This window comes from Lytechinus pictus, chromosome 10 (genome assembly GCF_037042905.1).
Source record: "Lytechinus pictus isolate F3 Inbred chromosome 10, Lp3.0, whole genome shotgun sequence".
In the NCBI taxonomy this organism is placed as follows: domain Eukaryota; kingdom Metazoa; phylum Echinodermata; class Echinoidea; order Temnopleuroida; family Toxopneustidae; genus Lytechinus; species Lytechinus pictus.
The window spans coordinates 36,771,325-36,843,413 of NC_087254.1; the positions used below are offsets into that span (position 1 = coordinate 36,771,325).

General features: G+C 36.2%; 2 protein-coding genes across 2 annotated transcripts; one reads left to right on the forward strand and one right to left on the reverse strand.

Moving 5' to 3' along the window:
* The first annotated feature begins 8,946 nt into the window (after positions 1 to 8,946).
* Positions 8,947 to 36,623, forward strand: LOC129270572 (katanin-interacting protein-like). The gene is made up of 20 exons (XM_064106100.1): positions 8,947 to 9,055; positions 10,321 to 10,527; positions 11,870 to 12,091; positions 12,842 to 12,914; positions 16,338 to 16,479; positions 17,126 to 17,323; positions 17,949 to 18,043; positions 18,295 to 18,337; positions 18,803 to 18,949; positions 21,731 to 21,935; positions 23,711 to 23,888; positions 25,396 to 25,561; positions 25,818 to 25,996; positions 27,154 to 27,218; positions 28,049 to 28,159; positions 29,365 to 29,504; positions 30,501 to 30,602; positions 31,498 to 31,658; positions 32,363 to 32,463; positions 32,887 to 36,623. Exons 1-20 carry the CDS (start codon positions 8,947 to 8,949, stop codon positions 32,934 to 32,936), a joined length of 2,694 nt encoding a protein of 897 aa, XP_063962170.1. The 3' UTR covers positions 32,937 to 36,623.
* A 988-nt stretch (positions 36,624 to 37,611) lies between these two features.
* On the reverse strand, positions 37,612 to 43,116 carry LOC129270618 (cytochrome c oxidase subunit 6B1-like). The gene is made up of 2 exons (XM_054907972.2): positions 40,569 to 43,116; positions 37,612 to 38,574 (listed from the first exon to the last, which is right to left on the reverse strand). Exons 1-2 carry the CDS (start codon positions 40,761 to 40,763, stop codon positions 38,521 to 38,523), a joined length of 249 nt encoding a protein of 82 aa, XP_054763947.2. The 5' UTR covers positions 40,764 to 43,116; the 3' UTR covers positions 37,612 to 38,520.
* Positions 43,117 to 72,089: the final 28,973 nt, after the last annotated feature.

Below are 72,089 nucleotides of genomic sequence, written 5' to 3' on the forward strand. Positions count from 1 at the left end.
TTATAACCAAATGGCGGTGATTATTCTTGTCCGGCGCCGATTTAGATTTAGGTAGCACTGATTATTCTTGATTGGTGCCAGTTATATGCTGGCAGCGCACAGCTGATAATTTTTTACCGGCGAAGTTGTTGGGAAAAGGGTAGTTAAAAGAAAAGATAAGGAAGATGATATGACATTATTGTGCTTTGCTGGGGGATAGTATTTCCTTTACTGTCGCTAATATTATATCAGTGTATATTTTTTTAAGCGGCGCCTTTTCTTTTCTTTCCTTTATTTTTATTTTTTCAAGCAGCGCCTTTTCTTTCTTTTACTTTTTTTTTTTGGGGGGGGGGGGGAGCGCGCCCCCTGCGCCATCCCCCTGGATCCGCCACTGGTTTGTGATTTTTTTTATTTAGAAGCTGTAGTATTAAGAAGTAAATATCTTAAAGTCACTATAGCGTATCTAAGGGGGGGGGGCAGTCTGCCCCCCTGACGAGCCACAACCCATGCAAAGGACGTATCCTGGCCCCCTGACGAGATTGAAAGGCCTTTTTTGCCCCCCCCCCCTGACGAGCTTGAAAACCTTTATTGCCCCCCCCCCCTGACGAGCTTGAGCTTGAAGACCCTTTTTATTTGCTTGTCAATTTTTTTTTCAGGTACGAAGTTCTTTATTTCACGGTGATTGAATACTTTTTTTTTGTTTTGTTTTGCCCCCCCCCTGTGGAAAATTCTAGGTACGCCACTGTTTCAATTCAATTCAAATTTATTTATTTCACTTCCATCAAACAAAAACAAATTGTGTACCATATATAAACATAAATTTTTGTATCCGTTGTAAACAAAATTAATGATACATCTGTTGTGAAAAAAACACTTAGACAATTTGGGCAACACATTGTAGGTTTTAAATATGTATACTATTTTTCAATAGAAATTAAATTAAGATGGAAATGGAGGGACCCACTAAAAAGCAATGCTTGTACAATGTGGGCCCCTCAAGAAATAGATAACACAACAAATAACAAAATAACAAAGTATAAATACAGATAATCAAATGAGAAAAAAAATGAATAAATGAGAGGGAAACACTCACAAAATAAATACAAAGTTATCAAAAATATATAGTTTGATAAAGGACAAAACAATCCGTCCTCAATATCTACCCTTCCCCACCCCCCCCCCCCCAGAAAAAGAGAAGAAAAAGGGGAGAATGCCCTGAGAAGATGGATGGGTGCTGCTGTACGTAGATAGAACACATGCCTCAAGCAAACTGGATTCAATGATGTGTATAAAAGGAGAAAAAATATATAAAATAACCTGGAAAGAATATAATGCACAAAAAATATGATTGATGCCGTAAACAAATAACCGGTAGGAAGGCGGATAAGCGGACAGGAGATGAGAAAATAGAGGAGAGGATATACACAATAATGAGCACATCTGAGAAGGACTTGTGTCAGATTTTTTTTTTAAATAAAAAAAGGATAATAATTATTTTATGTTTTAATTGTAGTTTAAAGTAATAATGATGACTTGACAGAGATGATGAATTAAACTTAATTTGGGAGTATATTATAAGGTTTTAATAGAGATAATTTGAATTTAGTCTTAAAAGAGTTCAAAGATTTTGCATTTGTTATATCATTATGAAGTGAGTTCCATAACTTCGGTCCATCATATATAAATGTGTTCTGAGCCCGCAACGTTCTTAAAAGTGGTAAATGAAATTCACCCAATCGCCTTGTTGGATAGTTGTGAATGGATTGATTTTTTGGAAACATTGAATTAAATACATTTGGGAGGTTGTTGTTGTTATAGTTATACATAAACTGACCGAGATTAAAGTGATTAAAGTGATATACTGTACGTACAAATATGACCGACTTGTTTCGAGTTTTGTTTTACCGCATTCAGGTCATGGTTCTTTATGATTTTTTTTGTTCCAGAGAGAGTTTACTCAGTCCACTTCAACATATGCAAAATGGAGACAATTACTGTATTCTTGTTCTACTGCAAATGCCAATTATTGTTTGGTCAGCCATACTATGAAAAAACTGTACATTTCAGATCAAACTTGCCAGTTAAAGGACAAGTCCACCTCAACAAAAAGCTGACTTGAATAGATAAAGAAAAATCAAACAAACATAACTCTGAAAATTTCATCAAAATCGGATGTAAAATAAGAAAGTTATAACATTTTTAAGTTTCGCTTAATTTTTCAAAACAGTTATATGCATATCTTAGTAAGTATGCAAATGAGGGGACCGATGACATCATTCACTCACTATTTCTTTTGTATTTTATTTTATGAAATATGAAATATTTTGATTTTCTCGTCATTGTCTGTGAAACAAAGTTGTCTGTGAAACAAAGTTTCATTCCTCCCTGAACACATGTAATTCCATTATTCTCACATTTTGTGGTTCGAGCAAAGGGGTACTAATTGTCGAATTCGTAAAAATTGAAATATTGTATTATTCAAACAATAAAAACACAAGAAATAGTGAGTGAGTGACATCATCGACTCTCTCATTTGCAAATCACTGAGTTGAGTATAGAACTGTTTTGTGAAAAATAAGCAAAACTTTAAAATGTCATAACTTTCCTATTTTACGTCCGATTTTGATGAAATTTTCAGCATTATTCATGTTTGATTTTTCTCTATTTATTAAAATCAATTTTTTCTTAACCATATTACTGCCATGTGAACAAAGGAAGCAACTCTGTGGAACAAGTTTATGAGGAAATGAGTAAAATTGTCATTGTCATTTTACATGTGGAAATATAGAATTTCTTGTTTTTTAAAAGAAACTTGGGGCCATGTGACTTCAATTAAACTGGCATCATGAAGAGCTTACATAATTAACCCAAATCAAGGGGGATGGTCAATTTTGAAGGATAAAAAGTTGCTACCCTCCCAGTAGGAACACTCAAGAAGACATCGTGGCCTCGGAGGAAACTTTTTAATTCGAGAGAACTTTGTTCTGTTGGATCTTCAAAGTCGTTGTTCCCAACTGTTTGGACATAGGCCTATGCAGGATGGAATCTCTGATAGAATGACGTTCATTTTCCGTCGCCATCACACCATATAAAAAAAAACGAAGATAAGTGATCAAGACCTGTATGCACACTATAGCTGATTTGGTAAACAAGCAAGAAACTGAATTTGGAAACCGCGCGCAGTATACAACACACAATACAACCAGGGAGTCTCCCTGATACAACAGCACGATACATGTACAGTACACAAATCTATGGCTTATGTTGTGCTGCTTTGTGCGATCCGATTGATTCTGTAATCCATATACGATAGTCTACGCTTATAAACCCTATTGTAGGTATCAGGGGAAACATACACGATACGATTCATTTCTGATGTTTTTGTGTGTTTAATTTGATTTTTTTTATCAATTATTTATAACAAAAAGTCCTTTCTTAGGTAACTGATATTCATTTTATCGGTAGATCACACCATATTTCTCAACCGAGTAATCTTCCCTGCTGTTAACAAAGACTAGCGGCTGAACGGGAGGCGTGTCCACTTTTAACGACTCTCCCTCAAAAATCTGAGGGAGTGACGTCACCGCAGAGCAACTGGTCTAGACGATTTTTCCTCGGAGTACAGGTTCTCGGTTTTGCGCGCACACTCGGCTGGGCGTACGCACGGAATAGAACGTATTATATCGTGGTGCAAATAGATTCGTTTAAAATCGTCTAGAACTAGACTAATTATACCACCAAACTGGCCAACTTGATCTATAAACTTCTCCGAGATAATCGAACATTTCTGAACAAGAAAAAAATTACTCAGAAGGTCAAAAAACAAAAATTTGTTTCTAACTTCACCAGGCTTGTTGCATATGTGTTGTCTGTGATATGTTGGATGGCTGTTGATAATGACAATAAATTGAGGGCAGTATTGCAGAAATTTATTTAAAGACGTTAGAGAAAATTACAATGTTTCAACTTACCCCATGTTCCAACTAACCCCGGTCTCCCCTACATTACGTGCCCTATCTTGAAAAAGACATCCTTTTTATGTGTTTTTTTGGTTGCGCATGGTATCCACTCGTCAATGTAAGTGGCCCCCCGGGGCAAAGCCCGGGGAGTCAACATGGCGAATGTTTACCTCGTTGGTCTCAGATTGAAAGTAGCGAGCGAAATATGACTTTTATTTATTTGCTAAAGTGCCTTGTATCTATAGGTAATAATCATATGATATTGACTGGCCTTGAGGGGAACATCATGTGTTGCCCGCAACAAAATCATATTGGCCCAATGGCCAATATTGCCCTCTGTTTATGTACAGTATTCTTAGGGGCAAATCCTGGAGAGGGCAACATGGCAATTGTTTACCCTGTTGTTCTTGAATGGAAAGTAGTGACCGAAATATGACATTTATTTATCTGGGCATTTTCACCACAGATGGACACAGAGGCAAAAAAATGAAATTGATATTCATGTCAAATGCTTTGAGTTTTTGTCTCACCTGCATAGCAGAGTGAGACTATACATGTACATGTACATGTACATGTACGCGCCGCTTTTCCGACGGCGGTGGCGGCGTCAACACCAAATCTTAACCTGAGGTTAAGTTTTTGAAATGACAGCATAACTTAGAAAGTATATAGACCTACATGTAGTTCATGAAACTTGGCCATAAGGTTAATCAAGTATTACTTAACATCCTGCCCGAGTTTCATGTCACATGACCAAGGTCAAAAGTCATTTAGGGTCAATGAACTTAGACCATGTTGGGGGAATCAACATCAAAATCTTAACCTAAGGTTAAGTTTTTGAAATGTCATCATAACTTAGAAAATATATGGACCTAGTTCATGAAACTTATACATAAGGTTAATCTGGGGGGCGTTTCATGAAAGGACTTGTCGGACGTTTTATCCGACAAGTCCCATTTTATCCGACAGTTACCATATAGTAACAGTACCTCTCGGCCAATCAACATCAGAGAAAGGTGTCAGATCTGACAACTTGTCGGATGAAAATGTTGATGAAACACTCCCCAGGTATCACTGAACATCCTGCATGAGTTTCATGTCACATGACCAAGGTCAAAGGTCATTTAGGGTCAATGAACTTTGGCCGAATTGGGGGTATCTGTTGAATTACCATCATAACTTTGAAAGTTTATGGATCTGATTCATGAAACTTGGACATAATAGTAATCAAGTATTACTGAACATTCTGTGCAAGTTTCAGGTCACATGATCAAGGTCAAAGGTCATTTAGGGTCAATGAACTTTGGCCGAATGGGGTATTTGTTGAATTACCATCATAACTTTGAAAGTGTGTTGGTGTAGTTCATAAATCTTGGACATAAGAGTAATCAAGTATCACTGAACATCCTGTGCGCATTTTAGGTCACATGACCAAGTCAAAGGTCAATGAACTTTGGCCATAATGGGGGTATCTGTTGAATTACCATCATAACTTTGAAAGTTTATGGATCTGACTCTTGAAACTTGGCCATAAGAGTAATCAAGTATCACTGAACATCCTGTGCGAGTTTCAGGTCACATGACCAAGGTCAAAGGTCATGTAAGGTCAATGAACTTTGGCCACGTTGGGGGTATTTGTTGAATTACCATCATATCTCTGTAAGTGTATATTGGTCTAGAACTTTCATAAAACGTGGAAATAAGAGTAACCAAGTATCACTGAACATCTTATGCGAATTATAGTAGTTTTCAAAATCAGCACTGCTGCTATATTGAATCGCGTTATGCAGGTGAGACCACCAGAGGCATTCCTCTTGTTTAATAATACAAGACCTGAAGTTTCTGGGACAATTTTTTTTCTGACTCTGGCACCCATTTTCTATTTCAAAATGGCCGCCAAAGTATGGATACAAATTAGTGTTAAAAATTGTATATTGATACCTATTTTGTTTTGACAGATTTAAAAAACCAGGTTTGATCATGATGCTTTCCCCTGTGATTTAGCTTGCTATTATAACACTTTATACAATCCCATAGAAAGAAACGCCAGTAATTCATTTATCTGATAAAAAAATATTAATGAAGTATGTAATATGGTATGTAACAGTTACCAAAAACATCATGAACTTTTTTTCTCATTTCCCAGAAAAGAGGATATATTATATGAAGCTTGGTAGATTTCCTCCTGTGGTAACACCCCTCCCTTCTACACCAAAATTAAAAATAATCAATGAACAACCAAGCAATAGGGTACCATTGAATATGTGTAACGTCAGTTACCAAGTGGAAAATGTAATGTCGGTTACCGAGATGTAATGTCAGTTACCATGATAAAACGTTGGTTACCAATAGTGAAATGCAAATGTGGTCAATTTAATATGGTGAAGAAATATTGTATACTTGTTATTCAAGTCTTTCACTTAGTTAAATCACACCAGAAGGAGCAGGAATACTACATGTACATGTACATGTATATAAAATTATGAAGGAAGTTGCATTCCCATCGTGCAAAAAAATTACTGTGCACTTGCATATGTACATGTACTTAAGTCAATATAAAACTAATGAATATATGTATATGGGTGAATACGGTAGTCAGAAAAATCCATGTGTACAATCAATGCAATATCAAATTACTACATGGGAATACATGTAACTGCTATGACCCCCCCCCCCCAAGTAAGTAAAACATACATGTACATTTCTTATCTTTTGGTGATTTAAAATGTGAAATATTATGAAACCTTTATAATTTTAAAAAGCCTTACATATGAGTACCAAGAAAATTATGCCTTTGGAAGTCATATGGCACTGGTAATGTGTAATGTCAGTTTCTGACAAATAATAATAAAATGTTCAAATCAAAGAAAAGGAATTAAAAAAAAAGAAAAAGTTTTTTCATTCAAATGTTCCCAGAAACTCAGGTATACTTCCACATCAAGCTCACTTTCATGTGAAGCCCTGCACAGAAGACAATGATTCCACACATTTGACTTCCATGTGTTATCTCTATGGCAAATTAAGTGTAACGTCAGTTACCGTAATGTCAGTTACCAGCATGGTTGTAGAAAAATTATCATAACCCCAAAAAGACAAAAACAATTTTTTAAATATTTTGACCCATCTTAACCTAGTAATGAAGGGATATTTACATATTCAAATTATTACTATATTTACTCAGGGACATGAGATGTTTCAATTTTACTGAATACCCTTAAATTGCATGTCCTTTTTGCGTAAAAATGTCAGTTTACTGACACATTTTTGCTTGCTGATGCGTAACAAATGTGGTCACATTGAAAAACTTAGTATCAGAGTATACAGTAAGGTTCACTTAACTCTATCAAAAGCAAACTCCCATCATTTGTTGTTTTAGAGATACACACAATGAAAGGTGTGTAAAATTGTGCCGTGTAAAATCAGTTACTGTGAAAATGCCCATCTGCTTAAATGCCTTGTATAGGTAATAATCAATAATGCCCAATATATAGCATGATGAGATCACCATTATCATGATCATAATTAATAGGCTGTTCATGTTATGACAGTATTAAAAGCAGGGCTTATATCAATCCAAGGCCATTCAAGGATAACGTCGTTGGATGCCCTTTTTGATATTCTCATTTTAACTGAAATTTAAAAATGTGTCCATGTAGTGCTGCTAAAAAAAATCTCAAAATTTAAGGCCCAGTCAGAACATATTTAGCATATAAATGTGTTTTACATGTTAATATGTTCACAGGATTTAGGCTAGTAATTATTTGGTATCTTAAAAAACAAAATGGAAACAATGATTCTCAGCCAGACTCCTCATGTGCATTATGTAATACATGCAGTTGAGTCGAATGAATGGGGGGCCCCCGTGCACCAGTGAGAAAAGATTTTTTAATCTAATTTTTAATTTTTATGTACATGTACTTGTAGGCATGTACCATCAATCACATTGTAGTCAGTGTCATTGATGTTACTACGTTAATGAGGAAGTAATTGTTTTTAGTTTGGTCTCATTTTAGTGAAATATTGAGTAATACATTCTATTAATGTATTTGTCCTCTATCTAACAAAATGATTAATACTCTCATGAAGCATAGCAAAATTCTTGTTAATATATCCCCTTTTGTGTCAAATGCTGATATTATTTATAATTTTTTTTATATTAAAACAGATAACAATGCACATGCAATTTTTTGCCTAATAGAATTTGTGCATTCTCTCTTTTTTAAAGATTATCACCTTGACAGTCCAGAGAACGATTGCAATCCATTCCTACTAATCATAATAATCATAGTGGGTAAAAATATTAAAATAATTGCTTTTATAAGATGAAAATTCTAAGATGGCTGCCATAATTACCAATTTTGACACCCATAGTAGGTGGTTTTGAAAAGGGAACATCATAAAGTATACACCTCAGGCAAAACAAAATAGTTGGTGAAGAAAAATGTTCTCCAATGGTGCAAGGGGACCCAATTTCCAACTAGACTATATTTTGATTTAATGAATTTAATGAAATATTAAGAAGGATCATGAGAAGATTGGTAATGTCTTATATTAAATATTTTGTAATCAACTTCTCTTGCCCATGCCCACATACACTATACATTCCAACAATGGGTTTAAGTTGCTGGGCCAATGTCTGTTTTTCAAACAATGATACATATAGTTGCATTGAAAATTTATGCTGTGAAAAAACAAAACTATCCAAGCAGCACAATACAACAGTGGTCGGCATTCATGGAAAATGAAATATGGCATGTTGCCGCCAACACACATTATTTTCACATTGTTTGTTGAGCATACATGTATTTCAATAAGCGATGTCAGTACGTGACCTGTCTAGACTCTGAATGTTAAGAGTTGTACCTCAGTCACATTTCCCTACGGCAGCCGTACGATGAGTCGAAAACAGCTGCTTTAACATTTTTTTTGCACCAGCTACATGTACATATATTGGTGGTTTGAATGAATAAAACGGCCACCATAGGGGAGATGTGACTGCAGCGTTACAATGCAAGGGATTTCAAGCAAGACAATGATGTCTGATAAAGGATTGATGGGGGGTATCATGCAGCGAACACATGATACGTTCTCAGTACCAGCTTGGGATGTGACAATTAGTATTGATTTTCATGCACACTTTTATACTAAAATGTATTCCAGACAGCCTTCTTTTATTCCCTCTCAACTCTTTACAAGTGCAAATTTAGCTGTTTGTCAAAAGTTATCTAAATTATGTGGACCAATTGTGATGAGTGGGTTTTACTTGTGGATATTAAATAGTTGTGCTAAACCTATTTGTTAACTTGCAGGGCCAGTCTACCCAACAAAAAGTGACAAAATCGAACAAGTATAATGCTGAAAATTTTATCAAAAACTGATGTGAAATATTACAGACAGTTATGGCATTTTAAATTTTCCTTTCGTTTCACGTTAGCAGGGAACTGATTCAACTGATGATATGACCCACTCACTATTTTTTTTAAATTTCATTATTTGATCTTAATATTTTTTCTCATTATAATGTGAAATATATAGATGTAAGATTTGATTCCTCTTTATCACAACTTATTGTGATTCAAAGAAGATGCTGTCTTATTATGAAATGAAATCTGCAAAAAATGAAATATTCTGTAAAAGAGAAATAGTGGGTATACATGTATGACATTATCAGCTCTCCTATTTACATATCACCCATGTTGTACATATAACTATTTTGTGAAAATTAATAAAGTAAAACTTTAGAATTACATCTTTAAAAATTATTAGGCCTACATCCAAGTTTAATGAAATTTGAAGTTTTATGGTCGTTTGATTTTTCTCTACAAGGGTAGTGTCTGTTCTTTATGCCACTGTATCTCATTTGGGTAAATTTACAACTTGGTCTATCAACTATTTTGTACACTTTCTGTTTGGTCTAAATCCTAGTTCGTCTACTTTTGGTCTAAGTGACATTTAGCCCATTTACCATTTTGTCTAATTTACATGTACATGCAGCTTGCCCCTTCATTCTTTTATAACATATTATGTTTGTATTATCATGATTACATATGTACGCTTTGTAACAAGGAACTCAAATCAAATGTGTTCGGTAGGGCTCAAATTAACCCAAGTCCACCAAATGCCCTCTAAATGGCCTTGGATGGCCTAGTTTGATGCCCTTCCAAGTAGTTGTACACTTAGGCCTGAGGCCTTGGTACCCTGTGGTAATCAAGTGCATGTGTACCATTGAAAAACCCTTTAACTATTCATTCCCATTTTAATGGCCTTGGATCCCATAAAAATGATTGCTGCCTTTTTGTTCCTTCAAGTGCCCTATTAACACTTTCATATTATGATGTTCTTAAACTAAGCCCTGGATCTGAATATTTTTTCTCTTTTGCAGATGATGAAGTCAATAAGAGTAACAGCAGTATCCCAGAGGAGGAAGAAGCCGACCCTCTTGACACTGGTAACCCATGGCCCGGGATGCTTAGACGGAACTCTGCGGATAGGAGACCATCCAATGAGATCCTGGACTATGATGAGACTAGTATGGAACCAGCAGGGAGGAGGAGCAGGAACCAGGTCCAGAACCAATCCAAGATAGCAGGTTCATGTTTGTTTGAATTAATGATTAAGTATTCCAGGGTTCCCAGCCCATCAGGGAACATTATTTTACTTTTTCCAGTCAGGGAAAAATCACAGAATTTGATAAAAATAAATACCTGAAATCAGGGGAAAATGCCTCAAATGAGGAGAAAATCAGGGAATTTTGATCGGCCCAAAAGTCGAAAGCACACTAGTCAGTCAGACTGTGTTATATTTTGTTGCATATCAAATCAACATCCATTGAATGACTGGTCAAGATGGTACTAATTAGTTTTGCATTATTGTTTTTTTTACAGAAAATACATGTACATGTAATTCACTGCAAGAACTTAGAAAATATGCAAAACTGGGAAATGGGTTTAAATAATTATCAGGGAATTTTTCAACTTCGTCAGGGAAAAATCAGGGAATTTTGTTTTTTTGAAAATCTGGGAACCCTGTATTCCATGCAAACCTTTGAGACTTTGCGGTATTCTCATAACATCGATCACTTTTAACCTAAGGTTAACTTGGTTGAAACTATATTGGCATTGATTTGGTAGACTCAGTACCCAATAGGTTTTATTTAGTCAGACTACACCTCATGAATATTCATGTCACAGAATATAGCGTAATTTCCAACACACCAATCAGCTCGCCTGGTGTGGCGCGATCGGTAAAACAATGCGCTATTGTGAGTTCACTGCGGTCAAGATCATTGACACAGGTTCGAGACTCGCCTTGAACGATTCGTAAAAGTTCTCCTTTTTTTTAAGAATTGAGGCAAGACTCTGTAAAATGACAAGTCTAAGATTTGCAGTCTGATTCAAAGCCTCTAAAACAGAGTTAGCCCTTATCGTACGGATTGATTATGAGTCTGCCAAATCAACGCCAATATACATGTAGTCTCAATCAGTTGACTTAAACCAATTTTTTTTTATGGAATGCCAGTTGCTTATTATAGAAATAAGAGGTGATTTTTATTCTGCACTGGTAGATATGGACAAAAAAATATAATTTTTTAAATGAAAAGAAAAGGGAAATGGAATCTAATCAAATATTACTTACAAGTCATGTACTTTTGTCTACTTATAATGTCTGCTGTTCATTTTATTATTGATTACGTGCATTTTTTTATGTATATATATTTTGTTAAATTCAATTTATAACAGTTTTTATAGCCATACAGTACAAAGAATATAGCACTTTCATATTAGGATGTGTGAAAACTATATGTTACCAGCTGTTATTGAAGAAAAAGTCTAGAGCATACATTTTCCCAAACAGCTTTAGAAATTTTCTTCATTTCCTTTCGATATTGAAATAAACCTTAAATATTTTTGTTAATTTGTTGTTCTTCACAGCAATGGCTGATGATATGGAGGAACTGCGATGGCGACAGAAGGCCGCTGAGGGTGGCATTAGTGATGAGGATCACCTCTCGCCCCCTGCTAGATTTGAAAAGCGCCCTCATCAGTCCAGAAGCCACCAGGAGCGTAGTCTTGAGGAATCCTGGACATCTCTATCTCTCTTTGATAAATCTCAGAAGGGGAGACTGGCATCAAATGTTAACCTGGATGTAGGAGGTATTTGTCACTAGACTAGTTAACAAAAACTTGCCACTAGTTTGTCCAGAGATTCCTAAGGGCTATCAAATAATTGGTATTGTGATGACTGCTATGAAGTTGAACATGTATTGCAGTAAATTTGAAATAAAGCTTCATGAGTAGAGAGACTTTCAAGCATCACAGAATTCATTGGTATACTAAAAGATTTTACTGTTTCTGTATTAAACAAAGTTTACCCATGGCATTTAACAATCCATAAATCTCGAGTGAAATTTGCTCATAGTGCACGCCTGAGATGTTATTTGCGACTCATATGTTGCCAAAACATAAAGTAAATTTTGCTTTCCAAAATTGGTTATTTGAAATCTTTGAAACAATTTACTCTGTCTCACTCAGGTCATATAGAATGTGTTCATATCCATGTCACAGCAGGTACAGAGTCACCATAATAAGTGTAATGTCAAATGAATTCATGAGGTCCATAAGATCAATATTGTGAATACAGTGTACATTTTGTGTGCATTGGTACTAAGAAGTGTGTTTGAAATTTATCATGAACTTTTCCTTCCTTAAATCTTATCCTACATATGCATTCTTTAAGAATCAAACTTAAATCTCTATGATGCACAATTTTAGACCAATAGCAATTTCAGTTTGATTTGAATCTTTGGCCACACTTTGTAGTACAGGGATTAGAAGAGACAAAGAATATAAATTCCTGTATTCAACACACCAACTCACACTATCATCCCTATCTTGTTCTTCTAGGTGATGTTCTTGATACTATCTTATCAGGAAGAAGATCCAAGACTCAGGAAGATGCTGATAATGATGATAGCAGGTTAGTTAACCAGGGGGATGTTTCACAAAACTTTCTGTAACCTACATTGCAAGCTTGACTTTGCAAGCACAACCGGCATATCATCATGGGTACTTAGTCAGATTCTCATTCATTTTGTTCCCTCAGCCATAATTGGAAACAGGGCACCATTTCATAAAGCTTGTCAGCACTGACAAGTCTTTCTTTGACAGTTACCATGGTAACCAATTGCTTCTCAGTCAACGATTTTAAATTGAAAATAATAATAGCTGGATTTATATAGCGCTTTTTGCCTGAGGATACAAACTGCTGTTGATATTACCCCAAATTTAGCTGCGCTGCCCATAAAGGTGCTCAAGCATTTGAGGTATTTCTTTTTACTGGTTACCCATTCACCTCACCTGGGTTATGTACAGCACAATGTGGTGAAGAAAAACATGCCATGGCTGAGAATTGACCCATGTATGGTAGTGTGACCTTAATTCGCGCGTTACCTAATTTTGCGCACGGTCGAATACCTCAATATCTAATTAATATTTTGAAAAACTTATATCAACAGAAAGAGAGATTTAATAAAACATCGGCAAATTTTGTTACCTTTTGCGTCCTCTCCGAGAAAATCCGACCTTCTTGACAAGCATCAAGAAATCGCCAGTTTGCAAGCTGAGGTCTCCTTATAAGTAAGTAAAATGTGATACCAACCGAATTTATGGCATTTTAACCTCCATCTGATATAATTATCTTACCTTTGTCTGCTTGATTTATTTTCTAAAGCTTTGCAAAACGATCGTATGCAAAGGTCACACTTTTTTATGACACTTTTTCAGCCGAGCGCGCATTAGTCGATCGCCATGGAATTTTGAGATCGCGATACCAACGAAACCGTGACCTACTTCACAATTCCGTCAAGCGAATTTGACTTTGGGATCTTGCTTTCCGTTTGGTATTTATGATTTTTGATTAATTATGTGTGAGCTGTGAGAAATGTTTCATTGAAAATCAACTTCATGCCGATTTTTTAAATGTGCGCAAATTATGGTCACCCCATCATACCTCAGATTGAAAGACGAGAGTCATAACCACTAGACCACAACACACATATCTAGGTGGTGGTGGAGGTGTCATGGTGAAGTGGTTCAGACTCTTAAAGTTGAATTAAGAAGGGGGTGAGTTTCCATAAATATAGGTTCTACACACAATATATAGTATATATAAGTTGTTCAAACAGATAGCATGTCACAAAAATCCTCTGCCTTCTCGATATTTTGCTTTGAAAGTCTATGAAATTAGCCACCTGTCAGAGCCCGAGAGACGAGTATACAGAAAAGCCACTCGGAGTGTGACGTCACCGGGGGGAATTTAGTATAAGAGGTGCCTGAATGTCATACAGAAATGCTATGCAGAGAGAGAAAGATATTTTACAATTTTTTTTCAAAGCAACTCAAATCAAACAAATTGGACTGATATGTACAAATCTTTACTTTCCCTGTATAAAAAACAGTATGAATAACCATCATGAACTCTTCAATCATGATGTAAGATAGCAAACAGTGAGTTATTGAATGATATTTTCACTATTTCTCATTTATTTTATCACGATGTTCAATCAAGTGAATAGCTGGAAAGTAATTCCGGCGGCTAGCTCAGCTCTCGCTCAGCGCGCGCTGATTGCATAATACTAGTACACACAACACCCAGGCATTGAGTGTACTGTTATGGTCTGGTATGTCGACTTAGTTCATGGCCGTGCAGCGATCCCCTGGCGTTTTTTCTTCTTTTCTTTTGTCTTTGACCCCACTTTTATATCCTCTGGATCATTTCCACTCATAGCTCATTCCACAGAACAATTTTGAACCAAACGTATTATTCTTTCTCGGCCTTCTGAGTTGTTTTCTATATTTAATTACGCTAGGGGTCACCGTCACACATACAAACGCAATTCGCAAGTGAGTTGAAGACAGAGGGATATTATAGTAATTAGTATACATATCTATGGTTGAAGAAAACAAGAAAGGTATGCGGTACGGTAGCTCGACAGCTAGCTGCGCCGGAGCGGGCGGCCGGTCGGCACAAAGCAATTCCGCAACCAACTGTATTTTTTTGCAAGAGCCGCGTCACACGCGGATAAATATGTCATAATAACACGTCTGCTACGTTATCGACTGGTGAGAAGATCTCGATCAAATTTCATATTATTCACCTTGAAATTATTCCTTTAGGGTCTATGGTATCATTCTGAGGGAATTTACAAATTTGGAATAATAGTACGGCCACAAATATTTTAATCATTTCCTCTTTGCAAGTTCTATGGCTCGCATATACAACTTCAACTGCAGTTATTCCATATGAAGGCGTACGTGCATAGTCACTGACTTGTTTACTACACCGGGACCGAATACCCCCCGGTGACGTCACACTCAAAGAACACCCGTCTCGGTAGGCATTGCAGGAGCGAACTCAGGGAAAATGGGTAGGGATAAATCGTTCAAATTCACTATTTTGAAAAAAGAAAATGGGGGGTCGAATCACCTCTTAGTGTTTGGGGGGTTGTAAGGTTGCTATTAATGTAAATATCTCAATATTTGGAATCGTCTTCTTAATTCAACTTTAAACCAAGGGTCGAGGGTTCGAATCCCAACCGGGGCAAATATCCTTTGGCAAGGCACTTATCCACATTTGTCACTCTCCACCCAGGTGTTAAATGGGTACCCGGTAGGATGTGAACGTCAATGTAATTAGATTGGCATGTGTGTAACGATAAATGGATACTCCCCAGGGAGTGGAGTTGGTGCACTTTATGTGTGGAACAGTGATGGATCCTATGACTGGGGTGATAATTACAATGTAAAGCGCTTTGAAACCAACGTATGAAGTGCTATATAATTGTACTTTTATTATTGCTATTATTATTATTATTATTGTATACCAGTTCACTTAATTGACAAGAGCTGCCTGTTGCACCAATTGGCCATTCTTGGTCATGTGTGTGACCAAAATTATGGCAAATCTTGACTTTAATTAGCTATAAATAAAAAAAAATTTAATTAGAGATTTAATAATTCAAATGTTATACATGTATAACATGTTTAGTCAGCTACACATGTATCATTTGGTAATATTTTGCAATATGCAATATGCAGATTCACCATCAGAGGTCAAAAGAAGTGGTTCATGTGTGTGATGATTTTGAAAGTTTAATTTCCACTTGAAATTTTGAAATTCCTGTGAATTTCAAAATGGAATTAAACTTCCAAAATTATCAAAATTATTATAAATCTCTAAAATTTTTAGATTATAACTAATTAAAGTCAAGATATGTCATAAGGTCTGGTCACACACGTGACCAAAAATGGCACCAGTTTAGGTCCTTGAATACACTGCATCACCATGCACTAACACACTCTCGCCTGTGCATTATTTGTTTTATTTTTTGTTTCTTGAAAGTGATGAGTTTGAGATCCCCATACTACCCTTTGGTCACTGCATGACGATAAACATCAAGACGACCTGGGGTGACCGTCACTACATAGGTCTCAATGGAATAGAGATCTTCCAAAGCAATGGGGAACATGTTCAAGTCGCTAAGGTGAGAATCTTACACAGCAGAAAAGTGTTGTTGTTGTTGTTGTTAACAGTGATAGGCCATGAGGGCAGGAGTCATCCTCCTCATTGACAAAGGTCATTATATCTTCTGAGGTTTGTCTATTGTCTGTCCTGCAAAACTTTTATTTCAAGGCCTTGACCACGGGGGTAGCATGTGGATTTATATGAATAGAGGAAAATCAATCAAGCATACATGTACATGTAGATGTAACACGGACAATACTGTCAAAATGTGATGAATGACGGGAAAGTAAGGATTTTAATATTTTTTTTTCTTTATGAATTAGAGTTGTAATGACATGAATAACATTGGCCTGAATATGTAGTCATACATTTCCCCGGCTGTAAATCATTTGAAAAAGGCTTTGAATATTGACCACTGACTACAGAATTCTACAATGAATTACTGAAAACAGTACAAGTACATATATTACTTCATTCCAATTTTAGGGAGTAATCTCAATTTTGACTAGCATATCTTGTTGTGAGAGAAAAGCTTTTATTTATATTCTGAACAGTCTTTTGTATTTTTGTAGCAGTCATAAAAAATGTGGAGCGAATTGCACTGCGAAAGCAGGAAAATTATTTCATGTTTAATCTGTTTCATATCTGTTTCACCTTGTTCACAGATAACTGCAGAGCCCTGTGATCTCAATATGTTACCGGAACACACCAACGACCCAAGAGTGGTGTCAAATCTTATTGATGGTGTGAACTGCACCAGGGATGATATACACATGTGGCTTGCCCCTTTCACACCAGGCAGAATGCATCTCATTACCATGATCTTTGCCAATCCTGTCAAGGTTGCCATGATCAGGATTTGGGTGAGTTAAGGGGAGCATTTCATGAAGTGTCTTGACATTGATTTCATTAGCTCTCAGCCAATCAGATGCAGGGATTTCAGTAACTTATAACACTTATCAGTGGTCAGTGAAAAATCACCGACAAACTGTTCCATAACATACATTAAATGACAAATTTGTTGCTGTAGCCATATCTGCTACCATTTTTATCAATTTGTTCAATTACATTAATCTGTGGACAGTTTGTCATCTTGTATTCTTTTATTATGTTATGCATATGGTAGATTGTTTATTTTTTTATGATTATCATTAGTAATATGAAATGATTATTAAAAACTAATGACATCAGTACATGTACATGTATATAAGAACAATGCTTTGTTTTTCTGCATAACTTTGAACTTTGATATTTTAGTAAATGAAAAACTAATTAATTTGATGAGGGTGATGATTCATACCATTGCCACCATGTTTCTATTTTCAGAAAAATTCAAAGATTCATAATCCTCAAAGCGTTGAACAAGAATGAAAAAGAGGAGTCTTGAGTGAAAGCTTAGTGCACACAATTGATAATCTCACAAAGACATTTTACATTTTTAAAGATGATTTTGATTGTATTATTTTCTTTTTGATTCATTATGATCAGAATTACAACAAGTCAAGAATCCATTCTTTCAGAGGAGCTAAGGATATAGAGATATCATTGGATGATAAACATATCTTCAAAGGAGAAATTGCAAGGTGGGTGTGCTATGTGTTCATGTTCTGTTATATTTTTCAAGGTTTCCATTAAGAAGTACATGTATGTACCTGATAGTTGATTATTTAGATAACCACATGGTCTTTGGGTATGGTGTTTTTTCTTCATTTTCTGTTTTGCTATTTGTGATAAATACTCACATTTAAATCATGATGAAAGCAATTATGAGCATGGCTTGATTCTGCAACATTTTTAATTGTCTTTTGTTTGAAAATTATTCCTTTTATTTCAGGGCTTCTGGAGCACTACAGGGAGACCCAAGCTCATTTGGCGATGTAAGTTTGATCAAAGCTCATTTCTGTTTCCATAATAGACAAAATTCAAGCCATTTCCAGTACTCACTTTTTAAGGGGGGGGCAATATATATGTAACTCGTAAAAGGAAAATGCTTCTCATGAAATGGAATCCCTCATGAATTATCTTGGCAAAAAATATAGGACAAGTGCCTCTTGCCACCACCACCCCCCCCCCCCCCCGGACGTGTCGGACTTGTGCCTTTCCAACACCAAGCCCCTACAAGAAACCATCCTTTACAATCTTGATAGAATAATGCCTCTTTACATGTATATTCTGTTTGCCTTCTTGACCATTCTATGTATTGAAGATGAAGATATCTGAGAACTTGCCCCCTGTCAATGTATGTCCCCCCCCCCCCCGAAGTCTCCACTTGACAAACACCAAGCCCCTTTATGGCCTTGATAAGATCTAAACTTTGTATTGTCTGATTGCTTTCCTGGTAGACCATCTTATTTACTGAAGATGAAGAGATCTTGGAACTGATTTCTAAGAATGATGAGGTGTACGTCGCAGCTGAGGACTGGTTTAGTTCCAGCATGGATGAAGACGCAGCCCCGCCCACTAGACCACGCACAGCTGATATGAGTGAAGTGAGAAATCCTGCATTCAAATATTTTTACTTTTAACAAATTAGTCATACAGATTAGTAAGTCCGATATTAAAGGTTTAAAATCTATTCATTTAAATTACTGTATACCCATATACTAACAACTATGTAATGAAATGCTTTAATATACAGTACATGAACCGTGTGTATAAAAAAATCTTTCTTACTTGTAACACTGTCCATATACAAGTTAGAGAACTTAAAACATTATTATAATATTATTCTTATTGATAGCCAACATCAATACTAGATATGTAAGTATGCTCATTTCTTATTGTAGGACAGCTAAACCATCATTTATTCATACCATTATATCATTTTCAATGTAATGTTTGTCAATACTTTAAATATGATGCATATTTATATTCAGTAGGCTTCTGATTCTTTGAATCAAATTTGTTTAACATGAATAGGATGTACATGTATTTGATCTTGTGTTGAAAATACACATTTTGATTGACATATTAATAAGATATTTTGGTACAGTAGCTCATAAGAACTTCTCAGTTATCAATTGTGTTTATCTTTCATATTATCTTGATGATGTCAAGACATTTACATGTATGTATTCAATGTGAAATTATGCTTGTCATTACAATTTTATGAAAAGGAATTTTCCAGGAAGGGCAGTTTGGGGCCTGAAAATTATTATGGGGCTACAGCCTTAAGATACAAAATATTTTATTTTTAATGCTCATCTTTGCAATTTTCTGGGTAAGAAACTTCCAAAACGTGGAGTTTGGGGTCTGGAGAGTATTTTTGAGGTAAGGTTTATTGGTACAAATGGGTGTGTTGCATTAGACAAGCTATGATTTGTTTCACAAAGCTGTTTGTAAAGCTATGCACAACAATATGATCATCTGAAATATGGCAAGCTAAATGTGTGTCTCACTTGGGTTTTTCAGAAGTTGCGAGGCAGATATTGAATACAACTTTTACTGTCAAAAATACAGTTTTAGTCCAAATTACATTTTTGCCTTTATATGATTCAAATCATTTGAAATACATTCAAAATTTGTTAAAAGTATACCCTGAAAATAGTTCGGACTCGCTTTATATTTTTTTGTAAAATAATTCATAACTTTACAAACAGTTTAAAGGGGAAGTTCATCCTGACAACCTTTTTTTTGTAAAAATAATATTAGAATTAATTTAAAATATTGGTGAAGGTTTGAGGAAAATCCATAAAAGATTCAGAAAGTTATTAAAATTTCATGTTTTTTATTTGCCCTATTATGTTATGTAAAATAAAATGCATAAATTTCATTTTTTGATGGTTTGTGATGACTTATTTCTAATTTCTTTTTAGGAGTGGTTGTGAAATCATTTATTGATGTATCATGTATTGATAAACGGAAGGTACAATAAAGACCATTTTCAATTTTCTGAGGAAATGACATTTCATTGATTTTTTTTACCATATGATATGTGGGAAAATCTGCTTGCATACGACATCACAAATCAAATAATTAAAATTCGAATAACTCTTTTTATTCTTTGATGGATTTTCCTCAAACCTTCGGCAATATTTTTCAACTATTTTTTACAATGAACTTGTTGTCAGGGTGAACTTCCTCTTTAACGAAACAGCCTCCAGGGAGGTGTTTCACAAAGATTTAAGTATGACTTAAGAGTCGCACTTAAATGTCTCGTTGCGCGCTGTATAAAAGGCATGACTGTCACAGCGATGGTCAGATCATGCCAAGAGGACGCGCACTGTTGTGTATTGATCAATAAGATTGTACTGTACGTTGCATATCATGTACATGTATGCGTCAGCATTTAAGTGCGACCTAAGTCATACTTAAATCTTTGTGAAACACCCTCCAGGTGTGATTGTGAGTTTATACTGTAGTGTGCAGAGAGTATGTTGAGGCAAGAAATAGTGTTTCTTTATGTAATATTTGTGGAATGAGGTGCTGTCATCCAATGTACAGGGTATTATGGTTTGAGAGTGAATATATTTTTTTAAGGTAAATTTAAGTCACTCTGCATAAATGGGCATTTCATAAATTTAATATTCATCCAATTTTAACAATGTTCAGATCAGGTACCCAGTGCAGAAAGAGTTGTTTTTGTAAAATAAATTTAAAAGATCAAGCACAAGTTGGAAATAATAACTTTTGATTGGTGTAATATCAAGTTGGGATTGATGTCTAGAGCTTACTTGATTGCAGTTATTTGTGCAATGGGCCCCACAAAACACAAACCATGTGACTTTAGCTCTAAACTTGACCTTGTTTGAACTCAAATAGATTTTTGTGATGCTAAAAGGAGAGTTTACCAGGGTATCTGTAACATGGGGAGTTTTCCTGAAGTGTTAATTTTCCTATCGAAAATAAAATAGGGGATTTAAAGACTTGTTATTTCCCTACCAGGAGCCCATATTATCATAATTCTATTGGTCTAAAGTAATAACAGCTTAGTATCTATCATACATGTAGGTGCACAATGTTATTCTTTTTATTTTTTGTATTAACTGTTTTTAACTAAATTATTGCAAGTTTTCTGGAAGATACTGAGTCTTTTCAAAATCAATTATTATGCATATCTACTGAGTACATGTATGTTGTGAGAAAACTTCAAAGGATTTTTCTTTCAAATTATGTGTTTTAGCCTTCAGAGTATACAGAGTTACATGTATTCGAAATATTGGCATCCCCGATCTATCACTTGTAATGAAACACCCTGTAAGATTTCTGTAATAGCAATCTTCATATCCTATTATCTACGTACATGTACATCTATTTCTTTTCAATCGTAGGAGCGACCAATGACCACTGCCCGACAGAATCGAGCTCGTCCTTCAAAGTCAGAATCGGTAGTAGAGACCGGTCAAGCCAGGGGAAATTCACCCCCTCCCAGGTCACATGATACCAGTAGTGACGACGCCCTCTACGCCAGGTCCGATCCGGCAACAACATCCTCATGGATAACGCAACCACAAAATACTGTGTTCAGAGGCAGACGTAAGTTTATTATCATTATAATAACAATTGATTCTTATTAAAGAGTGAACTTCTTCCTGTTTAAGTACTTTACAGAATGGTGTAATAGAGCTCTGTATAGTCTGCAGGCATTGACCCAGATTGAAACTGTAACCAACGAGTTGGTCTTCTCAAATAGACGAGTACAAATACAACTTGCTGTGTATAGGGGCCAGGGCTTCTGCACACAAGTGATTGGCAGGGACTTCAGGCTACATGTACTTATTCAGACCACTTTCTGTGAGTGAAAGGTTCACACAGCAGACTAAGCTTTGTATGGAGCAAAGAAAAGAAACATGCGAATAGTTATTAGTAATTTAATATAATATGATTTTATCATAATAGAAATGATACATGTATCATGCACATAATCTCAAGCATTGTATCATATCTATTTGTAACATGAGATTTGTATAGCGCACTTTCCATCTTGATTAGATCATGCTCAAGGCACTTCAGAGCAGAACAATAAAACCTTTTTACATAATACCGTATGGGCACTAGTATTCAACCTGGCATAATTCAAAGATTTTGACATATTCCCCCAAATATTTAGAAATAGGGAATTTATCTCAATTTCATACCTTTGTTATTTCCAGGGTTAATCTGTTGTCGGTATTTTCTTTATCAATCTGTCGACTGTATGCACGGAGGATCGAATTATGCGGCGAAGACCTTTTGCACTGATAGATAGCGAATCTCAAAATGGTTTAGATTGCTAAACTAGATCTAGATCTATGTAAGTCTCTGGCTTTGACAATTCCCTGTTTGGTCTCATCTCAAATGGTCTAGTCCATAGTCGGATGGGACATGGGCAGATTGAGAGACAGGGCCATCTTTCATCGCTAGGTTGAATACTAGTGCCAAAAACCATCGCCGTATAAATCGATCGCCCGCACACACATTCAACGGGTTAAAAAAAAAGTAACGCAGAAAGAATAATCAGCATTTGCTCTTGGAAATAATACAGGTCTGAAATTAGGGTAAATTCCATATTTCTATATATTTGAGGAAACTCTCCAAGCGGGTTGAATAGTAGTGCCCTTACGGTACATGTCTGAACAATAAGTCAATGTCTATCAAAAAGCACTCTTGAACAGGTAGCAGCCTGTCAGCAAAATGCAGGACAACAAAAGTGAGCCATGCACTGGGCTCGAATTCATCCAAGACCATTGCCTCCAATGCCCTCATAAATGGCCTTGATGCCCCTTCCAAATATCTGTAGACTTAAGGTCAAAATAAGATGCCTTTTTTGTCGGAGTCCTTGGCGCCCTGTGATAATCCAGTGCATGTGTCCCATCAAAGGTTCACCTTACTATTGATGCCCTATGTTAATGGCCTTCGATGTCCGTTAATGTGAGCATCGCCTTTTCTTTACCTTATGTGCCTTTCTTTAAAAAAATGGCTTTGCTCCTTTAAACATGCATTGGAACCCAGCATGCAGCCTCTTTAATTTGAATGCATTGACGGCAAGGGTTACTGAAATCATTGATAATGGTAATAATTATACTTGCCTATACAGGGCTTAACTCTTACTTTAGCAGAAGTAGCTTAGTTTAGTTACATGCACTGCGTTTTAAGGAATAAATTCCTACCAGGTACTCATTCATATCAACTGGGTTGAGTGCAGCACAAAATTGGTAAAGTTCTTGCTGAAGGAAAACACGCCATGGCTTGGAATGGAACCCATGTTCCTCAGATTAAAAGATGAGTCATAACCACTCGACCACTTACTTTTACATGCTTTGATTTAATAGATCTGAAGCTGAACTTCACATTGACCTGGGGTGATATCTACTACCTCGGCCTGACCGGTCTTGAGATCATGGACATAGAGGGCGACGCAATCCCGATAACGATGGATATGATCGACGCTTACCCGAGGGATCTGAATGAATTACCAGATTATGGAACGGATGACAGAACATTGGATAAGTAAGATTTATTTTTTACGTTTTATGAGATTTTAAAGTTTTGCTTGAATCTTATTACCTGAAGGATGGTCATTTAATTTCTATTCTTTAAATTTTCTTTTGTTTTGATTTCTCCAGTTACCTCTTATCAATTTTCCCAGGTACCCCTTATGGGGTGTCTGTATACTTTACTCTTTTTTTCTCTCTCTCTGCACTGCAAAAACAACCTCTTAATGCCCAATGTTATATACTTTTTTTGTTTCATGTCTTTTGATTCTGTTTATTTGTCATTCATGTTCATTTCAGTTTGTACTGCTAGACATGTTGTTTTCAATAAAATCCATTCATCTATCTATCTATTTTATTTAAATTCCTTTGTGTCACATGGGAATAAAAGATGTATAAAGAAAAATGAAAAGGTTTAGCTAAATCATTGTGTGCACCCCCCCCCATGGTGGTTCACTCAAATGTATACTATTGTGATGGGTACATGCCAGTCGCTCTCTTATAGCCTAGCTGGCCACACTTGTAGGGAAACCAGACCAACCACACACTGTCAGGCACATCTCTTGAAATTTGATATGCAACAGACAACAATTTGTACATATAGAACAAAAGTCCAATATCCATGATCAGGGGCCGTGGAACGGTTTTCAAAGTGGGGGGGGGGGGGGGGCTGAGCCAAAAGTGGGGGGCTGACCATGCTAAAAATCACAATCATATGGTAATTTTTACGTTTTTGTACATGGTTTTGGAAAAAAGTGGGGGGGGGGGCTGAAGCCCCCCCAGCCCCCCCGGTTTTGCGGCCCCTGATGATGACAACTGACTCTGCTTCTGGTTGGTTTATTATCAAATCGATGATCTCCAAAATGTTCACATGCACTGGCATCTGAATCTAAAAGGCAGCTCACAACATCGTCCTCTCACAATGCCATGATAGCACCAACTGCCATATTGAATGGATGGACACACTTGTCATACTCGGTACCCGTCACTTCGCCTGTACGCACATCATCAATAATGACAATCAAATGGAATAATTAATTTTTCGGGTGATAAAGACACTAGAAATAAGATACTCATTTTGTCTCCAATGATGCCACGAGGGTAACATATGCGGCCGCTGTGTGAAGTAGAGCTCGGCTGCTGTGAAAAATTCACAGGCAGACTGGGCGAGATTCGAACCCACAAACTCTGGATTACTATAGACAAGTATCATAACCACCAGAGTGCCCTTGGTGATCTGGGTTCAAACTATCCTGTAGATTAGATATCAAATCAAATGGAAAAATGTAATTTGTTGGGGGATGAAGACAAGAAATAAGATATTCATTTTGTCTCCAACGATACCACAATGGTAAACACATGCTACTGCTACTTGGCACAGCAGAATTTTGTTTTACACTTTTGGTATCGTTGGAGACAATAATGACAATATTGTTAAATTTCTATTTTCTATTTAACCAATATAAAAAATTACAAATACAATGCATCAAACAATATATATGTTTATTTGATTTTTCTATCAGACTCCTGGATGGGATGAATGTAACCTCTTCAGACGAGCACATGTGGATGATTCCATTTACTGAGGGGGCGGAGCATCTAGTAACCATTGACTTTGGGAGGGAGGTCCAAATGACAGGACTTAGGATATGGAACTATAACAAGTCACCAGAAGACACCTATAGAGGGGTAAGATTCATTTTATAAAGGTGTCTGCTTATTATTTAGTGATTCAGAGTAAAAGGCTCGTTTTACAGAGGGGGTAGACCATCTCGTAACCACTGACTTTAGGAGAGAGGTTCAGATATCAGTCAGTAGGAGATTCCTATAGACTGGTAAGGTTTATTCTGTAAAGCCATTACCAGAGTAGAAGATTAGATTTATGGAGGAGGCATATATAGATTTTCGTGGATTTTCATGTGTGTGTTTCCATTTTCCCACGTAGGCAAAGATCGTCCATGTCTGGATAGATGGGCAGGAGGTCTCACCCAGTCAGGGTTATCTAATCCGCAAGGGCCCTGGAAAGTGTTACTTTGACTTTGCTCAAGACATCAGCTTCGTCAGCCGGACAAACTGGCAGGCCGCAGTTGGACGACAGCAGAGGGTAGTTCCGGATTCACTCAGGTGATTCTTTCAGCCAGATAAATGATCAGTCGCAATGAATCCATCATGCTGTTCCAATGACATGAGCTTGTTTGAAAGATCTGCACATCACTCCTAACGGGATAAACCTATTTCAGTGGGTTCCATGACATTTGCTATAGCGACAATTGCTCCGATGGAATATCTGCATATCAAGCCAAACACAAAATCTAACCTCCAAAACTAAATAAACCATAATTTTAATCTTCACATTATTCTGAACCACAATCTATTACAATCATAACTCGTACCCCATGCCCTCTGAGATATGAAAACCGGAGCAATTTTCGCAGGAACATTATGTTGTGTCACCCATCAGCGACCACCTGTATTGAAGAACCGCTGGCTATAATGACTATAAAACTTGGTTTTCTTTGAAGAGCACACCCCCCCCCCCCCCATTGATACATTTATTACAGGAACTTGTCCATCAAGACCGTTTTCTTGTTTGCTTCAGGTAGTCTTTGTATACAGGTTTTACTGTACCACCCCAATCACAACCCAAACCCTTATCCTAATCCTCACTTTATTCTAAACCACACACCCCGTAAACACATTGAATACTGAGGTTTATTAGGCTTTGTAAAGGGACCATCCGGCTCCAGTATGCAATGGGTTATCAAACCTTACCCTTTGTCTTTCAGGGTCTTCCTGAGTGTCAAAATATCCCTCATAAATTACTACTGGGATCAAAAGTAAAAGAAAAATAAAAAAATATCCCCTTTACCAAATACTTCAACACAGATTTATGCATCTTTTGGATTGGTCAGTCGTCATAATTGAAATACCATGAAAATGAAACTTGCCCGTGAAGATCACTTTTTTGTGTCCCTGTAGAGGAAATCATATTTCATTATACTTTGTTTTGTTTCATTTCCTGGAATACATAATAGCAAAGATCTGTACAATGCCAATAATGAATACCAAAGGCAATCACATTGATAAATACTTATAGTAAATACAGTAATTGAAAATGAGAGTAACTGCAGAATCCTAAGTGAGGTACAAATGGAATTCACTATTCATGTACGCTCTTATTTGTGTAATGAAACGAATGACACAGTTTTCATTGTTATTTTTGTTAATTCAATAATATTTATGTGCTACATGTATATCTTTCTCTCTTGCTCTCTTTTCAGGCAAAGCCAAGTTGCTTTAGAGGTCCCCAGCCAGGAGTATATTCCTATGCATATGCCATGTGGATGTATCCTTTATTATATCATTGGTGTCAGTGGCGGATCCAGGGGGGATGCACATCCAGCCCGTGCCCCCCCCCCCTTCCCCCATGTGAGAGGCACTAGAAATCAAATTTATTGGAATATGTGGGGACCTTTTTTTTTTGCTTGTCAAATTGTTCATGGAAGGCAATGACCTAGTTTTTTTGGGGGGGAAGAGGGGATTGTCAAAACTTGCCTGTACAAAATGCCCCCCCCCCCCTTGGAGAATCCTGGATCCACCCCTGACTGGTGTATATACGAGTCGTTTGTACCTACATGTACATTGTAGTATTGAACGTTTCTTATTCATAAATATGAATTAATAAGGTACGTCTTCACCCCCCCCCCAAAAAAAAAAAGGTCATCTGTTGCGTATGCATGACGTATTCCCCCCCCAAAAAAAAAAAAAAAAATAATAATAATAATAATAAATAATAATAATAATAATAATAAAATTGTGGCTCTCAAAAGGGGAACCATAGGCAAAATGTGCCCCTGCCTGGATCCGCCACTGATCCTAATGGCTTGATTTAGGCAGATTCAAGTGTATTTAAATAAGACTTTGCATAATAAATTCATTAATTATAGATATGATGAGATAAATTCATTTCCTTTTATTCACTTCAGTTCTCAAAACATGAGGTAAGGTAATAAAAAATAGAGTGAATAATTGATAAATGCACTCTTTTCCCAGTTTCTTATTTGAAGTAAATTCAAACCGTGAGTAATTACGAGTTTTTCATTTTTTTAAATCAGGAAATTTTTATTATGTTGCTCATTGCAATATTTTGATGTCCTTAACCTGTTGTGCAAACAGTTGTATTCCAGTTACAGCTCCTATCGACCTACGGGGATCTCTACTATGTGGGACTGAACGGTTTAGAGTTCTACGATGCACAGGGAGAGAAGATGGAACTCACTGAATCAAGTATCCTTTAAATTTACCTACAAAATAAGATTTGCCTTTTGTCACTTCAATTCAATTCAATTCAATTCATTTATTTGACATCCTTTAAAAACATATGTACAAGTATACAACAACAAAGGAGTACAATAATTTAAATCACAGTATAAGCGATAAAAAAATGTCAAAAAATAAAAGAAATGAAAAGGCGTTCATAAAAAATCACTTAACTTATTAGAAGAGAAATGTTGAGTGTAGTACACAAATGAGATATGTAATGTAATTTATTGCTGGTTCCGTGTAAAATAATCATAATAATGAAGCTCCCAAATGCATGCTAGCCAGTAGTATTTTGAAAGTACCAAATTTCTTCCTTTTCTTATATTCAAAACAAGTGAAACATGCAATATTATTTTACACCAGTGTCAAAATTTTCAGAGACGCTTTGGTCTTGATGTATGTACTAGGTTTATTAGAGGTGTTATGGTATGTTTAAAATTAAAATTTACCCCAATGGGTAAATTAGCAATACGCCAGTAAATTAAGATACAAAAATACAATTTAAGTTGAAATATACATAGGAAATTGATTTATGTTCAAGGTGAGAAATATTTGCATGCACTAAAACCCCAAGACCTGCAAATAAGGCACCCCATATGAGTAGATGTCATGATTGTACAAATAACGTGTAGGGGCATGAATTTGGGAACTGAAAGTGGAGGTGAAAAAGGAGAATTTAAAGAGTAGAAAAGAGATCAGAATAAAATTGATGACATGAATAAGGAAAGTAGAAATTTTATGAGTTCTAAAACGAAAGGATGAATTGGATAAAAAAGGCGTTCATAAAAATTGGATGAGTAAGATGAGCATCTTCTTGAACCAAGAGCTACAGGTATATAAAAATCCCAATGCTTACTACAATTAGATGTTATCACATGGACCTATTACTTTACGTGGACAATCAAACCTGTCTTGGCTGCCACCTGTCTGTCGTGAAAGTCTGCCTTTAGCAGCCAACAAAATTTCCATTTGAAAGGAATATGTCTATAAAGGTCACTTATCACCAGTGGCCACATATTTTGTTTTCCTTGGGTGAGTATGAGTGTATCTACATCTCAGCTACATGTACAAAAACATCAATACACATCCTTGTCCTGTTTTAAGGTGTGACAATTACACTATGATGAATTTCTCTGATCTTGTTCTTTAACATTTAAACTTTTAATTAGACATTGCTGCCTATCCTCCCAGTATAAATGTATTAGAGGGTGTGTCAGACGATACAAGGACCCCTGAGAAGCTTATTGATGGGGTCAATGATACGATGGACGGAGGTCATATCTGGCTTGCCCCCATCCTACCGTCTGTTGTAAGTAACATCTCCATGTATTTATTTTTTACTTATTCATTTCATTTTTACTATATATTTTGTACTTACCGACCTATTCTAATATCCTGACCACATATGCAATGGACCAATACTGTCACTGTCTGATAATTTGTAAATATTTGATCTCCTATGCTGACCATACATCTCAAAGCTTTTTGTATAACTTGGAAAAGGAACTATTAAGATACAATTATCTTTATTATTGATTTAAAACATTCTTATAACAAAATGATTCATCAATCTTAATACAAATCAAAGTTGACAGAAATTATTATAAAAACATGGCATTCTGTAGTAGTCCATGCAGTGTATCAGTTGGTATCCATGAAAGAGCAGAGCAAACACAAATTTAACTCTTTGTGCCCTGGACCATGAACCCATCTGTGCTGAATTATTTTCAGGGAGGGAAACAATGCATTGTTTGTTGAGTGTGAAATGCGAAGTTCGCACAGCTGCAGCACCGAGTGTGCATTTGTGCGAAGTACGCGTGGAAAGGGTTAATCACTGTTAGCTGATCAATTTTAACAAATTATATTATAATGATAATAATAACAATAGTAATAACATCATATTTTACCTGGGGTATCCACTTCAGTTCTGAAAACTGTTCTCCCAGCGGGCTCTGCTTTACATGATTATGTTATTATTACATGTACCTACCTTGATCGGGCGCTCGAGCATTCGAGGAAGTTCTTCCTATCGGGTACCCATTTACCTCTCCTGGGTTGAGCGTAGCATAATTTGGGTAAATTTCGTGCTGAAGGAAAGCATACTATGGCTGGGAATTGAACCCTCGTCCCTCAGATTAAAAGACGACAGTCTTAACCACTAGACCACGACGCCCCCACATAGTGCTGTAAAGCTTAGGATCTGCTTTGTCGATGAATACATTTTTGGATGTCTTTTAGTGAGATTTGAGCTGTGATGTCACATACAAAGTCAGTCTATTTATTTTTTTTTTTTTTATTTCATTAGATCAACCGAGTATATGTGATATTTGATGAGCCGGCTACTGTATCTATGATCAAACTCTGGAATTATAGCAAAACTCCGGCAAGAGGGGTCAAAGATTTTGGGGTAAGCTCACATTTTATATCCAGTTTCAATTTACTTCGTCTTTGAGGCTTTTCGAAGTATTCACCTAAGTATTGGTAACATAGCTATGTATTTACAAATATTATTTGCAATATTATTTATGGTATCATCTGTATCACAGAACTTGATTATATTCAAAAGTCATACTGAGTCATGACAGATAAGAGCTTTAGAAATTATTTCTCTGATTTAAAGTGTAAATTGGAATTTCGAACAGTGTAAAGAATGGCATTGGTCAATGTTAATTGATTAGAGAGTTATTCAAGTGTTCAGAGATTTATGTTCAGAAATGTGGATTGAAGTAGAAGTATAGATAATGATACTGTTGGATATGTTAATAGCTCAATTCCAAAAGGTATTATGTCCACTTTGTATGAAAACTGATGTCATGCCAATATTCAGCTACATGAAGGCACCTATTTTTGAAGTAAAATTTAATCTTGTGTTTTCAAAGCAACCATTAGAAAAGGAACTTTTTAAAGAAGCAAAGATGGATGATGTAGGTTTTTTTAACCAAGCTCTTCATTTATACATACATGTATGTACATCTTGACATTGTTTACAACAATCTCTCTCATTCTCTTGCTCCTGTCTTTCCACATTTGCCTTTTTTATTCTCCCAATTTCCCCCTCTTTTTAATTTTTCGTTATCCCCCCCCTCCCCGTTCTCCCTCTTTGATGTTTTTTTCCTTGTGTTAATATCCCACCACTCCAATTCTCACTCTTGCTATCTTGCTCTAACCCTTTTCCCCTTTCCCCTCCCCCTTCCCCCCCCCCCCCTCTCTCTTTCCACCCACTCTCTACATCTCTCCCTTCCTAACTCCTTTCCCTCCCTACCATCCTCTCATTCCTCCCTTCCCTCTATCCTCCACTACAGTTGTTAGTAGATGACCTTCTTGTATACCAAGGTATCTTAGGTCAGGTGACCTCAGCAGCGAGAGGTATCTTACCTAGTATGGATGTACCTATCCCATATCACACCATTCTATTCGCTGACAATGCAGAACTCAGGAGAAGGGAACGACACACCATTCTCCAGTAAGAATTTTTTCTTTCTTTTCTTTTTCATTTGTCTTGTTTGTCACAAGTTTTACCGAAGAACACTTGGCCAAAATGAAATTATATTTTTAAAAAATGCTTTTATACAGATTCAAGACGGATTATGTGTGTGAATCTGTATAGTTTTCTTAACTACATTTATTATATTGTTTTGTGTAGAGCAATTTGCTTGATTGGGATATTGTCTTTTATTAAGACATCTATCATCTCTATCAAGACCCTTGGAAAGGATTTTATGCTGTCAGTCCTATGGTTGCTAAATTACAAATAATGCATGCAATTTTGCTGCCTCAGCCGTATAGTGAAATCAGCTATTAATCAATATAGCAAAAATCATATTTGAATATTTCATTTTCAAGGTTTCACAAAATGTGCTAATAAAAGTTGATTATAGAAAATATATTCATGTTAAATATATGTCTTTATATTTATAATGAATGTGACAGTTACCAGACATATTGTGTCATTAAATGATAATATTCAAATAATATTAAATGTTTAATGGTATTATATTGCTTCTGTATAGCACTTAATACATCGTAACAACGTATCTAATGGCTGCACAGATCTATTGACAAAGGGCATACAAATACATGTATCTCCTGCTTTATCCTTTGTCTGGTGAGCATAAAGATGGCTAATATTATTGTCTTCCTTTTCTTCCTTTCTATTTTGCTATTCAGAAACCAGCAGCAGGAGCAAGATGTTCAGATGACCGATGATCATCAGGTGGTCGCTCACTTCAAAAATCCTAAGAAATCCTCAAACAAAACAGTAGATCAAGGTGAGAATACATATTTGCCAATTAGCTGTCCTGATTTTATCAGGATTGTCCTGATTTTCAAAGTTCAAATAAAGTACCATGGTTCTAGATTGTTTGCCTTAACTGCACCTTCTTGTTGGAACGCTTTACCACTGCACATCACAACCAAGGCAACAGTTTAATCATTAAAAAAACCACTCAAATATCAAGTCTTCACCATGAAATAAACCTTAAATGAACAGTTCATATTGTGTAATTATTTTTTTTATATAAATATTCTTATATCTATTTGTACCTTTTTTATAAGTGCCATGGTATTACTATTTATGAACTAAGAACTACAGAATTCTAAACCCATTTTTATCAACCATTTTATTAACCAATTTATTGATCAAATAATTTGCACTTGTTATTCTGCCTTGTTTTTTGTTGTTGTTATTTTAGCTCTAAGACCGAAGACCAGTGTCAATACTCAGAGCTCCACGAGGAGATGATGAAACATTCACATTGATTACAGAAGAGCAGCTTATGGTATGGATGGATTTTCATTGAGTTGAGATTGGTTGGATCAGTCGTAACTCTTTGTAAGACGGAGCTCTGCTGACGTCGGGGTAGCATTTCATGCAGTGTGTCAGCTTTGATGGGGTTCCATTCTTTGACAATTACAATATTCACAGTCAAAGACTGAAGCACTGACAAGTTTTCATTGTTTGACAGTTGCCATAGTTACAGTCATTGAAGAATTGTTTTTGATAATATTTTATAAAATAGGTCCAATATGCACTGAGATAAGGAACAAACAGGTGGCTGTACATGTAGGTGTGTTAATGTCTTTGTCAGATATTAAGTGTTAGGTTTTGTTTCAACAGTTATGGAGCACATGATGACAAGTTTGGGGTTTACAGGGTGTTAGTGTAAGGCTGATTATTATGTCAGTAACAGCACCAAACATTACAAGAAGTCCATGTTATGCATGGTGTTTACAGGGTGCTAGTGTAGGGCTGATTATTACGTCCATCACAGCACCATACATTACAAGAAGTCTGTGTTATGCATGATGTTTACAGTGTTAGTGTAAGGCTGATTATAATATCAGTCACAGCACGAAATATTATAAGAAGCCAGTGTTTAAGCATAGTAAGAATCCTAATTCATGCTCTCAACACCAACACCATCATCAAACATAGAATTGCCCACTATGTAAGTTGTACCATTTGTCTGATATCAAAGTAGATAGAATGGTATGATTATACATGTAACCAAAAATGGTAACTGGATGAAATACTGCGATCTTCACAAAAGGCTATATTATGTATTTGTAAATATGACACAATTTGAATATTGATTCATTTCAATAGCCACAAATAGATCAATTCAATTGTTTTTAATTGTGATATACATGAACATTCATTGAAATTGTGCTAATCATTAGTAAATAGATGTACATAAGATTACTATTTATTATTTGAGTAAATGTTATGAAAAGTGCCGTCCTCTTTTATATAGATTTAGAAATTAATTATCTACATACATGTATTTGTCATGTACTGTCGTGAGCAAGGTTATGTATTCAAGTTATGTATTCAAGTTATGTATTCTGAAAGAACTGTAAATCAAATACAGAGATGCATTCATTCTGGGACCATTTACTAGCATTTTCTCTCAGAAAAGACAAAACGGTAATCAAACTTGAAAGGATTTCTATTTGAATATATAATTCGAAATTAAAAATTCAATATATATGAACTAGCATCTCATCAGCACTTTCAATGCCAGCATGACTAAATAAATAAATATTACAGGCACCTAGTACTATTCAATTCTTAGCAGGTTTAAAGTTATTGTTATGACAAACCAATAAAAACAGGGGAAAAAATAAGTTTGATTGATGCCTCAACTGAGTGATATCTTTGTCATTGGGTATGTCACTTTGAATAGCCATTTTGTTTGCTATTTTGATGAATACAGGACTGAAAAAAAAATGCTTTAACTGACTAACCAACTAACTTACTGTGACACATCAGTTTCCTTTTACTTCATCCATTTTACTAAAACTGGCAAGAGATCACGTCTTTATATGTATTTGTCCACAACAACCTATTCAGTTACATGAGAGGACATTGGTACAAGTGAGGTATCAATGAACAGTGATGATTTCCTCTTTCATATTCAGGTAAATTGTCATCATAAAACGTAATCAGGTATGATTATTGATATTGCATTTTCTTCCCTTTATTTTGATATTTATACACTGTAAAATCTGAACTATTAATCAGACAACATCAGAACATAGTTCTCAAGTCATCCTGGAAAATCATCTTTGTGAAATTGCCCTTTTTCACAATATCAAGAAAACAGCGAAGGTGGGTCAACAGTTAAACACTGGTTGAACATGTTTTAGATTTTTGTGTCATGTTGTCTTTTTGTAATGATATTCCCTTGCAGACATCACTTTTGGGAACACATAAATGTACATGTACATAACACCAAGTAGGCCAATATGAAGAACAAACAATATGATTCTGTCTCTGTTATCATCATTCAGACATAGTAGGACAAGTTGTTTATCAGTCAACATGTTTGACACACTTGAAGCATGATAATTATTGTCAAGAGTTATGCAATTAGGTCATGATATATATTCAAAATTTTTGGTAAGTGTATAAAGACATAATAACGTGATACATGCTACTTAAAATGGAATGTTAAGAGATTGAAAAGAATTTTTTTTTTAATATATTATTACACACATCACTTAACCCTAGTTTAACTGGGTTATATCAGACCAGGTTGAAAAACGCAATTTGCATTGAGTTTGTACAAGGAATCATGTCTTAGAGCAATTTTTGGTCTGACATGTGCATACAAAATGTTGCATATTTTCGTAACTGCGTACCCGGGCATCGCAAATTTGGTTTCGAAAGATGCGCAAGACTTGAAAATAAAAAGTCAGCGAGCAGCGCAGTCAAAAAATTTCGCCCGACGGCATAGCGATGTAATTGTCCAGGGGGGTCAAATTGACCCCATCCCAGTTAAGTAAGGGTTAAGAATGTACCGGTACTCGTTGCAGAATTCTCTTGGTTTCAAATTAATACGGTCTCGTACCTCGCATATTTTTCACCTCTTGCCCTATTGCCTCCGTACTCAAAACATTGAGCGTTGTTGCTGAGCCTTGGTCTGCCATGTCTGAATGGGTCTTTCATTGTCTTTCACTATTAGATATAGTGCCTTGGTCAAAACACAATTTCGTGACTTTTGTACTTTGTTAGGTGACAAGTTAATATTTTTCACCCTGATCTTTGATACATTTGTTTTATTTGATGGAAAATGTTGATACGCTACATGTCTTCAGAGTAGAAATGTATTTTATTCAGAAGTACTTCACTATGCACAGTACTGAGGCCAATGCAGGCCTATTGTGTGAAAGAAAAATTTGTTCTTGAAATTTTCTATGTGGAAGTATATATTGCAGAGGGTTATTAAAAGCCGTAGTTCAGGATACGGACATTAGATTATATGTAATGTACTTGTGGCAATGCAGTTTAAATTTTTGCTAACTCAGATTATAATAGAACTGTAATAGTGGGAGCATGTATCTTGTTTGATGATACATGTATGTGCTAAGAAATGAAGATCTAATCCATGGATCAAAGAGGTGATCTATGATTGTACACTGATACTGGACTAATTAATGTTATGTTATGTTATGTTATGTTATATCGAGGTTTTTACCTGACTGCTAAGAAAGCACGAATGCCTGTGAGCAAACAACCAGGGGACCGACGTATGAAGCTGAACACGATCTCTTTTCTCAAATATAGAAAATTACAAGCTTATCCAGAAAAGGGATATTCTTTTTAAAATATGAGGTTTTTTTAATATGAATTCTGAAATAACCCTTCACGTAAATTTGCAAAATCAATGTTGGGGTATTCATATGGACTACTGCAAAATCAGCTGAATATCTATTCCTTGATTATTTTGTAGACCTGCAGAATTTTAGTGCCATTTATTTGTTACAAATTCAAAGGCGGCAAAATATTGTAAGCAATTAAAAAATCAATGAGAGAATTGATATTTGTTGCATTCCAGTATTCCATTCATGTATGCACCACTTTTTGTCACTGCTGTAGTCGCATTTAAGTATGCATTTGAAAATGTATTAAATATGACACCTGAAATGATGATTCATGTTTCTTGTTTGTCAAAGTTGAATGAGCAAGGTAGACGTACAAGACCTGTCTGTGGAGTTGCAAGAGATGTAGGAATTAATCTTAACTGCATTATTTTATGCCAGTAGCCAGGTGGGTTTGTTCGAACCCCCTAAACTTTTCAAAAGCAAGAAAACATAGGGGAGGAAAAGGAAGGTTAGAGAAGGAATTGGACCTCTGAATTGAAAACCCTGGCTATGGGGCTGACTTTGAGTCGATAGCTGAGATTAGTCTCAAAAGTTGTGATTGATTCAAGGTCACTGCTAACCTTATGGGGGGTTCAGATTGGCGAGTCACATTCAACACTTCGGCAAGAGATTACATGGTGTTAATAGGTGAAATTTGAGATTGAACAGAAACTAGATTCAAATAGCTTGTTATTTTTTCGATATACATAAGTGCCCTATATGTACCCCCCCCCCCCCCTTTAATAGCCCTACTCATTTCCTCTCCTTCAACTCTCATCATGGAAGAATTGTCATGGGTGAACCACTTGTGGTTCCTCCACACACTCAAATCTGTTTTATTTCTCACACTTCTCTCTTAGTCTGACAATTTTGTCTCACAACTGATCATTGTACATGTATTAGGTTGTACCTGTGAATTTGCCTCATCTTGAATCGGTACTACATGTACACTTTTCATGAAATCAATTTCAACAACAAATTTAAGTAGGGGAAATTATTTGAAAAGTTGGAATAGTTTTTCCATCCATATTTTCAGCTTTAAGCTCGATGGACATTAAAAGTTGATATTCTGCTAATTTGTCTCCTTTTCTTTCTCTTTGTATTGTCATCTATATAATATCTCATTTCATTCCTTTCCCAGCTTGTTCCTTCTCTTTTCATCTTTCCCCATTTCTATCTCTTTCTCTCTCTTGTTTGTTCCATTTTTTTTTACACCCTCTGCTCTCTCTCACATACACCAACACAAAAATCAAACGTACTATTCATTCATATCTCTGTGTACCCTTTGTTTATATCAACCCGAAGCTTAAAACAATGATCTGGGCAACCTACTGTAACTGCCTTTTTTGGGGAAATAATGGCCAATTTCATAAAAGATTCAACATCTGACCCCTAAGTTTCTTGGTTCTTTTACTTGAGATCAGGAACTGCACAAGCCATGATAATCTGAGAGTATGACTTTTCATATGAAGTTGGAAACAAAGAAAGATCACTTCATGGAGTTCCCACATTTAGGGTATCAGATTACATATTTTATGGAATTGCCTTAACATATACAATGCTTTACATCTGAGACAACCCCAGCAAAGATTGAGATTTTTCAAAGAGTATTTAGAGTTCAAAATTTATTCAAATATCAGTTTTAAACTCATATTTCTTCACCTCATACGATAATTTAATTAATCAGAATCAACAGTAAGCACAACACACCTGAGTAGTGAAGAACAATTTGCTCAGGTAGTATTTACAAAAACACAACCAACAAATGATAAAATTCAAAGAATTCATTTGAGAAGAACCTCATGTTCTTAGATGGGCAATGACAAAAAATGCTTTCAAATTCTAATTTTGTTACGAACCACTGTAATAAATCTCCATCTTGCAAAAATATTGCATAACAATGTGCAAGAAAAATGTATATCTTATTTACTTAGGATTGATTTTAGAGTTATATATTTCCAAAATAGGGCAATAAGGATTATGGTCTGGTGCGTGTATGCACATAATGTTCTAGAATCAAGATAATTAGTCCGATGCATTAAATTTTTCTGACGTCAGATTAAGATGATGATGAATGTGTTTTTCACTTTGGCTTGTCAACTCATAGAGGTACAGGAACAACGGTGCTAAACTCTAGTAGAATATAAACATCTGATGGTATCTACAGGTCAAGTGGCACATCATATCTTGGATGCAAATGTCCCTTCTTCTCTCTGAGTATCCCAGTTCTCAACCTGTAAACCAAGATCACACAGATTCATTGTATTAAAACAACGATAAAAGGGATCAATGGTTTGTCATGAGGATCACTGAAAAGGTTCATTTGGGGCCCGTCTTACAAAGAGTTACGATTGATCAGATCAATCGCAACTACGGAAAGCCAGCAACGTCAACATCTAAAATATATGTTTGTTCAAAATATTTTCTTGACAATTCAGTATGCTTCTCTTTGTTTTCAAAGGACATAGAGCAAATTTCCAAAAGAAAAATTCTGACATTGATGGATTTCCATATACTTGAGATTGATCGGATCAATCATAACTATTTGTAAGACGGGGCCCCGATTTGTGAGCAGACATGACAAAATTGTTAATTCACAATCACAAAATTTACCTGTTTTTTGGTAAGCTTTCGCTTGCTAGGCTTGCAAGCTTCATCTCACCATAGCTGTTGTAGCTGGTGCTGTTGCTAATGCAGCATACCAAAAACAGTAAACAATTTTGTGATTGTGGAATGAGGAATGTTCTCGTGTCATGAGGATGAGGATGTAAAGAAAAGATGAAAGAGAAAACTACATGTACCAATGCGTTGTTGGGAAAGGGTACAAGGAGAGTCTTTAGATCTGAAAAACATTTGTATTAAAGCTAAGTTCAAGTTCTGGTATAGAGATCTAATTTCGATAGGAAATGATTGGAAGCAATACTGGGGCCCGTTTCATAAAGAGTTACAACTGTTGGAACTTTGCCATTATGGCAACTTCCATGGCAACAGGGATCAGTAGCCAATCAAAATCAAGGTTACCAATCCATGGTAGTTGCCATAATGGCAAAGTTACAACAGTTGTAACTCTTCATGTGGAATGAGTAATGGGTAATGTAGGAGCGCCTTGAGCACCTAACAAGGTGGATATGTGCGCAATATAAATACCCTATATTATTATTATTATTATTCATGAAACGGGCCCCAGAAATCTCTGTCACATGCCAAAATGCTTATCTTTAGAACAAAGTTTAACCAAAGTAATTCAGGCTTGCTTGAAATTGTATTCAATTAATTTTCCACACGCTTTTCCTAGTGTAGCTACATGTATATGCATTAACACAGGAAAAAACATGAGGGACCACACAAAATGGATGGGTATTTTTCAGTAATTTTTCTGATTTTCAGTTGCTTAATACACTCTAATTATTTTCCTGAGAAAAACCTTTGAGTGAATATTACTTCTTTACAGTTTCCATAATTTTGCTTATTAAATTTCATTAAATTCTGTGAACTTTTTTTTTTTTTGCTTAGCAGTACCACAGTTCATAATGGGGTAAAATTACTTTGGAAAAGCAGAAATGTGTGCTTCTGGCAGAATAAGAAGTATACCATATCTTTGAGGGGAAAAGAGGTGGGGGGGGGGGGAGGTGGAGGGGGTAGAAATAAGAGGATTTCTACTACTAATTTTTTTATGGCAGAAAGAAGCTGCTGAAAACTGCTTATCTAATAAAAGAGAGCCAATGGAGTAAATTAGAGAGTCAAAAGGGGCCTAAGCTTTCGATCCTAGCAGAATCTTCTTTGGAGGCAAAATGACCACTTTTTTATGTAAAAGAGATATTTAGCTTGTGAACACAAGGAACTTGGATTGAATTGCACTTTACAGTGTACAGCGCCATGTACATGTATGTACATGGCATTGAGCTGGCACTTCACAGGAATTGCATTGAACACCATACACATCAAAGTCAATATGCAACAAGCATCATTTTGTACTCTACCTAATTATCTAAAATTACATACATGTATCTGTTCACAAAACAAAATGATTTTTTTATACCAACATCTTGAAATCAGACACATGTTTAATAGCAGACAATGAAATGTCCATGTGTAACAGCAGTTTAATAGACTCATATAAAGCTTGGCTGATATCTGATTTATATGATCAAATTTGGGCAATAGATGTAATATAATAGATCATAGATCGAGGCCTGTCCATATATATCATTAAGATAATTATACTCACCCATGCAAGTGGACATAATGACTTGTAGACTCTCCTGAAGTATTCACAAGGCTCGTAGTCATCTCCCTTCTTTTTCTGGCAACGGTGGAAATCTACATAGTTCTGCCAGCAGTTCTTGGTCTGGTTTGTGTTGGGGAAGCGGGCATCAAAAGGTGCAGTCCTGTAGTTCTCAAGAATTTCCTTGAATTCCGACATATTGTGCTATTTAGAATGATACAGAGTAAATGGAAAGAGAGAGGAAAAGGTAAATAAACAGATGAATAGATCAAAGTATTTTTTTTCCTTAATTTTCAAATGTTGATCTTGCAGCCAAGGAGGAAAATTAATCATCTCTCCCCTACCATTTTGCGAAACAAGACAGGCATACATTATCTGCAACCTACCGTGTACAGTGGTCTGAACTTGTTCTTTATAATTCTTTACATACATGTAAAGTACGGCCACCATCTGTACCATGAGTGTAACTACCATGGAAAGCTTGATTTTGATAGGCTGCTGAGCCCTGTTACCATGGTACATGTAGTTGCCACAATGGCAAATGTGTTAGGTACATTAGTTGCAAACTCTTTTATATAAAATGGGCCCTTGGTGTATTCTCGTACTGTTGTGCAGTGTCTCCCTACAAAGGGTCTGAAATAAACAACATGCAACTAAAAGACATCCTGGATCTTGAAGCTTGGAAGATCTATGTGACCACAAACAAGGCACTACAAGGGGAAGACTGGACATTTTGGGGGAATTCGTATTCATTTTAATACACAAATTCCCCTAAAGTATCCAATCTTTCCTAACAGTAAAATCACCAAACAAAGTGTCTCATCTTCCCTTTGTGTTTGCTTGTGATAATGTGTGCCAAACACAGTACAAGGGTCATCCATTCCATATAATGGCCACCAAGCAACAAGAAGCTGCATCTAGCACGGCGACCATACACGGGGCCACAGCAATCCGGCACAGCAACAACAAAAAATCGATCACCACTAAATCCTGTGAAACTTTTCCCACTTCACCGGTGCCGTGCCGTGTTGTGCCATACAGCGTTATTTGCCGGATTTCCAGATCGATCATCAAGCCATTTTCAGAGAACGGCACACGGCATTTTTCACTTCTGGCCAATCACAGCCCAGATATATTACATAATTGCCCACAAATCTTCTGATCAAGCGACCGATCGCCTGCGGTGATGGTCTGTGGGAGTTTACGTGTTAAATGCAAAATCGCACACATAGGTCTATGTGTATTACTCTGAAAAGAGGTGATCAAGACAACAGTCAACTCTAAAGGAACTGGATTGATCTGGCCATTCTTGAATGTGGTCGGGTCAGCAACTTATTAACAACAAATAGATCTAGGCCTTACATGTAGTGTCATTTTGTATATTGTAGAACTGAGCCCTAGAAAATATTAGAAGACAAGAAAATAAGGCTAAAATATAAGGCCGAAAATAGTACATCTAGATTCTAACTTCGTTAACGTTAGGGCCTACAGACAGCACTCAGTTTGGATCCAACAACGCTTTAGTAAATTCAGTCGTAGTAACATAACAGTTAGATATAACGTTGTTTCTGGGGATTTAGACTTCTAATAAAAGACTAATGATAGGCCTTCCGGCACAGCATACGGCACGGTATGCCGTTTTCCCGTTTCCACTGTCCCACGGCACGGCATTAAAAGCCGTGCTCGGATGCCATCCGGCAGGCAAAAACCGTCCGATGTTTCCATGACAACCAAAGGCAAAGAAAATGGCAGCCTCCACGAAGGCAGTAGATGAAGCTGTTGTAATAGCGTGTTCATGCGTTGTTCTCTCAAAGAGATAATGGATTCACGACATCAACAAAAAGAGAGATGAACACGGAGAATATTCTGTCCTATACAGAGAATTGGAGAGAGACCAAGAAAAGTTTCACTGATACTTCCGGATGAACATGGCACAATACCTTGAGCTGCATGGATTGGTCAAGCATGGTATCCAGAAGATAACAACAACATTCCGAGTCCCAATTTCGCCATGAGAGAGGTTGGCCATCTGTTTGAGGTAAACACAAGCATAATCATAACATTTTTACCAGTGTGGCCAGAGCTTTTAACTTTTTTTAGTTTGTTTGTTACATGTATATAACTTTACATGCAGATTTAAGGATTGCATACAGTGTTAAGAGATAATAAGTTGGAGTCTAGATCAAAGACTGTTTAGAATCTCAGTATGATTACAGTTTTTATCTAAGAAAATGATAGGCTACCATACAGTCCTACCACATGATGATGATGGTGATGGTGTTAATGATTATGATCACTGGCAAGTGGCATACATAAGGGGGCGTCGCAGTGGGGGGTATAAACACTTTTTGTGGTTGCACATCAGGACCTAGTGGGTGTGATTGAGTTTTTAAAAACGTGTATCAATCAGATATGATTATTTTTGTCTGGGACTAGACCTTTAACGTCACCATCCAAATATTGGATGTTATCAAAGCTCAAACAGGCGCGGATCCAGGGGGTTACCCCCTAAAAAGGAAATGGGAAAGAAAATGAAAGGAAAAGAAGGGAAAGGGAGAAATAAAACAAAGGAGAGAAAGAGAAAAAAAGAGATATAATAGAGGGGGGGGGGGGAAAGAAGAGGAAAAAGAAAAAGGAAGGAGAGAAAGAAATAACCCTTTTTTATTTACGCAAAATGAAAAGAGAGAAAAGAGGGATAAATAGGGAAATGGAGATGGGAAATTAAAAGGAAGGGGTGAGAGAGGACGAGAAAAAGAAGAAAAAAGAAAGGAAGAGGAAAAGAAAAGAAAAGAAAGAAAAAGAGAAAAGAATGGGATGGAAATAAAGGGAATAGGGAGAAAAAGAGAAAGAAAGAAAAGGGGGAAAATAGAGAATAAAAATAAAATTGAAAAGGGAAAGGACAAGTGCTTATACAGAATTATGTGCATGTCTTGAAGGGTATTATCAGTAATTTTCAGCTCTAGCTGCGCGATCGCATATAAATCATCCCCGAAGCTTTTGGTCTAATGGTTAAGCCTAACTTTAACTTAGTTCTGCGGTGCTAGGTTGGCACCACACGAGATAACAGTAGGCAGGATCTATCTAATGTTAGGCCTAGGTCTAATGTTAGATCTACATGTAGGTCTAGCCTTGATAGATAAATGTCAGAAGTTGTTTGATAGGCCTAGAACTTTAACTGCTTTGGTATGTTCAATCTCAATTTATAATATTTATTTTCACTTGGTCTTTTAAAGTGTTCAGCACCATTAAACAAGTGGAATGCCTCTGGCGGTCTCACCTGCATCACGCGATTCAATATAGCAGCAGTGCTGACTTTGAAAACTACTATAACTCGCACAAGATGTTCAGTGATACTTGGTTACTCTTATTTCCACGTTCTATGAACTAGACCAATACACTTACAGAGATATGATGGTAATTCAACAAATACCCCCAACGTGGCCAAAGTTCATTGACCTTACATGACCTTTGACCTTGATCATGTGACCTGAAACTCGCACAGGATGTTCTGTGATACTTCATTACTCTTATGTCCAAGTTTCACGAGTCAGATCCATAAACTTTCAAAGTTATGATGGTAATTCAACAGATACCCTCATTATGGCCAAAGTTCATTGACCTTTGACCTTGGTCATGTGACCTAAAATGGGCACAGGATGTTCAGTGATACTTGATTACTCTTATGTCAAAGTTTTATGAACTAGACCAACATACTTTCAAAGTTATGATGGTAATTCAACAAATACCCCCAATTTGGCCAAAGTTCATTGACCCTAAATGACCTTTGACCTTGATCATGTGACCTGAAACTTGCACAGGATGTTCAGTAATACTTGATTACTATTATGTCCAAGTTTCATGAATCAGATCCATAAACTTTTAAAGTTATGATGGTAATTCAACAGATACCCCCAATTCGGCCAAAGTTCATTGACCCTAAATGACCTTTGACCTTGGTCATATGACGTGAAACTCATGCAGGATCTTCAGTGATACTTGATTAACCTTATGTCCAAGTTTCATGAACTAGGTCCATATATTTTCTAAGTTATGATGACATTTCAAAAACTTAACCTTAGGTTAAGATTTTGATGTTGATCCCCCAACATGACCCTAAATGACCTTTGACCTTGGTCTTGTGACATGAAACTCAGGCAGGATGTTCAGTAATACTTGATTAACCTTGTGGCCAAGTTTCATGAACTAGGTCCATATACATTCAAAGTTATGATGGTAATTCAACAGATACCCCCAATTCGGCCAAAGTTCATTGACCCTAAATGACCTTTGACCTTGGTCATATGACGTGAAACTCATGCAGGATCTTCAGTGATACTTGATTAACCTTATGTCCAAGTTTCATGAACTAGGTCCATATATTTTCTAAGTTATGATGACATTTCAAAAACTTAACCTTAGGTTAAGATTTTGATGTTGATCCCCCAACATGACCCTAAATGACCTTTGACCTTGGTCTTGTGACATGAAACTCAGGCAGGATGTTCAGTAATACTTGATTAACCTTATGGCCAAGTTTCATGAACTAGGTCCATATACTTTCTAAGTTATGCTGTCATTTCAAAAACTTAACCTTAGGTTAAGATTTGGTGTTGACGCCGCCGCCACCGTCGCCGTCGGAAAAGCGGCGCCTATATAGTCTCACTCTGCTATGCAGGTGAGACAAAAAGAGTCCTCCATGTGGTAAATTGCCAATTCGTCCAGTCACCACATGGTCTACCTTCATTTAATCTAATGCCATTCCGTCCATCAACATTTTGTCTAACAACCATTTGGTCCAATAACCGTTTGGTACAACCATCACTTCGTCTAATCCCCAGTTCGTCTATTACCATTTTGTCTAATAACCAGTTGGTCTAATACCCATTTTCTTTTCATTCATTTTGCACAATTAAAACTTAAGTTTAATAATTATATGGACTATATGGCTATTGGACCATCTGGTTAATAGATGGAATGGCATTAGACTAAATGAAAGTAGACCATGTGGTGAGTGGACGAACTGATGGTAGACCAAACGATAGTAGAAGAGTTGGCAATAGGACGAATTGGAAATAAACACTCCATGTGTATATTTTTCCTTGGCTGATTTAGAATAATTTCCGCTGTAACAGTACTTGGAGAAGAGATAATAAGGGGCAAACCGATGCTATATTTTATATGCGATGTTTCAGACTATAATATGGAGAATAACTTCGCATTAGTGAATGAGTTTTAATCTCAAAAAGCCTTGACTCAGGCTCAGCTTTACATGTAGTTTGGCTAAGTAATACTAATAAAGACTGAGATGAACTCAAGTGGAGATATACATGTACATGTATTCGTCTGTTGTTCTGCTTAATCTGCTGTGGCCCGTTTCTCAACACCGTCATAAGTCTAACTTCTTGACTAAATCGGAGATAGTGAGCGACTTGTCCGCTCACCGTTTCACGAAGCCCTCTTTACCAAGATCGGGTACAACAACCTCACTAAATATTTATGACACCTCTGAACCTGTCATAACTTCTTTCTTAATGACGTAGTGGTATCACGTGGGTAGACTATGACATGCAAAAGCGCCTAGAAATTTGAAAATTACAATCTTACGTAATCAATCATAGAGGTTGAAATCACATTACAAAACAAGTGGATTAATGCATTCAATGATAAGTGTAATACAAAGAAACTATAAAAACTGTTGGTAAAACGCCACAAAACCATTCATTTTGAAATATTAAAATGATTTAATCGATAAAGATTCTACCACGTCAGGCCATCCATAACTGAACTTGTATTTTTTGTTTTCAGACCCCTATACAGTTGGATAAATTCTATCTCTAATTTATGCATACAATTTGTCAAATATTGTATGTTTCGGTATCAATGATTAAAAATGTTTCATTAAACTATATTTTGATGACGCTTGGAATCGTAAAAGACTGTACAATTATCGTCATTTTTACAAATAAAACCGTTATGGTTTACTTTCGTAAAATATCAAAATTGGATATCCCGGGGGTACCCATCTCAACGTCCACAAGTGATTTTTTAGTCATGAAATGAATTATTCATAATTTAATTTTATGTGCAACTGAATGCTCCAGTCTTCATGGTCTAAGTATGTATGATGCATAATTCACCTGTGCTATTATTTAAAAAAAATATATTTCCTAATTCATCACAATATTTGCAATTTTGCCATAATTTTTCTTTTTGAAAATTATGCTATTTTGTGACTAAGGCTACGTCTCGTCTGCTCTTTTTACCAATAGTATCGATATCAAGGTATTCTAGTTAAGAAGCCTTTCGAGAAACAGGTTTAGTAAGATTGGAACTAACTCTGTGGTTGGTGGATAAGGATATGACTAACTTGTCCATGTGTTGAGAAACGGGCCCCTGGACTACACCTTGCTTCACTATAGTATACCCCCTCCATATGAGATACAAAAAAGTGTAGAAAATTTTAGGAGAAAAAAAAAAAAAGGTTTTTAAAACTTGACTCCTCCCAAACAGAAAATTTCAGTCACTTTTGTAACCAAAAATTGTAATTTCCATACAGTTGCAATCTATTTTTTCATTTGTAATGTAGGGACAGTGATTTTCCGTTAAAAAAAATTGCCTTTTCCGTTTCAGAAAATCTCAAATTCCGTTTCAGCATGTCAGAAAACGGAAATTCCTTTTCCCCATAGACTTTGTACACATGGAAAAGTGACAATTCTGTTTACCCATTGAATAGCAATAAAACACTCGCGCTGGTCAAAATTTGTATCTGCCACTGTACCAACAACGCAATAGAATCTGTTCTAATCGGATCTATGCGGGTACACAAAATATTTTGACAAACACACTTGACATGAATATATCCTCACCTTTCACATTATTAGCATTATTTTACGGTTAAATGAAATTTCATTGATAATTTGGTTTTTTTTTTGGACATCATTATCCGCAGTCAACGACTTTCGTCAATCCGCCATTTTTGATTTTAAGACCTCGATATCGTGCTGTTACATCTTTGAACGTAGAGGGCAGCAACACACAACCGTGTTGTTCGAAGGATGTGTGCATGTGAAGCCCAACCCGGCGTCAGCCCGGCCAGCCGGATACTGGCGCGGGGTACAATCGAGAGTGGTGATATCGAGTGCAGTCACGATGTGTGAATTGTCATGATTATAGTGAAGTGAGATCGTGTTTTCTGGGGTTTTGTGGCCATTTTATATTCATATTTTGTTGAGATTTTGGAGTAATTTCTGTTCCTGTTGTGTGTATTTCCGTTTCAAAAGGCCCTTTCCGTGAATTCCGTCCGTTTTCCGCGATCGCGGAAAATCACTGTCCTTAGTAATGTGGGGATCATTTTTTTATTCACTGGAGCGCTCAAAAACTTGAATTTTGGGCATATTTTTTGGCAGGCCCTCTATTGGTGGAAAGTCAAATTTCAAGAAAATTTTCATTTTCCAATCTATTTTTTTAATTGAGAAAAAAATAATCAACAGACTTCAATTTATTTAAGAACCAAGTTGCAATGTAAACTGGCAGTGTAAAAAAATCAAGTATTTGTTCCCCAAACAAGAGAAAATATAATCCAAACATTGCCAACCGTATTTTGCCATACAGGGAATAGTACCAGAAAACCAGAAAATAGCCTTGTTCATTGAATGAGTGACATTTACCATATTTTTTCAAAATTTCTATTTTTTATGACATTAATAATAATATTCAACATTTGTATTAGTTAACTTACGGAAATACACATGATTTTTATTTAATTCAATGACTGTGTTTTTTGTTTTGGTCCAATTATGCTTTTAATAGTCTAATTGTCTGATAGTTGGGCACTTTACTCTAATGCTATTAAGCCTGAGTCGAATCGATTTTAAAATCGGTGTTCGATCGATGTCATCGAACTCCGGTGCAGATTTTGCCAAATCGGTGCATCGAAGAAAAAAAAAATATGTCGGCCAGCCGATTCATTTGGTTCACACAATCAAACATCAAAATAAACAGTAATATCCAACTTGACTACTACTTACTTCATTTATATTTCCCCCAAAATGAAACCGATTGTGTAATTATGATGCCTATTCACCATTAATTTGAAGTTTATTTCGATCATAGTTCGGGTCTTACTCGTCTGCCCGGCTCGTGCCGAGATAATTTATGCACGATGAATTTATGAATGGAAGTCGCCATTCATCGTGCATGCGCAGTACCGTGCTTTAATCAAATCAGAAAATGGCCGGAAATTGATGCGATCAACGTAAAGTAAATCTTGCTTTTCATGAACAATATTAATATCATGACCATAGATACATGATTTAATCGTAATATTTAACAATAATTTGCATATGATAATCATTAATATGATTTTAGAGCTTGATGTGAAACGTTTGTATTTCGTTTCAATTTTCAATGGCGGACATCACATGACGATCGACTTGAGTGAGTGCACTAGTTTAAAAAAAAAAAAATCATCACGTCAGGATTGATTATCGAACATTGTCAACATGTAGAAACTCTTTTGAGATCGTAATATCACCATATAATAATATTTTACATTGTACATGACAAAACAGAAAAATTATGTTTGATTTTTTTTCCATCAATTTGAGGCTTGTTTGTGCCCAACTTTGGGCTCTGATTTCATGAATGGAAAATATGTCAGACGTCATCGAACGCGCATGCGCATTGTGCTTCTTTTCTCGGAGCTCGGAGACGTCCAGAGATGGAATAAAAAAATAAAAATAATGCCAGTATAATACTATTAATTGTTCCATATGAACATAACATACTTTGCTGACATCATCAATATTTTTAGTATGGCCATAAAATCTTATTAAATCGTAATTATTTAACATCCAATAATAATTTATATGAATTTAGAGCTTGATCCGAGACATTCGTATTTATTTCGATCACAAGCTCTTGTGTCTAAAAAATGGATTATCATTATCAGGAGTAAGTTTCAAACATCGTCAGAACTCAAATTCCATAATCTTTCCTCACAATCGTTATATCAGCATTGAATACCAATTCAAATGACCATCCAGAGAAAATTACGCATTTATTCCCATCAATTTATTTGGAGCTAATTTTGGATCCAACTACCCCGCCAACTAACTACACAATCTCAGGCAAGTTACAGCCCTTCCCACTGTTTGCACTTGTTAGATGGCGCTGGCAAGCACGCCTGTCGTTTCGGGAGAGTGAGTGTACGGGGCTGCGGATGGGGCTGGTGTGTGCGAGTTTGGACTGCGAATGCTAGTTGACCGAAAATCATTCGGATCGACTCTGCGTGATTCCTGTCTTTAAAATTGTCTCATTTTAAACTTATATGTTATCATCTGCAAATATCATTGTTGAAGATATTTTGGGAAGAATTCTGCATTGCTCCCCGGCCTTTTATGTGTTTTGTGATCATGGAAAATACAAACGAACTTTGCTCTGTCATTTGCTTTTGCAACGCTCACCCGGCGCGGCCAGCGGAGACCGTCAGTGCATGTAGTGCATGCATAGCGCATGCATCGACGGCCGGCCGGAGCAAAAAAAAAGAATAGATTTTCCCCGCCTTCAAATTTCGATGCATCGATGTTCGATCGAATTAAAGCTGTCGAACACCGGTTTTCAAAATAATTGATATGACTCAGGCTTAAACGCTATTCTTTAATTTTTGTCAATTTTTATTCTTAAGCTTTGGCCTTTGCTTCTCCCATTTGAATTAATGAAAGTGAGATTTAAAATTAAAGAGAAATCAAAGAGGGTCAGGTAGCCCTTTATTTTTACCCCCAGACGCTATAGTCATGATAGTTAAGGCAGCAATTACAGCAAACCACCGCCATTATGAGTCCGATAAAGTCAGTCTGTGTAGGATGAGGACTGAAAAAATCAGAAAATGTTTAAAGGGGAATGAAACCTTTGGAACAATTAGGCTTGTGTCGAAACAGAAAAATCAAAGAATAAGAACAAAGAAAGTTTGAGAAAAATCAGACAAATAATGAGAAAGTTATGAGCATTTGAATATTGCATTCATTAATGCTATGGAGATCCTCACATTGGCAATGTGACAAGGATGTGTGATGTCACATGTGAACAACTTTCCCTTTGATCAAGCCTTGAAATAAGCACCTGTGAGCCGGGGGCAATTTTTTTTTTTAATTGCCCCCGGCTCACGGGCTTTTTACAGGAACCGGGGGCAATTTAAAAAAAATATATATAACGGTGAACCACACCGCAAATTTGTTAATAGTAAGCGCAGCTCCTGTAATTTTTTTTATCAGTACATGAATAGCATGCTAAGTATTAGGCTTATTCAAACATTTAAGAAATCAGATTTAAATATTTAAGTGTGTTTTGACACCCTCACTCCACATCCCCTTTACAACCACACACACATGGGCTTATTTATTTTTCATCTTTAATGAACCACGATCAATGAACCCCCCAAAAAAAAAAATCTAAATAAATGAATAAAATAAAAATATAAAACAAGTGGAATGCCTCTGGCCGTCTCACCTGCATCACGCGATTCAATATAGCAGCAGTGCTGATTTTGAAAACTACTATAACTCGCACAAGATGTTCAGTGATACTTGGTTACTCTTATTTCCACGTTTTATGAACTAGACCAATACACTTATAGAGATATGATGGCAATTCAACAAATACCCCCAACGTGGCCAAAGTTCTTTGACCTTACATGACCTTTGACCTTGATCATGTGACCTGAAACTCGCACAGGATGTTCAGTGATACTTGATTACTATTATGTCCAAGTTTTATGAACTAGACCAACACACTTTCAAATTTATGGCTGTAATTCAACAAATACCCCAATTTGGCCAAAGTTCATTGACCCTAAATGACCTTTGACCTTGATCATATGACCTGAAACTTGCACAGGATGTTTAGTAATACTTGATTACTATTATGTCCAAGTTTCATGAATCAGATCCATAAACTTTCAAAGTTATGATGGTAATTCAACAGATACCCCCAATTCGGCCAAAGTTCATTGACCCTAAATGACCTTTGACCTTGGTCCTGTGATGTGAAACTCATGCAGGATGTTCAGTGATACTTGATTAACCTTATGTATAAGTTTCATGAACTAGGTCCATATATTTTCTAAGTTATGGTGACATTTCAAAAACTTAACCTTAGGTTAAGATTTTGATGTTGATTCCCCCAACATGGTCTAAGTTCATTGACCCTAAATAACCTTTGACCTTGGTCATGTGACATGAAACTCAGGCAGGATGTTCAGTAATACTTGATTAACCTTATGGCCAAGTTTCATGAACTAGGTCCATATACTTTCTAAGTTATGCTGTCATTTCAAAAACTTAACCTCAGGTTAAGATTTGGTGTTGACGCCGCCGTCGTCGCCGCCGCCGCCGCCGCCGCCGCCGCCGCCGCCGTCGCCGTCGGAAAAGCGGCGCCTATAGTCTCACTCTGCTATGCAGGTGAGACAAAAAGAGAGAATTCAGATCAAATAATAATAAATTTAGAAAAAAATAAATAATAAATAAAATAAATGGTTAGAATCACGGGTGTGGGTGAGTGTGAGGTGCACTTGGATTGCATATAAATTATGTTAAAGAAATGAAGAAATTAAATCAATATCTAACTCAGTCTATTCAAATTCCAGCACATAGCCACAGGCTATGTATATGTATTGTAGGTTCGTGTACCTTAAGTTTTTCACAAGTTATTTGAAAACGCAGATCTCCACAGAAAATGCCTTTCATTCTGGGAGAGTCTAAATTCGGTAAATGTATTCATTAATAACTTAAATATTCATCACAATGAAGAAATCATAAAGTTTTTTGACAGTTTTCAAAAATTAACATGAAATCTAAACTCTATCTGAAACGGAAAATCACCATCACTTAGGCCATTACTGATAGAATTCTCACCCAGAGCTCAGGCAGAGAACATTCATGAGCTCAAACTGGCTAGCCAACACCACACTCAAGTGCACGGCGTCCTCCTATTTTTTTTTTTAGATGGAGCCTTGTTTGATGATTTATTGTCTGATAACCCTAACCCTAACTCTCCAAGAAAGAAATTAAAAAGCTACAATTCACAACTATAAGCTAAGTGATTTTGGATTATTAAGGCTCCGTTTTGACAAGCAAAGTCGGCGACTGTGTGGATAAAAGACTCGCACATCGTATGTGCTGTGAACAGGGATTTATCTCCTGTGCAATTCGAATTACTATATCGCAGAATTGTGATATCCCAACTGGAAATGTGTGCATTAGAAATTGCACATGGTGAAGTATGGAAAAACCGCTACCGGAAGCACACGCGCACATGTATTACAGAAAAAAAAAAGACGGACGTAGCTCACTTTTTATGGTACAGAAAAAAGACGCACTTGGCAATTTAAAACTGTGTTTATCGTAAATTGAAAGTTACTTGATTTTGGCTTTTCAGATATTTAAATTGCATGTATGATATGGCTTCACTGCTCACTCACGGCGGGCGCAATTACCTGGAAAATATTTGCGCCCGGTCGTCAAAATTTTGATGATTTTGGGGCTTTATGGGCGCAATTGATGGCTTTATGAGCGCGAATTTGCGCTCAGCGCCCACTTATTTCAAGGCTTGCCTTTGATGGACTATAAAATACCCTCAAAATGTCTCTCTTTGCTTTTTCTTATAGTGATACAAACTCTTTATCCGTGATGTATTATTTAAAAATCTGTATTACATGCCCTCCTACAGAAAGAACACATGATCTACTGATAGATGTGATGAAAGAGGCAATTTAAGTGAAATATATACTAAAGTAATGGGGAGGGTTGTTCACAGGTGACATCACATCTTTGTCACATTGCCAATTTGAGGATCTCCATAGCATTAGTGATCGCAATATTCAAATGCTCATAACTTTCTCATTATTTGTCAGATTTTTTTCAAACTTTCGTTGATCTGTTTCTTTGATTTTTCTGTTTTCACACAAGCTATCTTGTTCCAAAGGTTTTATTCTCCTTTAAATTAAAATAACAGTTACAACTCCCCCGATGCGCCCGAAACCACCCACGGCTACATCTCAGCCGCCGACTACAGAATAATTGAAGGCACGGCGCATTCAACAAATAACGTTAATTTACGAAAAATTAATACGAGGACTTACAGAATGAAGTCCTCCTACGAAACTTACGAAACGATGTGAAGTCAATTCCTCATAATTTGATGAATATCCCTCAAAATGCGTCATTTAAGCATTGATTTTTCTTCTCGTTGACAAAATACGAAAGCTACCTTTCTAGCTCTCAAATTTTTCGTCTAATGAGCAAAAGAGGGCGCGCGATTTATCTTCATATCAAAGACACTACAATTGAAAGACTAGACACAGAAATTATCTTACACGTAAATCGATGCAAAGCGTTACGCGAAGTCGGCATAGTGTTCAATCTTTTTACTGTAAAGACTTTGGTGGAACGTTAATTGACAAACGAACGGTAGCACTTGCGGGGCTTTGTTCAAGGTACATAGAATTTTCTTTATTTTTTGTTTAATTTGTCATCGTTTTGAATATTTTCCAAAAAGTATTATCGTCAGCAAAAATAATAAAAAAGTATGTTTTTTAAGTTATTGCATTTATTGGGGTCTCTATTTTATCAAACAATTATTGGAATTGCGCATACAATGAATCATGAATCTAGTTTTAAAAAAACCACACAGCTGAATTAAGGTTGTGAACTGTATTAGCGCCACCAATGACCTCCTTTTTATTTCCGTGGAAGAGACGTGCGAAGCCACTTTCCAGGCGGAGGTAAGCGATTTTGCTCTTTTTAGTGTCCTTTTAAATTAAAAAAATATGTTAAAAATTGAAAATGGAACGCTTTATACCATAAAAAGCCCTGGTGAATAGCGGAATGGGTTTCGGCTAACATCATTCACGTTACGAAGCGATGTTAACGACAACTCTAAAATCCACTACAAAAACACGATGGTTGTGCGAGGTTCGTATAGAATATACTTACTAACCTCGCAATAGCAGTAGAGGCGCACGGCCAATATGGGAGACTCTCTCCAATAGGGGAGACAATCTCCCACATTGGAGACTTGCTTTGCAAAAGGACAAAAGAAACAACACCAACAAAAACATGATTTTTTCCACTCAAAATTTTGTGTCACTGAGGTCAGAAGCCCATTTGTTTTGTGTGTGATTGACAACAAAAATCCTTATCAAAACAAAAGTAGACGGTGAAATTTTAAAGTAGATGGTGAAAAGGGGTAATTTTTCATGAGGAATCTGCTTATCACATTTTTATTTGCCGCCATGGTAATCATTTTGCAGCAAATGTAAACAAGGGAAATTGATCTCTAAAACTGGAGACTGTCTCTGAAATTGGATACCCAAATTCTTTACAAAAGTCTCTGATATTGGAGATAATCTCCCACATTGGAGACCACTCCTAGTACCAATGAGGTCCAAACATTACATGTATGGACCTCATAGGCGACATCTGTAGTATTTTGTGTCAGAAATCTTTGTGAAGATGATTATTTGTGTATTATAACACAAGTACGAGCTATCGTACTGTCTATTCATTAAATTTTTGTTTAAGAAAGTTAAAGCATTGTTAGCAATAAAAAAAAATTGAAAGAAATGAAGGGGAACTTACATTTTGACGACTTTTTCCAGATTTTATTGCCAGTTGCTCTTCACTTCTGACTCGCGATCGAAGCTGATATGCAGATCACGTGATACGCGTTCTCGTCAGCTGATCGGTTGGTTATACTTTTCACCAGACATTGATAATTATATATTTCATAATGCTAGCATTCATCGCAAATTTAGGTGAAAGAGATTGAATTTAAACAGCGCAAGCTTTAATTTTCTCAAAAATAACATTTAATTGATTGCACAAGTTTCGCCTTGGAACAAGTAGGATCATTTGGTCCCATGTCTGTGTAACTACGGGGGGGGGGGGGGGGGGGTGGGTGGGGGCGGGGTGTCCCTACCACTACACCCACTAGCCAGCAATTATTGTTTTTTCTCTTTTTTTTAACCAAAATACTCCCCTCCCCCCAAAAAAAAAAAAAAAAAAAGGGTTAAAGAGAAAGAGAATTGAGGAACACAATATGCTTTATTTTTTCCTCTTTTACTGTTTAACGAGACTTGTAATCAAATATTAAATGGGGCTTAATTAGAACGGCCTTTTTTAAGTCAATTAATAAAAAATATTCCTCCTCGGGATTTGAGCTTTCATGAAATATAAATCTTTTTCATGACTACCAAAAACGCTAAAAATGTCCAAATTTTTAATTGGTATATAAAGCTTTAGCTCATGCGTTGCGCCCGTCTTATTTTAATGTTATACAATTTTATGCTTTTAATGAATTTCTAATTCTCAGATCTTGTCGCAATCCGATTGGTAGCTATAATGAATGATTATTATGTTTCATGAATTGTTCAAAATATGTCTCTCTATCAGTTTTGAATATTTAAAAAAATGTCAGCTCATGCTTTTTGCTCGCAATATTTTGATTAGTAAGAATTTCTTCTCTTGTATATGCGAGTTTGAGTAAATAACTAGAGAGAGGGGGGGGGGGAGTCCCTCAGCTACTTGTCCTCGCTTATTCCCAATTTGTTTATATATTATACTCGTGTTCAGAGTGTTTCAAAGTCTTTTCTGATTTTTATCTTGGTGATGATGATGGTGGTGGTGATGGTGGCGGTGATGATGATGATGATGATAATGATGGTGGTAGTGGTGATGATGATGAGAATGAAGTTGGTGATGATGATGACTAGATGTAATTTTGTTATTTTGTCTTTGAAAAAATTAAGTAGTGCATAGGTGAATTTATTTAAAGTTAATTATGAAAATAGCAGAAAAAATAATTTGAAAAATTGGTATGCGTTCAGGAAAAATCCATCCCCCACCAAAAAAAAATTGTGAGATTTTTTAAATAATTGTGACGGCGTAGGCCTTTGCGAGCAGCTATATCGGATATAATTATGGTAAAAAGTAAATGAAATGTCAAGAAATACGTGATAATGACTTTCATTGTACATTCAGTATATCAATAGATAACTTCATACTCTCTCCAAAAAGAAAAAAGTGGGTCATTACGGACCATTAAAAATGGGAAATTTTTGCATTTTATATTACATAGAACATTGAGCAACTGCTCGTTTATGACGTCACAAATCAAGCATTCGAAATTCTACTAACTCCATTTTTTAAAAATAACACCTTCACCGATATTTTGAAATTATTTTTCTTTGGCCTATATTTTCACAATCTTTTTATCAAGGTGAAATTCCCCTTTACAAAACAGTATCCGCATGATCAGTGTGTAGCGGTAAATTATTCACCTGATAACTATAGACCTATCTATAATTCATGCGGCTATGTTTAATAATATATTGCTGTGAATAGAATGAATGTCATTAAAAACATAATCTCACTGATCACTCTCGACGCGCGAACTGAAAAAATATATTTTCTGCCCCGATAATTTGATAACCCTAACCTAACCCAATTTCTAAGGATTTTTATCATAAACAGGATAACTATGGACAATTAATTGAAAACTTGATATTCTTTTGCGAAAATGAATATGAAGGACAACTTTTTAATAAAGAACACAGTTTTAGAGCGTGATTTATACCTACAACCGCTTAATCCTGTCACTGTCGGTATGACATGAAGCAGTTGGAACTTTCTGATTCCATCAGCTTAATAATTTTTGCAACAGGCGCCAGTCCAACAAACAGACAGACATTTGCCCAAACAGACAACATCTCAACCTCTGCTCATTTCTTTTTGCACGGACACATAAAATCTCGACCTACCCATCACTTTTCTCACTATTTTCTCCTCCCTTTTATTTTCCATTAATTTTTCTTTCGTTCACTTTTTTCCTGTCCTCTTTTTCCTTCTATTTTTTTTTCTCGTCTCACCGCTTTTCCTCATCCCCCAGCCCCCGACGCCCACGCAGATTCGCAAACAATATCAAGTGTACTGTTAGGCAAGGGCGGAAATCTCTCCCCAAAGGTAGCCGGGACCAGGGGCTGGAAAATTTGACAAGAAAAAAACAAACAAACAAAAACAAAAAAGAAGGTTTATCACCCCAAAAAGAAGGTCATCTTGACCAAAAGAAATTTGATAAGCAAACAAGCAAAAAAAAAGGGCACCCCAAAAGTAAGATCGTCTCTTCCAAAATACATATTTTATTTCGATTTTGAATGAAAAGACCAAAAATAGTAGGGGGATGACATTTCATAATGTGTCCCCCCTACTATTTTAGGTGAGGGGGACATGTCCCCCTGGAATTTGCGCCCATGTGGGTGGGGGGTGTTGCGCCTCCCTTTCGGAATCATTATGGAAGAGTGTAAATACTCGCTGTGATTTTGATCTCATACCTATAAAAAAAAAAATAGAACAGCTACGCCTTGAACACAGGCCAAAATGCCTAACGATTTCTCCGCGGCATTAACAACTATCGTAAAGGGCGCTCTATTTATAAATAAAGATGGACGTGTAGCTGTCTATGGCGACAAGATTTGTCGCGAATATTTCCCAAGAATTGTGAGAATTGGGCTGAAAATGCAACAAAAGAACCGGTGAGTACCGATCAAACAGTATCAAGCTATTTAATGAAATATATTTTATCAGTATAGTTTAACAATTTCTAGACAGGAATAACCGTCGTTTCTGGGGATTTATTCAACAATTTCTGACATTTTACTGTAATCCCCATTTACCCCATTTATGTATGGTGAGTGGAGCCAACGTAGTTCAGCGGAACAACCAAAATACAGAGACTGAAGCTTTTGGTCTAAACAATTTCTAGATAATAAACTTTAGTTCTAACTTCTAAGCTAGGGCGGCCCAAATGCGCGTGAGTGGAGTCCCAGTTTATTAACACGGGTAAGTATTGCGGTGTTGCCTAGAGTGTTGGAGACAGTCTCCAATAAGGCAATATTGGCCGTGCGCCTCTACTACTGAATAGTGTCTAGTGTGAGTGCCCGAAACAGTCAGCGAGCGCGAGTCAGCGGACTTTTCAGTAGACTAGTAATTGTTTAGCTGTATTTTTCTACACACTCACTTCAGAAATTCAATCAGTTTCAATTAATTTATATCTGTCTTGCTTGAACAAAGTATCCATCCTCATCGACTCGATCAAACTTGAAGTTGAACTTTGAAGTACCGTACTCGAGTCATCGACTTCGATATTTGGAACTGTCGTCACGTAACTGCACCGATTTTGATCTGTGGGACTACAAAAAATACAGCGGTATTTCCAACCACTGATATTCCCCCACAAATTTCAGTAAAAGTTGTAAAAAATATGACTTAGATTAATATTCAACCATCTCACAATGTATTAAAGAGAAGACATTAATATAAAATACTCACATATTACGATTATTTAGCTGGTAATGTGAGTGTGAAATAGCAATTCTTCGTGCGGTACCAGGATGGAGTAATGGCGAAAGGTCATCGGCGATGAGTTGAGGTCATATCAATAAACCAATCAAATGCAGCAAATGTATAGTCTATTTGCAGACCATATGAAAGCCGAGGTTTAGAGTGATATCTCCTTGATTTGATCCAAGCATTTATTTTTATTAGGTATGTCGATGCTTTAAAAACTTCTGGTATGTTATTCTTTATTTTTATGTTTCTGTTTTTGAGACAGAAAGAGAGAAAGAAAGGGAGAGCCTATAAAGGGTTTTGCAAATTATACCACAATTATTGACGATTTGACCTACAATTTTGTAAAATAAGGAGAGACAGGTCTATATGTAAAACAATATGGAGGGTGAATTTCCAAAGTTAGGTGAAGTTAAAAGTAATAAAGCCATAGTATAGTTTGCAAATTATGGAGTGGGCTTTGGCAAAACACTATAGGGTCTAATTTGTTATAAATAATATAATAATAATAAATTTGTTATTCGTTATCTGATTTTGATGAAATTTTCAGCATTTTGCTCTGTGAATTTTACCCGGGGGGCCACTTCCATTGACGAGTGCCCAGAAGGAAAAACCAGTAAGACCAGTAAATTTTTTTACTGGTTTCCAGTAGAATTTTACTGGTTTCCAGTATATTTTTACTGGGCCAGTTGATTTTTAACTGGACCAGTAAAAATCAACTGGAGACCAGTTCCAACAATTGCATTCCAGTTGAAGCAATTAGTAATACCAGTTAAATTGTTTTTCATCAAACTGGTGTTACTGGTCCAATAAATGGTTTCCAGTAGATTTTTACCGGTTTCCAGTATATTTTTACTGGACCAGTTGATTTTTAACTGGACCAGTAAAAATAACTGGAGACCAGTTTAAACAATTGCATTCCAGTTGAAACAAAGTAGTAATACCAGTTAAATTGTTTTTCATCAAACTGTGTTACTGGTCCATTAAATAATGACTTTATTTCAAGTCAGATCATTTGACGAAATATGGAAAATGAATCTTGCAATTCAGAGAAAGTTATCGTTATCGATTGTTATCATTCTTCTTATAATTATCATAATTATTATTTTTATGATTATTATGATCATTGTTGTTATCATTCTTATTACTGTTATCATTGTTATTGATATTGTAATTATTACTATTAATATTATCATAATTATCAAGTATTAACATTATCATTAAAATTTTGATTAAGAGCAAGATATATTCCTCTGATATAGTCAACTGGTCTAAAGTAATTCATTGTTTGAAATTGAACTGGTCAAGACCAGTAATACCAGTAATTCTGATGATGCTGATCACGTGGTTTACCTCATTTGCATATTTCCTGTTTTTAAAATAAAAATGAGGATTTAGAATGGAATATCCTTGCAACGGCACTCATTGTTGATTAAAAACTTTCTAAATAAGTGTGTGAACTAATTCACAATGAAAATGTGTAATTTCATATATTACATTTAAAATAACAGCAGAAAGATTAATTTACTAACCATCGACTTTTCCATCACATTTCACTGACCATGGTATATAATGAACCAAATGCATGTAATAAATTGATCCAGTAAGACCAGTACGAGGACCAGTTCGACCAGTTCAAGGACCAGTCAGACCAGTAGAAAATGAATACCAGTAAAGACCAGCTTAAATTGGATACCAGTATGAAGACCAGTGAGACCAGTAACAACCACCAGAAACAACACCAGTATAAAATTCCAGTAATTCAAGACCAGTTTAATTTTTAACAGGACCAGTAAAATTTTAACTGGACCAGTATGACCAGTTAGACCGATGTTCCAATTTCCAGAGTTACCAGTTAAAATTCTACTGGTCTAACTGGTCCAGTGGAACTGGTTTTTCCTTCTGGGTGGATACCATGCGCGAGTGCGGGGCCGCGTCTTGAAAAGCACCATAAACACGTATTTTCCATATTCTGAAAATGCACCCCTTAACAAGTATTGGCGTGTGAAACCCTACCCTTAACAAGACTATTGGAAACAAATACTATTGGCAAGTATTCCCAGAATTGAGCCCCGGCCTAAACAAGTACAGCAATGTATTTTCCATATTCTGAAAATGCACCCCTTAACAAGTATTGCTATGGAAACAAAACAATACTCTAAGCAAGTATCCCTGAAATGAACCCCTAAAGAAGTACAGAGATATTTTATTGTTATGTCACGGGTCCGTCGGTCGTCGATCGGTTTTTGGTTTAGTACAGCATGGAGTACAGCCCCACTCCACACCTCGCGCAAATCGGACTCTAAACGCTCTAAACACGTAGTGTTGGGGCAATTAAAGGACATATCCTTTATAAAACATTTTGATTTTGTTTTATCATCCCCGCATATTTGACCCTTAACACGTATTTTTCCGAGCGAAATATTTTTGTGTTTTTGACACCCTTATCACGTTACGTACGTAACGTGCCCTATCTTGAAAAAGACATCATTTTTACGTGTTTTTTTTGGTCGCGCATGGTATCCACTCGTCAATGTAAGTGGCCCCCCGGGGAATTTTACTCTATTTATTTAGATATAAATATTTTCAGCCCGGACCATCCCTTTAATGACTGATAACTCGATCATGTTCAGCCGTATGCAGTTGGCAAAATCGTGATGCAAAGTCAACAGTTGGCAAAAAACCAAAAAAATGTCCTAAGTTTAGTTGGCCGAATTTAGGTGGCAAATTTAGCTGATAGATAGATAGATATATATATATATATAGAGAGAGAGAGAGAGAGAGAGAGAGAGAGAGAGAGAGAGAGAGGGGGAGAGAGAGATAGATAGATAGATAGATAGATAGATAGATAGATAGATAGATAGATAGATAGATAGATAGATAGATAGATAGATAGATAGATAGATAGATAGATAGATAGATAGATAGATGGATAGCAGGCGCGGTTCTAGGATGGAGGAAGTTTGGGGACTAAGTTCCCCCCCTCCCACCCCACTGAAAAAAAAATCGACCCCAAAGAAAAAAAAGTTACATAGATGTATACTCTATGTATTGCGTATGTATATTTAGCAATGCAGGTTTCTATTCAGGTCGTCAATAAATATTGCTCTAAAATCAAATCTTTTACTATTAAAATTCGAACATTAACTTTTCTCGCTCGGCCGCTACAAGCTCCCTAGCAAAATAACATCTAAATGCAAAATACATTGATTCTCTCTTTAAGTGCGAGTATAGCAATTCAATGATACCTGATCCACTGCAGTGTAAAGGCCACCGCACACCTTACGACTGTTCGCGTTCCAATTTTGGAACAAATCGCATTTTACTCATTTTCTGAAAATGGAACATATCATTTCATTTGATGTTAAAATTAATTGAAAGAATACTAATATAACCATTTTAAAAGATTGCAAGCCTTTATTTTGGAGTAAAGGCCAAATATGTTTGAAATCGTAGCCAATCGTACGACTGCTATAACGTCATTACGACTAGATATTAAAATTGCTTTTATTCTAAGAAGGATGATAGCATAGTCACATATTTTAACATATGTATTTGTACGATGATTTCAAACATTACACATTAAGATATTCCATGTCTCAATATATTAGCATCAAATAAATTCTAATACGTTTTATTCCAAAATTGAGTCGCAGACCAATCGTAAGATCCTTGTCACCCAACACGAATACTATATGCCGTAATTCGAGTTTTAACTCTACATTTTGTCTTTTTTCTGTCAAAAGCGCTCTGGATTTGCTCTTCAGGAAAAAATATTGTTTTAAGAAAATGGTTCGGTAGCTATATTCTCCTGACCGAGTCTAAAGTTACATAAAAATACAAATTAGTTTCAGGATGTTGATCAATATTTCGGATGGAGGGGGGAGGGGGACTGAAAAAAAATCGACAATTTTACATTTTTTTAGGCGAGGACTGTGTGCCAAATTTTAACACAGGATTTTTGCACATCCAAGAGCATCCAAAATTTGAGAAATTTTGTATATTTGATAAAAATTGATCTAAATCATGTGCTTTCCGATGCCTTTTCAAACATTGAAGCATTGAATACTAAGTAAGTTGTCAACATTATTGGGGAGCAAATCGATATGTTTGTCTCCCAAATATTTTCGAGGGGGGGGGGGCTCCCTTCCCAGGATTAAACAGGGCAACGATCCCAGGGTCATGTTGTTTTGCATACTATATTCATGTTGAGATCATTATGCACATTCAGGAATTCAAGGATGTTGTAGGTTTACATTTATTTAGAAGTTCACAATAAAGTGATCACTCAAACCGATGCTACATTTTTGTTCCATTTAAATGAAACGCCTAGAAAGATCATCGAGTAACAACGCAAGCTTCCTTCTTAATCACTGTTCCCCTTATCGTGAAGTGAAATCACACGCCTTCATGTACATACACCAATCGGGGCATGATGGGTGTTATACATGTACACGTAAATCATGTAAATGAATTGGTTATGAAAAACATTATCAGGCATTTTAAGGACGTTCCACAGTTATGTTTGTGCGCATCATGATCTGCGCATATTTTACACTCTGCGCGCTGACGTCACAATGGACGAACTTGTGATTTAATCAGCTGTAGGTAATGTGAGCTGATGTTTCTCCTTATCTGCACTAACTGCAGATTTGATGTGTTATTTTATGAAGCTAATAAACTGGAATAATTCCATGGACCAATTTTTTTTATTCCTCTACAATTTCAAAATAGTTTCTTTGTAGTGCTGCAAAGTATGATGAATATATGACCCCGAGTATCAATAAATGGAAAAGTGGTTGGAAATTTTTCCTCACAAATACTGCTTTGGCATGTTTTCGGGTGTTTTAAGAAGCAAATTTGCTCTAATAAGAGTGCTGATAGTTTGAAAACAAACGCATGAACCCATGTTTATTAATGTTTGCACCTCTTAGATATACCTTCCTCGACAACTTTGCAAAGTTTGGTGAAAATGACATGGGTTTTGAATAAAATGCAGCATTTCTTTTACTTCTCAAGTTTGTTATTAAAATTTGAAATTTTTGAGGTTGAGTATCTTTCCCGCAATTTCTAAGAACCGAGAGTGTTGTTAGACTTAAATGAGCAAACAATTGACAGCAATATAGATAGATTATCCATCTTACGGATACAATTATTAATCACACTGCAAAATTTAATGACCTTTTCATGGATTTTTACGGAGTAATAGGGCATTCAACTCAATGAACATCATCCATTTTTGGGTTAACTTTTAAGCTCTATAGCAAAAAATCAAGCACATGGACCCATGTTAATTTTTGCATATTTGGAATATTCAGGTGCTAAAGTATCTATATGCAAAGTATGGTGAAAATGACATGGATTTTCAATGTTTGGGAGCAAGACTACGGAACCACTCGCATTTTAGATGGTATTAACAGACTTTTGCTTGTTTTCGGCGCATTTGGGCTGTTTCAAGCCAACTCGCAATATTTGGACACTGATAATTTGAAAACGAGCACATGGACCCCATAGTTTGAATGTCTTAACTTCTTCAGAATATATTCCTCTGTAAATCTAGAGAGTATGATGAAAATGACATGGATTTTGAATGTTTGGGAGCGAAATATGGAACCATTTGCATTTTAGACGACATTATCAGACTTTTGCACGTTTTGGGCGCATTTTGGGTGATTTTCATGCCAACTCGCCTCACTTTGGACACTCATAGTTAAAAAATGAGCTCATGGACCCCATATTTTTAACTTCCCTACACCTCCGATATGCATTCCTCTACAATTTAGCCGAATTTGATAAAAATGACATGGATTTTGAAAAAAGTGCAGCTTACAAAATACTTTAATATTTGAGTAGATTCACGTCTTTGAAGATTTGTTTTTTCCGAGTTTTTGCACCATTCTTGCCAAATGAGGGCACTGCTGACTCCAAATAGATATAGTTCTACCAATTAAAAGACCTTCTCTTACTTTGGTATATACTTTTTATATATCTTGAGAATTTGATGAAGTTTGATGCGGTATCTACTGAGTAAAGATGATTTAAACTCATTTGGTGAATTCGTGAGGTCTAAGAGAGGCACAATTCTCTCGATTGCGCAAGATTACATATCATTCAAATGCGGCGACTTTGAAGACCCGTAGAAAAAAATAAGCACATGAACCTATGTTATCTTTTGCATTTTCATAATGCATAGATACCAAAGTAACTCTCTGCAGAATTTGGTGAAAATGACATGGACTTCATTTTAACTGTGGAACGTCCTTAAATATGTGATTGTTTGTTTTTTTTGGTCGGTCGCAAGCTCCCTCGCATAATATTAGAAACATTTGGGGGCCGGGGGACTAAATTCTTTGCCAGATCTACATACAACAGTCTCCCAAGTATATGCTGCCCACGATAGGCCATTTCCATTATACTGAATACACCAACGTCGAAAATTCTCACGCCCCCCCCAACCCGCCTCCGAGAAGCCCCCTTAATTTTTTAGTCTAGAACCGCGCCTGATGGAAAGATGGTAGAATTTTTTTTTCAAATCTAAAATTCGACAATAGGAGGGCCGAAAAATTCTTTCATCCCATTCTTTCAAATTCAGACAAACCCAACAATGAATATTATTTTCATCAAAATCAGACAAAGAATAACAAAGTTATGGCATTTTAAGGACTTACATTAATCCGGTGAAACAGTTCCAGGCATGTCTTCATGGATGCAAACTGATGATGTCATTATCTCCACTTGTTCTTTTGTATTTTATTACATGAAATTAGTTTATTCAAATTTTTCCCTCCAAGAACAAACAAAAAATTAGATTGACAACAAATTTAGTGCATATTCATTGCTGCAACTTATTTTATTTTATAATAACTAAGGGAGACATATCATTCAGAGGCGCGTATCCAGGATTTTTCACCCGGGGCCCCGATCTAATTTTGGCGCCCCTGTGAACTTTTGAAAAATGGCGCCCCCCCCCCCTCCCGCCGGGCAATCATAGCTGCCTTAAATGCATGCTGAATTATCTTATTTCATAATCACGTGAAAAAGGCAATCGAAGACCACTTTCTTTTAATGTGTTCATGAAAAAAGGAAACCATGAATATGTTGTCATAACACTTTAAAAAAAAGAATAAATGAGACCAGGTGGTTGTTTCATATACAGCGTGTCTCTAAAAAAAGTAAACCCAACTTCAACGGCAAATATTCAGAAAACTAAAAAAATATTTACACATTATTTTTTCATGGTTAGATAGTCCAATAAGTCCTCTGTCCAATTACATCACTTAGGTTATCTAACTCTCATGCATGACTGAGCATGATTCAACTTAGTGAACTGGTGTCAAATCATCACTGTGGCAAGTTATTTCTTGTTATTGTCATGCATTCAAGGCCTATTTGAAGTTAAATGTTTGTCACATGTTAGGCCTATGATTAAATCATCACTGTGGCAAGTTATTTCTTGCCATTGTCATGCATTCAAGGCCTATTTGAAGTTAAATTTTGGTCACATGTTAGGCCTATGATTACATAACAACTTCAGCAAAGGTTGTTCCTAACACAGGCACACTTCACATGCTTTCCAAACATGGTACAGTTGACAATTGAGCAGAGAGTATTCCTGGTAACTCGATACCAGGAAACAAGAAGTTTCGTGGAAGTTCAAGAAGCTTTTCGGGTGCAGTTCCCCGAGAGGCAGCATCCAACAAAAGGGCCATCTGGTACAATGTGAGAAAGTATGCTGATCACGGAACCAGTTTAACTTCAAATAGGCCTTGAATGCATGAAAATAACAAGAAATAACTTGCCACAGTGATGATTTGACACCAGTTCACTAAGTTGAATCATGCTCAGTCATGCATGAGAGTTAGATAACCTAAGTGATGTAATTGGACAGAGGACTTATTGGACTATTTAACCATGAAAAAATAATGTGTAATTATTTTTTAGTTTTCTGAAAATTTGCCGTTGAAGTTGGGTTTACTTTTTTTAGAGACACACTGTAGAGAAAAATATAAATAAATATAAAGAAAAAAAAACACCAGTCGTTCTTATAAAGTCGCTCCTAACTTACGATCAGCTTTACGAAACGACCCCCTGAAAGCAAAGAAAATGAGACTTCTTTCGGGGTCCAACTTCTCATCAGAGTAGGCCCTACTAAAATATTATCATGTGAGCGGGAGCTGACGGATAATGGGGGGGGGGGGTGAAAAAATATTTTCATCTCTATGTTTCCCTGTCGGATATTCTGAGCACCAACCATGAACATGGTGGGTATACCGTATACGTATATCTAAACAATGATGGGTATACGTATATTTAAACAATTATTGATCTAAACCTTTATGAAACGCGAGCTGGAAATTTTTTATATTCTGACCTAAAATTTGGAAAGTTTTTAAACACTTTTGGTAATCAAGAACTGGATGGGTATCTAACTCAACATTTTATGCAAGCGCAAAGCGCAAGCTGAAAATTTTGAATTTCCGTCCCAAAACTGGACAATCTAAGCACTCTTTGTTACCATGAACAGGATGAGTATCTAACAAAACATTTTATGCGAGCGCGAAGCGCGATCTGAAATTTTTTGATATTTCGACCCAAAGTTGGACATGGCTAATCACTTATATAAGAACAGGATTGATCGTCACCTCACTAAACAATTGATGCGAACGCAGGGAGCGAGATGAATATTTTTGATATTCTGACCTAAAATTTGGACTTTCTATAAGCACTTTTGGTAATCATGAACAGGATGGTCATCTACTTTATGCATTCCATGTGAGCGCGAGCGCCAAACTCATGTGAAACATTAATTTGGCGCCCCCCCCCCGTCAAACATTAAATTGGCACCCCAAAGGTCGAATACACAGAGATACGATCTTTTAGCGCCCCCTCCCTAGGTTGAACATGTATTTGGCGCCTCAGGACAAGCATCAAATTGGTGCTCCTATGTCGAACATCAATTGGGCGCCCCTAAGTAAAACATCAATTGGGCGCCCCTAGGTATAGAAAATCAATTTGGCGCCAGTTCGGCGCCCCTAGGTCGAACATTTAGTCGGCGCCCCAAGGTAAAACACCAATCCGGTAGTTTGAACATCATCAATTCGGTGTCTCCCTTCCCTTTTCTTCTTTTTGTCTTCTCTCTTTCTCTTCATCTTTCCCTCTTTTTTCCCCTTTTCTTTTCCTTTCTTTTCTTCCTCTTTTTGGCTACCCCTTTTCTCCTACCCGGGGGAGGGGGCGGGCCCCGAAAGCCCCCTCCCCAGAATACGCGCATAATTCACATTATGTATGTTAAGAAAATGAAAAAATTATGATTTCATGTAATAAGAAAATGGAAAGTGGGGATGTTACATCATCAGCCCATCTAATAATCAATTTTGACGACGTGCGTACGTTTTCACAATATAGGCCTATTGCTAAAATTTAAGATTCAATAACTTCACTATTTGTTATAAGATTTTAATGAAATTTTCAGCATTTTTCGTTGTGAATTTTACTTTATTTGATTAACATATCAAATCTTTTTAGCCCGGATAATATCTTTAACAGACATTATGCGAGCGCAGATGTTTCATGTATTCTGAGTTTCAGATCTGAAAATTTAACCTTCTGAGCAATTTTTGAAATCATGATCAAGATGCATTTCTAACTAAACAACAAACGGGAGCGCGAAGCGCGCGTGCTGTACCTGCGCTTAAGGACTATATAGTATAATAGTATAGTATTTATTTTCCGTATAAAAACACAAAAAAGCAAAACGGATGGATAGGCCATTTTCAGTTTAGTCGACATGACTATACTGTTCTTCCATGGGGTCCATATACAATACAAAGTAAAGAGTAAACACATATGAAAGAAGCATAACATATACGGTAAATCAAACAAAATAACAAAAATGACATGATATATGTTGTTACTAATAAGAAAAGATCATAAAATTAAATAGTTTGGCAAGAATTTACACTAAATATTTTTTAAATGAAAGAATTGAATGAATTAGGCTGCTATCACGTTATTGAAAAAGGTTTTCACAAGGAGCAAGGAATAATAAAATGAATAATATGAATATACATTGTATAAAAATGAATATGTAATCATTGTGAACTGATTCTGGTTCACGCATACAATTTTAAGAGGGCAACAGTAAGAGCGTAAAAATATTGAATGGAATTCACGATAAAAGTACAGATTGCATTGAGACAACATCGGAAGAATAAATATATAAAAACATGTATATGCACTAATTTGATTCATATGACCAGTAAGAAATAAAAGACCGAAAAGGAGAATGCGCTTTGTGGAACTATTTAGTGGAATAAGCTTAAAGTCAGTTAGTAATTTAAAGTTTGTTCAAAGAACAATGGGGAAATGGGGAAAAAAAAATACAGTATTGACTTTATGACAAGGTAAGCAGGTCACCGAAGTGAGATGATAATTTGGTTTTGAAATTGTTTATGGTAGGAGACAATTTTAAGTCCAAAGGTAGGGCATTATATACCTTGGCACCTCTATATTTAAAGGATTTCTTAAGGAATTCTGTCCGTGGTTTAGGTAAAAGTAGTTTTTCCGCCATAACGAGAAGAGTAATATTGAGGTGCGACCGTGAATTCATTACGTAAATACTGTGGAGTTAGTTCGTGCATTACCTTGTACATAAAAACAATACAATGCTGATTTCTCCTTTTGTTAAGAAATTGCCAGCCCAGAGAATTATGCAACTCAGCGACAGATATGTGTGACTCTGGTTTTACTCTTAATATGATACGAGCTGCTCTGTTCTGTACCTTCTGGAGTTGTTCGATATATTTATTACATGCTGAGCTGTATATTACATCGCCATAATCAAAATATGGGAGTATAAGAGACTTATAAATCGAGTTTACAACTGTGTCATTCAACGAGCGTCTTAATCGTCCTAGAAAACCAACCATCTTACTTACTTTTTGGACTAGTTTTCGATATGTTTATTCCAGGTCAAAGTTTCATCACAGATCAGTCCTAAGTACTTAAATTCACGCATTTGGTTTATACGGGAATTGTTTAATGTTACATTCATGACATTGCATTTAGCAAGCATATGTTTACTTCCGATTAGGATGCATTCTGTTTTATTACAATTGACACTCAGTTTATTATTATTCATCCACTTATGAACATTCTCCAGGTCGGAGTTAAGAGCTGACTCTACGTTTTGGATAGATGGGTGAGAAAAGTAAAGAACCGTGTCATCGGCGTACAATTGAACCTGACATGATTTCACACAGTCCATTAAATCATTTATTTACATGATGAAAAATAGTGGTCCTAGCAGTGAACCTTGCGGGACTCCGCAGGTAATGTTAGATTCTGCAGAAAGCTCAGAGTTGACAAGCGTCCTACAAATTCTGTCGGTCAAGTAACTTTCCATCCATAGCAATGGAGTACCCTTTATCCCGATATTAGTAAGCTTCGTTAGAAGAATCCCCCAGTCTACGGTGTCGAAAGCCTTTTTGAGATCGACAAACACCGCACCGGTATACTCTTTCTTATCAATTGCATGGTACCAGTCATCAGTTACTTTGATCAATGTTGTGATCGTTGAATGTCTTGCCCGGAAACCGGATTGTGCCGGCGAGAGAATATTGTGAATATGTAGGTACGAGAGGACCTGCCTCTGAACTATACGTTCTAGAATTTTTGACACACAAGGAAGGAGGGAGATGGGTCTAAAATTTGATGGAATGGTTTTATCTCCACTTTTATGAATTGGGATAATTTTTGCAATCTTCCATTGCTTGGGGAATTTGCCCGTTTTCAACGAGAAGTTTATCAAATAGGTGATGCTGGGTGTTATTTCGTAAGCACATAATTTCAAAACGAATACAGAAATGACATCCAGTCCCACTGATTTCGTGTTTCTTAAATTTCGTATGATATCTAGTACATCAGTTTCTTTTACAGGGGAAAAGCCAAATGAGTCCTTTACAGTACTTGTGTTATCCTGCAGGTCTCGGGGAATGTTTGGTAATTTATTAGCAAGATCGCTTCCAACGCTAGAAAAAAAATTATTAAAATTGTTTGCAGCTTTTGAAGCATTATCAGAACCGAGAGTGACCCTTGAATCACATTTCTTATTCGGTATAATTGATTTCAAAGTTTTCCAGGTATTTTTGGAATTGTTACATTCCGACAGTTTATTCGAGTAGTATTTCTTTTTTGCTTTTGCAATTTCGAAAGTTACTTTATTACGCAATTTTCTATATTCGCGCATAAGATTATCATCACTAAGTTTACAAGCTTTCTTTTTTATTTTGTCATGTTGTTTCATGAGTTTGTAGATATATGATTTCATCCAGGGTGACTCTCTATCTCTAATTCTCCTACAACGTACGGGCATGTGCTTGTCTATTACATTTAATACTATGGTTCTGCCATAAGTTGACAGCGTCGTCTATTGTCTTACATTCACTGAGTTTTGACCATTCTTGGGCACGGATGTCGTCCTTGAACAATTCTGGATTAAGATCTTTACAATTTCTATATGATATTAATCTGGGGGATGTTTTTTCTCCAGAATTCCATACTAAGAAACTAATAGAATGATCGCTCATTCCGTTGTGTAGAACACCGTAATTTTGTATCTTATCAGGGCAGTTAGTAATCATGTGATCAACTAAAGTAGCAGAAACATGAGTTACTCTGGTTGGTATTGTTTTGTTTACTTGAAATAAACCATACCTATCATTGATTTCTTTATATTGTTTACTCATACTTGATAACGTTCGTGACAGTAAATCACAATTTATGTCACCGACTAAAATTAGGTCAAGACTTAGCCCGTCTATGTATTTTGTAAAATGCTCATAGAGATTTAGTACATCAATGTTTGACGATGGTGGTCTATACCAGGTTGAGAAAACAGTTGGTTTTGAATGTTTTAAATAAAGTTTGACAGAGACAAATTCTAATTCATTCATAGAGTCATGACTTAGTTCTTCATAGTGAAGTGATGCGTGAATGTAGATCGCCACTCCACCCCCGTGTCGATTTCTGTCCCTCCGTACAAGGGAGAAATTATCAATCTTAATTTCGTCATAAAAAATTGAATTGTCAACTTTGGTCTCATTTAAAGCGAGCAAATGAATATAATTAC

Excerpts from the sequence above, each read along its gene's own strand:
- LOC129270572 (XM_064106100.1), top strand. The coding sequence starts at position 8,947 with ATGCAAGGGATTTCAAGCAAGACAATGATGTCTGATAAAGGATTGATG. Across the intron at positions 30,603-31,497 it reads GAGGGGTCAAAGATTTTGGG|TTGTTAGTAGATGACCTTCT; the intron begins GTAAGCTCACAT and ends CCTCCACTACAG. Across the intron at positions 32,464-32,886 it reads AAACAAAACAGTAGATCAAG|CTCTAAGACCGAAGACCAGT; the intron begins GTGAGAATACAT and ends TTGTTATTTTAG.
- LOC129270618 (XM_054907972.2), bottom strand. The coding sequence starts at position 40,763 with ATGTCGGAATTCAAGGAAATTCTTGAGAACTACAGGACTGCACCTTTT. Across the intron at positions 38,575-40,568 it reads CATTATGTCCACTTGCATGG|GTTGAGAACTGGGATACTCA; the intron begins GTGAGTATAATT and ends CTTGGTTTACAG.